Below are 56,733 nucleotides of genomic sequence, written 5' to 3' on the forward strand. Positions count from 1 at the left end.
GGGGGAAAGAAGAGGTAACTGCACTCTCTCTCCCCCTTTGCTGGAATTAACTTGCAAGATTTTCAGCTCCCTGGTCCCTGCTTTAGAAATGTCCCTTCCAAGCCTCTGCTCAGTACAATATACGCCTCATACCACTCTACTGTTTGACTGCTCTGGAGCCCTCAAATAACTATTGATATTTTTCTACGCTCTTTTTGTGCAGCCTAGAAAAATGCAGTTTACAGCTATGGAATCAGTCCTGCCATGAACGAGGGAGCTGTGCATCATCTACCCCTGATATGGCACATGTAAGGATCTACATTGCAAGGGGAGGAGCTAATGGGGTGAATGGAGAGAGGGAAAGCCTCTCCAAGGACCACAACCAGCCCTACAGAGCCACCATCGTTAAGTCAATCCCTATTATTTCGCTGATAGGCTTGCAATTAGGGAGAAATAAATACAGAGTGAGGCACTGACATTTCATCCTCCTGGCCTCTGCTTCGAGTACAGACTCGGGCCAGACAGGGAAATCTGAGCGTGTCAGTCTTAAAAGAGGACTAAAACAACACAACTCTTTATCCTTTGGCCCAGCCTTCAAAATCCGCTCACAGAAGAATTCAGGAATGAGCTATTTATAGCGGCTGAACCACCTCCAGGCCCTCTGCAGAAGGTTGTCCCAGGAGAGCCCCGCTAAGACAAAGCGGAGCAGCGCGAGCAGAATCTGCCTGCCTCATCAGGAAGGTTGAATTTCACCCCGGCCAAGAGCATTCTGGGCAACAAATGAGGCCTCCCATAATGTATTCCAATAAAAACAGAGGCTTTAAAAAGAAATCTGTGTTTTGTTCCCTTCCAAGACACATAAATCGTTTGAAATGGTGCAATTTTAGGAGCCTTTGTGATTTCTTTTAGGCGATGCCTCCCTCTAGTGTTAAAGAAGGCGCTACCGGCTCTGGCTCTGTTGGGTTTTGAGGAGGTGAAAGATTTTCCAGTGCTTGAATATTTATATATAGAATCATAGAATGGTTTGGGTTAGAAGGGACCTTAAAGATCATCCAGTTCCAACCCCCTGCCCTGGGCAGGGACACCTCCCACCAGACCAGGTTGCTCAAAGCCCCATCCAGCCTGGCCTTGAACCCCTCCAGGGATGGGGCAGCCACAGCTTCTCTGGGCAACCTGGGCCAGGGTCTCACCACCCTCACTGTAAAGAATTTCTTCCTAATATCTGATCTAAATCTCCCCTCTTTCAGTTTAAAATATTCTCTTCTTGGCGCTATCTGACCATCTAAACACAGTCTTAGCATGTCTCTGCCAAGGAGCTTTAGGAACCATCATGCCCTGCAAGGAGAGCCAGGGCAGGTCGTCAGCAGGTGGGAGACATCCTATTACACGCTTATTCAGTACTAAAAACTAATATTTATTTGTTTTCTTTTTATTCAGGGCCTTACAAAGCACTGCACACATAGAGCTGTAAGAGATAGAAAGCAAAGAGACACGTGAAGCGATGATCTGCCTGCAGGCTCAGGAGGAGTTCTCTACGAGCTGCAGCAGACTTGGCCAGAAAGTCACTTTTTTTCTTCCTCTGGAGAAACACGCAGCCCAAATAAGCACAAACACGCTTCCCTAAAAAAATTCGTATTGTCAAGAGCTTCCTTACATGTGAGCCTTGGTCTGGCAATATTTGTTGGAAACACAAAAGGTGAGCAAGAGGTGATACAGAAATCTAACCACGGTCAAATAGTGGAAGAATCCTTCACTTCTGGAATTTATTCCCATTTTTCCAACCCAATAGCACGTTAGGAGAAGATTTCTGCATTTAATTTCCTAAATGCACCACAGCAGGGAGAGAGGGAGGAAAAAAAAAAACCAGTTTTATTTCTCTGCAGTATAAAAAGTAAGAAGTATTGCTCGCCGCCAACGACACAATTATTTTCAAAGAGCTCAGCATCTCTCTTAAGTTGATATATCGGCTTTATTACGCTGGCGTGGCTCTGAGAGATACTTGCCACTCAGCTCCCTGGTACAGAGACCCAGATGCCTCATTGCTGTGGGTGGAATTCCCATTTCTGCCAATGCTGCCGGCAATTCTGTGCCCTCCTGACGAAGGAACGCACTCCCCTAAATCATCCCTTATCTATTTTCATCCCGATTTCACAGTTTTAGCATTTTGTTTTAAAAGCCTCAGCGTGCCTCGCTCGGGGTACAGCGTTTTCACCACCAGCACAGAAGCCTCCGAGGGGGTTGGCTCAAACCCAGAGCTGATATTTCACCAGGAAAGGACAGAAAAAGAGAGAAGTTAAAGTGATCTGCACTAAAATCTGCCCCTGCCATCTGGTTTTTAACAGGATAGTGCCGCCCGTGGGCACCAAGACACTCCACACCTGACTAAATGACCCCTTTAGCATAATCTTGGGATTTTCAGATTCTGAAGTGGCCTCGGGCAGGAGAAGTGAACCCGGGTCATCAGCTCAGCCACAAAAGCAGCATCTCTAGTAACAACCATAGTCCAGGGAAGCACACAACTGCTTCGGGGAGCCTGAGGTGGAACCTGAGGTGTCCATCCCTTCTCAGCAGGGAAGGGAAAGTTTCTGCTCCTGAAACTCAGGCTCAAGATGTTACCAAGCTGGGTTTGAGGCTTCTTCCAAAATTCCATTGGAGTCTTTCCCTCCACCAGATTTCACAGACCAGCCCCTTATTTAAGCACCTGGTTTTTTTTTCTTTTTTTAAAGCTAGTGTGTTTCAGGCTACTTGAAACATGTTTCATAGCACGGGGAATTAGTCCCAAGAACAATCTACCATGTCATGGAGTGAATTTTCTACTGTTGAGCGTATTTAAATCAAAATGTGATGCCTTGCTAAGCCATCTGTGCTACCTCCACTCCAAGGAGGTAGGAGTTCCTGAGTGAGAGTCTTTGCTGTGTGTCACACAGGAGGTCAGGAAAAAAATGATCTAATGGTCCCGTCTGGCCTTAAGCTCTATGGATCTATGAATAAATGAAAAATCTTAGGCCTGAGCACTTTGGGACAAGGAAGGTCTTTAAATATTTAGCAAAGCACTGTGTCCACAGGGACTGCTCCATAAATAAGAGTAGTGGTCACATGCCTGAGGCTCAGCCATCTCAGGTCACCATAATGTGTGTAAACACTTGTGTTTATGAGAGCTCGGAGATGATATTCAAATCCTGGGGTCATTTCACTCTGAAAACGTAGTGGTTCTCTGAACATGTAAATTATTTTTTTCTTAGCTGGTCAGTCCGACCCTCCCTCTGTTGCCATCAGTCCCAGTTCATGTACAGGATTTCCTCCGAACGAGATCCATAAATATGCTCTGTCACAAAGTCCTTCCTTAGCCTTCAGTTTGGCAAAATCCGCACTAGAATCCGCAGAGGAAAAGCCTAATTGGAAAAGGAAGGCTGGAGATTCGGCCAACTGTCAGCAGGGTACACCCTTACCAGCACAACCAGGGCTGGAGAGGATCATCTCCTGCTAAGGACCAGGGACACACGGCAGGTTACTCCTGGGTGCACTGTATTTCCCACAGGATTCCCAGCCACGACTCTCAGCATCATTATTTTAGAGTAGGATGGACTGAAAATTAAACCACTGCCCCTTTTCTCCCCCATCGCTGACAGTAATTTACAGAACCTGCTTTTTCATTACCCAACTCGGAGCCGCGGAAACAAATTGCTTCCTTTCCAAGTTGTTATTCTGTTTGAGCTTCCTTGGAAGCCCGTTTGGCGTTTCCTCACAGCCCCCCAGAACCCACAGCTGAGCTCGGAGCTGCTGCTTTCCACGCTCCGCCGGGATCCCTCCCAGTCATCCTGCGAGGCTGGTTAGAAAGGGGAGATGCCCACCCAATTTAATTTCCCAGTCTTGCCAGTTCAAGTAAAAAAAGCATAATTACTGCTTGTCAAAAGCTGCCAGGACCACCTGTGCAGTTCTGTGCTTTCTTGAGACTTCCAGACATTGGGGGCTGGAGGGAATATGGGAAAAGGAAGGGAATGGAACATCTTCAGTCAGTGACTTGTAATTGTAGTACAGAATAAAGCCAGGCAGCTGACAATTTTGAAAGTTATTTATTAATACTCACAGCAGCAGGTATTAAAGGTAATGGTATAGAAATGGAGAGCTGCCCGGCAGAAAAGGGCCTGGGGGTGTTGGTCGCCTGTTGGCCGAACAGGAGCCAGCAGTGTGCCCAGGTGGCCAAGGTGGCCACCAGCATCCTGGCCTGGATCAGGAATAGTGTGAGGAGCAGGACTCGGGGGGTGATGGTCCCCCTGGACTGGGCACTGGGGAGGCCCCACCTCAAGGGCTGTGTCCAGTTTTAGGGCCCCTCACCACCCAATCCCGAGGAGAGCCCTGGGCCTCTGTGCAGGCAGCCCGAGGTGATCCATGGGCCTGTGGGCAAGTGACCCAAGCCTGAAGTGATCCATGGGCTTGTGGGCAAGCGGCCCAGATCCTAAGTGACCTGTGGGCCTACAGGCAGGTGGCCTGAGGTGACCCATGGGCCTGTGGACAGGTGGCCCAAGCCCAAAGTGACCCACAGGCCTGCAGGCAGGTGGCCCGAGGTGACCCGTGGGCCTGTGGACGAGCGGCCCAAGCCCGAAGTGACCCGTGTTTCTGCGGGCGAGTGGCCCCAGCCGGTCCCGCGCACCGCCAGGCAGCACCGCACTAACGAGGCGACCCCACGGCAAAGGGCCAGCGGCCCCGGGGCTACTCGCCCTCTCCCCGCAGCGCCGGGGAACCCATCACGGCCTGCCCGCCCTGCGCCTTCCGGCACCACGCACGACGCACGACGCACGCGCGACTGTGACGCCGCCGGTCGCTAAGGAAGTGACGCAGCCGCGCTGGGCGTGCGTGGGCGGAGTGTCGGCGCTGTGAGGAGGAGAGGCCTCCCCAGCGGCCAGGTGAGTCCAGCTCCAGGGCCCGGGGGCTCCCGGTGGCCCTTCCCGGTCCGGGCGGAGGCGGCTCCCCCCGGAGCCTCTTCCCGGTTCCCTCCCGGCTTCGGGGCCGCGGTCCCGTGTCCCGGCCGTGCTCGCTGAGAGCGGGGGAAGGCGGGGGGCGGCCGGGGTCCCTGAAGGGGACAGACACCAACAACGGTGTCTGTTGCCTGAGGACCCGGGGCGTGCTCGGAGCTGATGAAAGAAAACCCAAGAGGCCAATGGGATCCTGGGCTGCGTAGGGAGGAGTGTGGCCAGCAGGTGGAGGGAGGTCACTCTCCCCCTCTGCTCTGCACCGGTGAGGCCACAACTGGAATCCTGCCTCCAGTTCTGGGCTCCCCAGTGCAAGAGAGACAGGGAATTGCTGGAGAGAGCCCAGCGTAGGGCAACAAAGATGATAGAGGCATTGAAGCATCTCCCTGATGAGGAAAAGCTGAGAGAGTTGGGCTCTTTAGCCTGGAGAAGAGAAGGCTGAGGGGAGGCGATGAGGCCACAGCTGGAATCCTGCCTCCAGTTCTGGGCTCCCCAGTGCAAGAGAGACAGGGAACTGCTGGAGAGAGCCCAGCGTAGGGCAACAAAGATGATAGAGGCATTGAAGCATCTCCCTGATGAGGAAAAGCTGAGAGAGCTGGGGCTCTTTAGCCTGGAGAAGAGAAGGCTGAGGGGAGGCTTATCTGTGTTTACAAGTATCTAACGGCTGGGAGGGTCGGTTGAAGAATTGGAATGGACATTGGAATGGGCTGCCCAGGGAGGTGGTTGAGGCCCCATCCCTGGAGGTGTTCAAAAGACGGGTTGATGTAGTGCTGGGAGGTCTGGTTTAGTGATGATGCTCCTTGTTTGTTGTGCGGGTGTCCGTTTTTGTCAGTTAGGTTGACGGTTGGACAAGATGATCTTTAAGGTCCCTTCCAACCTAGAAGATTCTGTGATGATGGAGCCAGACTCTTTTCAGTGGTTCCCAGTGACAGGATGAGGGACAAGAGGCACAAGCTGGAACATGGGAAGTCCCACTCAAATCTGAGGAAAAACTTTACTTTGAGGGTGGCAGAGCCCTGGCAGAGGCTGCCCAGGGAGGGTGTGGAGTCCCTTTCTCTGGAGATCTTCAAGCCCCACCTGGATGCTCCTGAGTGATGTGCTCTGGGCAGCCCTGCTTTGGCAGGGGAGTTGGACTAAATGATCTCTAGAAGTCCCTCCCAGCTCTGACAATTCCATGATTCTGTGAAAACCCTGAGCTGGGACTGGGATCCATGAGCTGCTGTGGTAGGAGAGGCTGCTGACGGAGCCCACCTGCCCTTTTAGTGTCTTCTTGCAAGTTTCTCCCTGAAGTTGATAAAAAGTACTTCCTTTCACTAGTCAGTTTCACCCTGAAGGCTCCAAACAGCATCAGTTCCAGCCTTGCCTTTGTAAGTTACTTCAGGGTTAGTTTCATAACAGCTGCTTTATGTTCTGCTTCAAAGCTGAATTGTCAAGCTACACCCAACTGTTCTCATCAGTACTTTCACTGGTAAGGCTTAGCGTGTCTCAAAAACTTGTATTTTTTGGTTTTGGATAAGTTAAGTTGCACGTGTTTTTGTTATGTTATAGTCTTCTGGAGCATGACCATTTACACGCAGGACTGAGTGCACTGTCCTTGCCAGAGTGATTTTGAGAGGTGAAATCTGAAAGGAGAGTAATTTTTACAGGTTGTTTTATTTGTCTCGATATCAGCATCTTCCAGGAGTATTCATATAGTTGCCCTTAAGAAGTTTTTGGCCACTTTTTCCTTTTGATTGTGGAAATTAGTGTGGAGAGGCCTTTGGGGGGAGAACTCATGGAGAAGTAGACTACTAAGTGCTTTGAAACAAGAATGTCTCATAAAGAAACATGCTTGTTGATTTGCTTACTTTTATTTGGGCTCAGTCTCAATGAGTAACTCTGTGTTTGTGAATATTTTTGTGATGATGTGGGGTTTTTTTTCTTGTCTTTGGGCAGAGGATGCCAACGGACAGCAGCCACCTGCCAGACAGTAGCCATGAACAAGACTCTCTTACTACTTCAAGCAGTAATTCCCTGCATAATGCTGAGGAATCGGGAGCTGAACAAGAAAATGGCACTTGTGACAGTGACCTGGATAACAGCATTGGAGTTCCCAACTCCACCAGCCAGCCATCGACTTCCATGGATGTTCCTTTGGAGGTGCCCAGAAGAGGACAACCCCTTCTACACATCAACAGGCAGCAGATTCAGTCGGTCTCAGACAGCGCACAAGCTGCTGAGCTCAAGGGTTTAGGAGTTGATGTCTATGACCAGGATGTATTGGAGCAAGGAGTTCTCCAGCAAGTAGATAATGCAATTAACGAAGCTAATAAAGCAGCAAAAAGAGCTGATGCAGAGAAGGAATATCAGTCAGTGCTGGATGACATCAGGTAAATTGTGTCCGTCCTTTACTGTCCCTTTCTGTTGCTCACTATCTAATGAGACTTGGTGTCTCGTGTTTTTAAATGCTGGAAGATGAAAAGATGTTTTGGAAGCACTGGAGCACACGGACTCTTCTGAGTCACCCACCTTTTTTAAAAAGAGAAAATATTTTTCACATCAGAGCGATGCTTCATTGCTCTTATTTGATAAATTCAGCCATGCATCGAGGCAGTAGAGGAGAGCACATCTCCTTTCTCTGCTTTGTCTCCTGCCTCACCGAGCTGTGTGTCTGCTTTCTGGGCAGTGGAGAACTGTGTCATACTCTGTTCTTCAAAGTTATAGTCAGAAAAATTGCCAATTCTGTGTGCTTCTGGGTTATCTGCTCCTGGTTACCTGCCTTCTGTAACTTGGGTGACTCCATACCACAAGCAGACTACGACCAAAAACCTTATCACTATGTGATGTACTTAATGACACCTTAAAAGAATCTAATTGCTTAATCAACAGGATATATTGATAGTAGAAGACTTTGAGGGATAGGAGCCACTGATCTCTTGAGTTTTGGTCTTGGATCTCCCGTTCTGTTTGCGGTCTCATTGTAGAGTTACTGTGTGAGCTGCTGCAGGTGAAAATTACTACCTGTGTGTCTTTAGCTGCAGTAATGTTGGTTTTTAGTGCTCAAGTGTTCTGTAGGCCTCAGTCACTGATGGGAACTCCTGCATAGCTCTCTTCTTATGGGTGTGCTTCATTTTATGCACTTCATTAATTTTCCAGTTTGGGTGTGGAGGTGTGAAACCGAGTAAATTTGCGAAACTGGAACCTGATTTCAGATGGTATGTAGCAGAGGGACGTCATAAGTAACATGGTCCTTGAGAGGAAGAACGGAGCAGCGTAACCATCACAATTAGATTCTGCAGTTAATGAGGAAGTGGTGCACAGCACTGGCAATTACTTGATACTTTCCTCTCATTCTTTAAGAAGCCTCCTGTGATTTTTCTTCCCGCTCTATTTTCACCTTCCATTTCAAGTTGTGAAATGAGATTTATGTGAGGGGTGTACGACTGGTTTCTGCAGACCTGCAGAGCCTCTTCTCTGTAACGGGTGATGTACAAGTCTGAAAGTTGATTTTGGAGGCGAATTAGCAGAGATGCAGCTGGCTTCTTGAGCAGAGGGACTAACACACATAGAGATGTACAAGTGGAGCCTTGGTTAAAGTCCTGTAACACAGTGATTGCGTGACTAGAGGTAAAGTTGGGCAAGAAGTGGGTTTTGAGTAGTTGGCACAGAGTTCTCTGATAGAAGCTCCTGGGAGAACATGGTAAAATCCAGATGAGAGCTGGAGAGAAGCATGCCCCAACAATTTCCTCCCTGACAGTTGCAGAGACTTTAGTAGTGCTTCTCTTTGCACGTGAGGTGAATAACACACTTTGTGGGTGTTGTAAAGAGTTTTCTTGGACATTTTTTCATCATGTCAAAGTGCAGTGTGTGTATCCTTCTGACATTCTGCTGATTGAATCAACAAAGCTGGATTTATTGCTTCTGACACCGGGGCACTGCCTCCTTTCTTGCAAACAAATTCAGCAGCAGAAACAGATGGTATTGGGTTATAGGATGTGGTTTAACCTGAATTTCATATTCTGTCTGGAGACAGGAAAAATGCCGTTGGAGGAGGAAGGAATTTTTAATGTTGATGTGCTGTTGATTCTTTGAGCTAGTCTGTCTTCCTGAAATTGTATTTTTATTTTATAATCTGTTCTTTGTGTAAAAGAGACATTGTAAAGGGAAAAGAAATAGACTTCCTTATAAATAGGCTTCCTTATATAATGACATCAAACTACTAAGAGTTTTGGAAAACGAAAACGTGGGATTTCCTGTTTAGATTTTTGTTTTGCATTTTGTTTACCTTGAATAATACAAGCAACCACTATCACTTGCTTATAATTATCATCAGACTTGTAACTTTTGAGGACTAAATATTGCAGTGGTTTGTTCAGTTTCCTTGCTTCTGGAATTTTAGTATTAGCAAAATATTGTTAAAAAATATTTCATGAAGCACAACTTTTAAAAGTGTTTAATATTTCCAATGTTGTTTAAGTAAGAGATTCTTACTTAGAAACTTACCTTTAGACCTTTTTCAATCTTGCCTTAAATCTTCTGGGACCTCTAAATTGTCTGAGGCAAGATTTACTATTTTTCTTTCTGGAGTTAACCAGTACATTGCAATCTTCTTGTTATTTTTCAGGTCATGTACGACATCTCTGAAACAAATAGATAAAATTATTGAGCAACTTTCACCTCAAGCTGCTGACAACAAAGATATAAACAGAAAACTCGATTCTGTAAAACGGCAAAAATATAACAAGGTGATGGGATTACATTCATTTCCTGCTGACAATACTTAACTTGTACTTTGGCTTAAGGTTTGGATTATGTGATATAATTCTTGCTTAATTATAAACTTCAGAGTCAGTTTATGATTGATTTTCCCTTCCCTTTTCAGTGGTTTAATTTTCTACCAAAAATGTAAATAATCAAGTTAAAGATGAGAGAGTGAGAGCTGAATTATATTTTTATTTGATTTTATTCAAACTTCCAGGACCTGCTCAGAAGCCTGATTTGCGTTACTTTAATTAAATCCCTCCCAGAAGTATTTTGAGAATTAGCAGGGTGTTGTTAGTGCATGACTCAATAGTGGACTGAAATCTCAGCTCTCATGGTCTTCATTCCTTCCTTTCCTTAATCCTCTTCCATTGGCTGTATCCTCCTTGTGCCAGTGCCCATCATTCCTTCCCATGTAGCACTCACATCCGATGGAAATTCACCTTCATATTTTCTCTAATGATAAACCTGACCAAAAAAACCTCCTGTCCTTTGCCCTCAGCTGCTTCTTCCCCATCTCGGGCCCTTTGCCACGGACTCGTTCAGTTGTTTGGTTTTTAACCTTGATGGTTTCAGAATGAGTAACTCTGTGTTTGTGAATATTTTTGTGATGATGTGGGGTTTTTTTTCTTGTCTTTGGGCAGAGGATGCCAACGGACAGCAGCCACCTGCCAGACAGTAGCCATGAACAAGACTCTCTTACTACTTCAAGCAGTAATTCCCTGCATAATGCTGAGGAATCGGGAGCTGAACAAGAAAATGGCACTTGTGACAGTGACCTGGATAACAGCATTGGAGTTCCCAACTCCACCAGCCAGCCATCGACTTCCATGGATGTTCCTTTGGAGGTGCCCAGAAGAGGACAACCCCTTCTACACATCAACAGGCAGCAGATTCAGTCGGTCTCAGACAGCGCACAAGCTGCTGAGCTTAAGGGTTTAGGAGTTGATGTCTATGACCAGGATGTATTGGAGCAAGGAGTTCTCCAGCAAGTAGATAATGCAATTAACGAAGCTAATAAAGCAGCAAAAAGAGCTGATGCAGAGAAGGAATATCAGTCAGTGCTGGATGACATCAGGTAAATTGTGTCCGTCCTTTACTGTCCCTTTCTGTTGCTCACTATCTAATGAGACTTGGTGTCTCGTGTTTTTAAATGCTGGAAGATGAAAAGATGTTTTGGAAGCACTGGAGCACACGGACTCTTCTGAGTCACCCACCTTTTTTAAAAAGAGAAAATATTTTTCACATCAGAGCGATGCTTCATTGCTCTTATTTGATAAATTCAGCCATGCATCGAGGCAGTAGAGGAGAGCACATCTCCTTTCTCTGCTTTGTCTCCTGCCTCACCGAGCTGTGTGTCTGCTTTCTGGGCAGTGGAGAACTGTGTCATACTCTGTTCTTCAAAGTTATAGTCAGAAAAATTGCCAATTCTGTGTGCTTCTGGGTTATCTGCTCCTGGTTACCTGCCTTCTGTAACTTGGGTGACTCCATACCACAAGCAGACTACGACCAAAAACCTTATCACTATGTGATGTACTTAATGACACCTTAAAAGAATCTAATTGCTTAATCAACAGGATATATTGATAGTAGAAGACTTTGAGGGATAGGAGCCACTGATCTCTTGAGTTTTGGTCTTGGATCTCCCGTTCTGTTTGCGGTCTCATTGTAGAGTTACTGTGTGAGCTGCTGCAGGTGAAAATTACTACCTGTGTGTCTTTAGCTGCAGTAATGTTGGTTTTTAGTGCTCAAGTGTTCTGTAGGCCTCAGTCACTGATGGGAACTCCTGCATAGCTCTCTTCTTATGGGTGTGCTTCATTTTATGCACTTCATTAATTTTCCAGTTTGGGTGTGGAGGTGTGAAACCGAGTAAATTTGCGAAACTGGAACCTGATTTCAGATGGTATGTAGCAGAGGGACGTCATAAGTAACATGGTCCTTGAGAGGAAGAACGGAGCAGCGTAACCATCACAATTAGATTCTGCAGTTAATGAGGAAGTGGTGCACAGCACTGGCAATTACTTGATACTTTCCTCTCATTCTTTAAGAAGCCTCCTGTGATTTTTCTTCCCGCTCTATTTTCACCTTCCATTTCAAGTTGTGAAATGAGATTTATGTGAGGGGTGTACGACTGGTTTCTGCAGACCTGCAGAGCCTCTTCTCTGTAACGGGTGATGTACAAGTCTGAAAGTTGATTTTGGAGGCGAATTAGCAGAGATGCAGCTGGCTTCTTGAGCAGAGGGACTAACACACATAGAGATGTACAAGTGGAGCCTTGGTTAAAGTCCTGTAACACAGTGATTGCGAAATTAGCAGAGATACAGCTGGCTTCTTGAGCAGAGGGGCTAACACACGTAGAGTAGAGCCTTGGTTAAAGTCCTGTAACACAGTGATTGCGTAACTAGAGGTAAAGTTGGGCAAGAAGTGGGTTTTGAGTAGTTGGCACAGAGTTCTCTGATAGAAGCTCCTGGGAGAACATGGTAAAATCCAGATGAGAGCTGGAGAGAAGCATGCCCCAACAATTTCCTCCCTGACAGTTGCAGAGACTTTAGTAGTGCTTCTCTTTGCACGTGAGGTGAATAACACACTTTGTGGGTGTTGTAATTTGACCTTGTTTCATCATGTCAAAGTGCAGTGTGTGTATCCTTCTGACATTCTGCTGATTGAATCAACACAGCTGGATTTATTGCTTCTGACACCGGGGCACTGCCTCCTTTCTTGCAAACAAATTCAGCAGCAGAAACAGATGGTATTGGGTTATAGGATGTGGTTTAACCTGAATTTCATATTCCTGGATACAGGAAAAATGCTATTGGAGGAGGAAGGAATGTTTAATGTTGATGTGCTGTTGATTCTTTGAGCTAGTCTGTCTTCCTGAAACTGTATTTTTATTTTATAATCTGTTCTTTGTGTAAAAGAGACATTGTAAAGGGAAAAGAAATAGACTTCCTTATAAATAGGCTTCCTTATATAATGACATCAAACTACTAAGAGTTTTGGAAAACGAAAACGTGGGATTTCCTGTTTAGATTTTTGTTTTGCATTTTGTTTACCTTGAATAATACAAGCAACCACTATCACTTGCTTATAATTATCATCAGACTTGTAACTTTTGAGGACTAAATATTGCAGTGGTTTGTTCAGTTTCCTTGCTTCTGGAATTTTAGTATTAGCAAAATATTGTTAAAAAATATTTCATGAAGCACAACTTTTAAAAATGTTTAATATTTCCAATGTTGTTTAAGTAAGAGATTCTTACTTAGAAACTTACCTTTAGACCTTTTTCAATCTTACCTTAAATCTTCTGGGATCTCTAAATTGTCTGAGTCAAGATTTACTATTTTTCTTTCTGGAGTTAACCAGTACATCGCAATCTTCTTGTTATTTTTCAGGTCATGTACAACATCTCTGAAACAAATAGATAAAATTATTGAGCAACTTTCACCTCAAGCTGCTGACAACAAAGATATAAACAGAAAACTCGATTCTGTAAAACGGCAAAAATATAACAAGGTGATGGGATTACATTCATTTCCTGCTGACAATACTTAACTTGTACTTTGGCTTAAGGTTTGGATTATGTGATATAATTCTTGCTTAATTATAAACTTCAGAGTCAGTTTATGATTGATTTTCCCTTCCCTTTTCAGTGGTTTAATTTTCTACCAAAAATGTAAATAATCAAGTTAAAGATGAGAGAGTGAGAGCTGAATTATATTTTTATTTGATTTTATTCAAACTTCCAGGACCTGCTCAGAAGCCTGATTTGCGTTACTTTAATTAAATCCCTCCCAGAAGTGTTTTGAGAATTAGCAGGGTGTTGTTAGGGCATGACTCAAGAGTGGACCTAAATCTCAGCTCTCGTGGTCTTCATTCCTTCCTTTCCTTAATCCTCTTCCATGGGCTGTATCTTCCTTGTGCCTGTGCCCATCATTCCTTCCCGTGTAGCACTCACATCCGATGGAAATTCACCTTCATATTTTCTCTAATGATAAACCTGACCAAAAAAACCTCCTGTCCTTTGCCCTCAGCTGCTTCTTCCCCATCTCGGGCCCTTTGCCACGGACTCGTTCAGTTGTTTGGTTTTTAACCTTGATGGTTTATAATCAAGTTAAAGATGAGAGAGTGAGAGCTGAATTATATTTTTATTTGATTTTATTCAAACTTCCAGGACCTGCTCAGAAGCCTGATTTGCGTTACTTTAATTAAATCCCTCCCAGAAGTGTTTTGAGAATTAGCAGGGTGTTGTTAGGGCATGACTCAAGAGTGGACCTAAATCTCAGCTCTCGTGGTCTTCATTCCTTCCTTTCCTTAATCCTCTTCCATGGGCTGTATCTTCCTTGTGCCTGTGCCCATCATTCCTTCCCGTGTAGCACTCACATCCGATGGAAATTCACCTTCATATTTTCTCTAATGATAAACCTGACCAAAAAAACCTCCTGTCCTTTGCCCTCAGCTGCTTCTTCCCCATCTCGGGCCCTTTGCCACGGACTCGTTCAGTTGTTTGGTTTTTAACCTTGATGGTTTCAGCAATTTGGATAATGCTGTGTTCACTGTTTGGCTAATTAAGAGGGTGGGGGGGGGCAGCACTGACCAGTGGCACGGGACTAGGGATAAGGAGCTGGAAATATTGAGAAGAAATGAGTTAAATCAGACTTACCACTGAAGAGTCATCATTGGACACTGTATTTTTCCTGTTTTCATGTTACTTGAAGTTATTTATGCAGGTGTTACTTGCAGGGGAAGTTCAAACATCGTTGCAAATTCGTTGTTAGCCGTCTGTAACGGTCCTCAAAATGCAACAATAAATCCCTGTAGGCAAACTATAATCTGTAAAAGTTGTCCCAATAACCTCAGGAGCCTTCTGGAGGTTGGTTGGGAGCAGGCAGTGTATTTAAAGCTGGTTTTGAGCTACTTCTTGCTTGGAGAAGTGCCTTTTAGTACTCTTCCTTTTATAGCATTTTAAAAAAAAAATGAAGACGACTGAATTCTTCTGTGACTGAGACAAATGGGAAGTTAATGAGTGGTACAAGGCAGCTAGTTCCTTAGAGCTGTCACACAGGGAGTGTTTTATGATATAAAGTACTCCAGTGGTGAGGATAATAGTGCATACAGGGGAGATAATAGATTGTACCATACAATAATATACTTGCCCTGTTCTTCACCAAAAAGAAAAACAAATTAGTATGATGGACTGACTTAGTTTCAGTTCCTTTGTAACAAAACAGTCCAAAACTTCTGGGATGATAAGTAAATCTTATTAAATCTTACAGCTGTTTTCAGTGGCTTATTAACCATTAACCCAGCCTTGCAAATCATGAACAAATCTTCTGGTGGTTTCTGTGCACATCACTAATGTGCTTGTGGGCTTCCTTTGCTAGAATCAGCACCTTTTGAGGTCATTTGATGAATGTGCCCATAAAAATGCATCATTTGCTTGTGAAATTTGTGTGTATAAACAATCTGGTCTTACTGTACACGTATCGTAAGGTGATTGTACACACAAGATTGTGTATCTCCTGTGGGCTGGAGTCCTGCAGATACTGTGGTGACCCTTTTTTTGCACCTTTTTTCGTTTCAAATGCTGTACTGTGAACATTTGAATGTGAGATTCTGGCGAAAAATGCTGCAAATATAGTCATTCAAGTCTTGTTTAAAAGGAGAGCGAGTTTATGAACCGGTTTAAAAATTCAATTATGTATCTACTTGTCATTCAAGGAGCAACAACTGAAGAAGATCAAAGCGAAACAAAAGCGTCTGCAAGCAATTCTTGGCGGAACGGAGATTCTTGATAGAGTAAACGAGATTGAATTTGAGGACAATGAAGGTATGGGAGAAAGCTGAAAGTTCTCTTTTACTTTGATGTAATGCTTTTTTTTTTTCTTTTTTGTTGGAAGCTACTTTGCAGGATCTTTGCCAACAAGGAAATAAATTTCCGTGGTTTGCTTTCCAAGCGAGAGTTAAGAACGCTTATTCTCTGCACCTGCAGAATTGGCATATTCATGTGGGAAGTTTTAAAAAATGGCTGTTAATCCACGTTCAGCTCAGTAGGGATGGCTGAGGCACATTAGAGTATTGGGCTTAATAAATTGGAAATCCTAACATTTTTTTTCCCAGCTAATTTGATAAAGATGACTAACATCATGATTGAATTACATTTTCTATGCTGGATGCTATCAATCAGCATTAACAAAATTGGTTTTTCTTACTGTTGGGAAGTATCAGTAGAAATGGAAGGGGGAAGTGCTTCTCTTTTTCAGGCTGCACTATGATTTTAAAAAATAAAAATAAGGTTTTTTTCAAAGGCAGGATATTTGTTCTCTTGGTGTTTCACTGGGCATTCTTTCTCGCTGCTGTCTGCAAACCAAGCTTGGATTTTGTCACTGCAGCCTGGCAGGACAAGGAATTGCCCTTCAGCTTCCTGAATTCAGGAGCTTTTCCACCTCTTTGGTTTCAAACACCAATTATAGTTTGTGTTAATGTGTGTAATAACTGTGTATGCAGTTGAACTGCATGTGCTCTTTTCTGGCAATGTGCTGTGCAGCCAATCTGACTTTCAAAGTCCTAATCATAATTAGTATTGTAGAGCATGAAGATGGGGATTGTCAGATTTCAAGCTTGTGAGTAGGACTGCAAGGATTGTTTTCTTTTTTTATTTTTTTTTTTAAGTATGTGGGAAGACAGTCTTTTGTGTGTTTTGTAAGTTCTGTGTCTGTCCTGGATGGTAATAGAAACGTCAGATTTCAAGCTTGTGAGTAGGACTGCAAAAATCAATAACAAAATAGAAATGGACTGTGTTACTTTCCAAAGCAGTGATTTCTTGCACTGAACGTGGTGGCCTGGGTTGAACTGAGTATATGGAGCATGTTACAGTCTCCCAGGGCACATGAACTCTCATTTTTTGGTGGTTCTTGCTGCTGTGTGTTGTTTCAGAAGTATTTGAGTTGTGATAGTACGTGCAATGTTTCCTATCTGAAGTTTGAGAAGTAAAAGTTTGAAGTAAAAGTTACCATCTGACTTTTTCAACCTTCTGTGTGTTGTGTTTTGCATTATTTAAGCTTCAAATATGGGTGACGATAATTTGAACTTCTAAATTGTACATAAAAACTGACCTGAATGCGTATAAATCTGGGAGGGGGCGGGAGGGAGGAACCAAACCACCCTTGTTCCTGTGTTTGAATTATTCAGGAGGTGTTAAAAACATGCTGGATGTCCTGTTTCTCTTGCAGAACCCGGTCCATCGTGTCTCGGGAGCATGCTTATGCCTGCTCAGGAAACGGAGTGGGACGAGCTCATTCGCACTGGCCAGATGACCCCGTTTGGAACTAAAATACCTCAGAAGCCAGAGAGGAAGCCAAGACGGTTGATGCTAAATGAAGCCTCTGATTTTGAGAAGTACTTAGCGGACCAAGATAAGCTGTTATCTGAAAGAAAGAAGTTAGCCCTTCACAAAGGAGCGAAAAAGAAGGCACAAGCCAAAAACGCTCAGTGCGGAGCTTCCGTGTCCCCTGCGAAGGAAAAAAGGGCCAAAACCCTGACAAAAACCCTGACAAAAACAGATAAGCGCTTACGAAAACACCTGAGGAAACTTCAGAAGCACGCCCTCCTGATCCAGCCAAAGGCAGAGATTCCAAAACAGAAGAAATACCCCGAGGCCAAGAAGCTCAAGCGTGACGAGGATGAGAGCGGAGAGTCCGAGTACGTACCTGACGAGGAGCTCTTTGATCCAGAAGCAGCGGAAGAGGAGGAAGAGCAGGTGTCTTCTCCTGCTGAGAATGATTCCGATTATGAACTCAAGAACCTGTCAAGAAAAAGAAAATATTCGGCGAAGAGAGATTGTAAAGAAGGTGTGGATGATGCTGACTACTTCCCCAGCTCGGAGGAAGAGGAGTACACACTGGGGAAGCGCAAAGTGAAGAGGTGGAGAGATGATGGAGATGAAGATTATTATAAACAGAGATTAAGGTTAGTCCTAGACATTTTTATTAGTAACATGAACAAATCCTGTTGAACACGTGAAGGGCAATGTGTGTGATACACCCCCGGGAACTGAAGTGAGGAAAATCAGACAGAATGGTCTTAGCTTTCCAAAAGAAATCAGATGTACCTCATAATTACAAGGACTTTACTGTTGTTTTTTTTTCTGATTGTTGTAGATCCTTGAATAATATCGGGGTGTGTGTTGTTTTCAGAACTGGGAGCATGTCCAGGATGGAGTATCTATAAAACAACATATTACTGGGCAGCTTTTATACTTAAGCACTGGCTTTGTCTCTAGATAATACACCTACCTTTCAAGGAAAAAAAAAAAAGGATGGCACTTTTCCCCCAAGAGAGAAATCTTTCGTTTGAGATGGAGTGAGATGCTTAGTTTTTGGCTTTAAATAATTAACTGCCAGTCAAGACAAAATCATTTGAATAAATTATAGTTACTTACTATTTTTGTAGAGTTTGTTAAATCCGAGGCAATTACATTTAGTTTCTATGGCTAACAGTTTTCTTTGAAAAACATTATTAAGAGGATCTTTTGAATTTAAACTTGTAGAAAGATATACTGGAAATGACAATATCTATATTATTTGATTATTAGCATATGATACTTCTGTCCTCTAATATGTTACACAAGAGGTAATGAAGACCGGACATTTATACTGCTGTTGGTCAAGTCTAAAAAGAGCTGCTCTGTCTGACAGTGATTTTTGTCTCTTTGGTCTTGATGAGAGTGAAGGTAAAAACCTCCTTGTCGAAAGAGATATTGACAGTGGTGGTTTCTGTTGCTGTGATGACCTACGGTTGTCACTGAGGAAGGTTTCTCAGGGAGGAAAATACAGCTGAGAACACAAGTTATTTTTGAAAGCAGCAGCTGAAGCACCTTGTGCTGATCTGTGACTTATGAAATTTGTATCACCTGGGCAGTGCTGAGCTCTCTGTCGCTGCAGCGTGCTCCTGAGAGGTTTGCTCTGCTGCTGGCATAGCTCTTGAGTGACTAAAAATAAGACTGAGTGATATTTCCATTTTCACAACTTCCTGGAAAACATGTTGAAGGGGCAAGGAAGTGACATGTAGTTTGTTAACCTCTTAACATGGGAACTAGACATGCCAGTGAGTTTAAGAGTTGTTTTTACACATAGTGGGAGTCAAAAGGTGAAGATCATGGAAATGGCTGTTTTGTTTTAGTTGTTCTCTAACCACTGGCGTGTTGCCCCTTCAAGGGTTGAGCTTCATATAATGAACTTGAGCTTGTTGATAGCTCTGCTTACTTCTAATTAATTCGCCTTTAGTGAATGTCCTCCAGAAAGTCAAACTGGAATCAGTTTGAAAACAGCTGCTCCAGAGTGAAAGGAAGATGCCAGTGAGTTTAAGAGTTGTTTTTACACATAGTGGGAGTCAAAAGGTGAAGATCATGGAAATGGCTGTTTTGTTTTAGTTGTTCTCTAACCACTGGCGTGTTGCCCCTTCAAGGGTTGAGCTTCATATAATGAACTTGAGCTTGTTGATAGCTCTGCTTACTTCTAATTAATTCGCCTTTAGTGAATGTCCTCCAGAAAGTCATGGATTCCAGCTTGAAAACAGCTGCTCCAGAGTGAAAGGAAGAGTGTATATTAGAGCTGTAGGTTAAGGGTGATTGATACAGTGATAAGGAGACACTGGGAACAGCAAAGGAACTTGATTAGTGCTTGGGAGGCTCGAATTTTACACTTTTATGGAAATATAAAATCTTCCAGACTTAAGTGAAGCTGTGTCAGAGAAGGGGGTCAAGAAGTCAAGGTGTAAACACCACGTCTCCCTGCGGTGAGAGGCTGGGTTGCTGTGGTGGAAGAGGGGTCTCCTAAAAGCAGAGGGACTCCCAGTTGTAGAATTGCTGGTACCAAAACCTCAGGGAGGAAGAGCCCAAATTTGCTTTCACATCCCGGGTCACAAAGGCGGATCAGAAGCAGTAGGTTTGCAATTCCAGGGTGCTACTTCTCAAAGTTAAAGCTTGTTTTATTGCCCTTGAATAGAAAATCTCATCAAGAGGCTTAATCTGAGCGATGTCCAAAGGGTCACCAAGAAAGATGTTTTTTTTTTTAATTGGCTGCATTAACAAAAAATAATTGTACTTAATTGGTAAAATATTTACTGTGTTACTGACTAAAACCGTACTCTTCGCATTTGAATTAGACCAATATTAAATCATTTTTAATTCAGTGTTTTCATCAAGAGTAATTTATTTTGATTGAAAGTTTTAATATGACTCACAGTTTAAATTCGTTCAAACTCGTTTTTTAATAACGTTAAGATTGTGACAATTTATCCTTAGCAAAGTCATATCGTAGACTACATTTCTTTTTTGGTTACTAAAGTTACAATAAAAGCCTAAATGAATTTTAGAAATATCAATAACTGTAATTGCTACCAAAACACTACATCTCTTAAAAATTTCATAGCTGCAGTTATTGTGGCTGTTAAGCTGCAGCTGTCCACACTGAGGGCTTTATGCTGACACCCCCAGGTAATCTTCATTATGGGGAACGCCAGGAGAAAATAAAATGTGGCGAATTAAGAAACATATTAAGAATGCTATAGAAATGCTGTCATTTGCTTACATTTATGTCTTGTTTGGTGTCAGTTTTACTTTTGAATGCAAACGAATGGGTGAGATTACGGTGTATTTTCCCCCTGAGAGAGGCAGGGGAAGATCCTTGTGGATTACTTTAGTTTTCTGAACATCCAGGCTTGTGCTTGGCGCCGAGCGCAGTCCTACGCTCCTAAAGAGGGAAAATGAGTTTCCTTTACATTAAAACTTTTCAGAGATGGGACTTTGAAGAGATTGGTCTGTGGCAAGGGGAAAAGACGATGATGTTGTTAAAGCAGGATAATTAGCAGGACTGCAAAGCGTCTCGAGAAGAAGAGGCTGTTTTATGGGCGTAATCTGCGGTAAACGGGGCAGGAGGGAGAGCACCCAGCTCTTTCCTTTCCTCCCAAAGACTCCTCACAGTGGTCACTCTGGTCACTTGAGGCAAGGTGTCACCAGTGGAAGGTGAAAAGGGAATTCAGCTTCTGCTCTCAGTAATTTCAGTTCTTTTACCCTTGTGTGGGTCTTACCCCTAGTAACCCCTGGTTACCGGAGCCACCTAGGCAGGGGAAAAATCTGTTCTGAAAGGGTTAAGGTCTACAGTGAATCATAACTCGCAGGAATGTTGTAGAAATGAACATCAGTGTTATGGAGAGGAAAGTAAATAAGGAGGATACCATCAAGCAGCTCAAATGTAAGATTTAGATTCAGTGAAAGTCACATATCATTGTTCCCAACCTGCCCTTCGCACTGATAATTACCAGCTGAACCCAGATGGTTGGGTAATTAGTCTCTAGGATGGTGCTCCCAAAGACTCCTCACAGTGGTCACTCTGGTCGCTTGAGGCAAGGTGTCACCAGTGGAAGGTGAAAAGGGAATTCAGCTTCTGCTCTCAGTAATTTCAGTTCTTTTACCCTTGTGTGGGTCTTGCCCCTTTCTCTAGTTACCAGAGCCACCTAGGCAGGGGAAAAATCTGTTCTGGAAAGGGTTAAGGTCCACAGTGAATCATAACTCGCAGGAATATTGTAGAAAGGAACATCAGGATTGTGGAGAGGAAGGTAAATAAGGAGGATACTATCAAGCAGCTCAAAGGTAAGGTTTAGATTCAGTGAAGTCACATATCATTGATCCCAACTATCTTTCGCACTGATAATTACCAGCTGAACCCAGATGGTTGGGTAATTAGTCTCTAGGATGGTGCTGAACACCTCAGAGGCTTGATCCCCATCACCAGGTACTCAACAGTGACCGTCGTGGTCCAGAAGTGTTCAGAATTGGGGCTGGTGGAATCTTAACCTCTTGCTTCCTGCAATGGTCAGGTCATGACAGAGCCAGTTTCTTTGAAGACTTTGGAATGAATGAAAAAGTACCTCTTTTCAGCTTCTTTTACCTGGGAGCAGGAAATAAAAGTAACCTTGTTTACAGATTAAATGCGTAGGAAAGAAACCTTTTCTATGTTCTCAACATGAAACCTGTTGAATGGTTTTCTTGTCTTATTCTCAAGACTTTACAGATGTGGAAACTGCAATTTATCAGTATTTTTTTTTGGCATATTAATCAAAGTTTTCCTTTGCATGTATTAAATTGTAAAGCATAAGTCTAACCAGGTAGTTTTTGCTGCTTATAGTATATGTAGTTAATGTTTTAGATTATTGACACTGCTAATATGGTATCTGCATAAATTAAGAGCTTGAAGTCAAAACCAAACAAAATTAGCGGTCTTATGGCCATTATTCCCATTGCAGTTGTCAGTATGTATTTCCCTGCTGCTTCAAGGAAGGAAATACACATTGCTTTATGGGAGATAAGTGCCATATTGATGTTTTCTTGTATATTCTGTATAGTTTCTGGAGTACTGTTTGAATTCTTCCAGTGCTCAGAGGCCAGGCTGGGAAAGCTGCTTCTTTCCACGTGTCCCAAGCGGCACCCAAGCAGCTGAGGAGCTGGGAGTTGGGGCTATCGGTGCACAAAGCAGTTGATAGAAACAATCAACCCCCCAAAAATAAAACCTGCTTAAAAAGAAGTTGTTTTTCTCAGATCAGTTTTCATGTGCTTGCTCTCTTGGAAGCATCTGAGTCACTGAATCCCTTGACGTTTCAGACTTATAAATTAAAACAGGATTAAATATTACCTTTCCTGAAAGATACTTTCTTAGAGCATCCTAACTGCTCTTTAAAATGACAAAGCCGAGACACAAATGAAGATATATTTTGGCTTGCTCGCTGAGTACACCTTTCATTCGAAGCTCAAGTGTGTAATTGTCTCCATCAGTCTTAATTTACTTACGGCGAGTTGTGGTACTAACTGTGTGTATTTCATCTGGTAGGACGTACCAATTAAACCCACCCATATAGCCCATAAAAAGTTAGATCCAAAAAGTAATGCTGAATGCTTCAATTTAGCAAATTAGAATAATCTGTAAGGGATTCTGAGCTGTCTAAAATATAAAACGTATTGTGCTTCACAAATGCAAACTATATTAAACACTCAGCTTGGTTCCTGCTTGCATTTTTTTAACCAAAAAAAAAAAAGTCAAATTGCGCTCATTACTGTTTGGGATGGAGAATTTCTTTCTAGGGGATTGCAATAAGTGGGAAATGGGCTTAGTATCGGAATACATCCTTATATTCAGAAAGATTTAATTGTGTGATATATGGCTTTCATACTGCACTTTCCAGGATTGAATTGTATTTTTGTCGGTGGCCATGGACAAGATAAAAGAGATTACTCAAAGGTCATGCTTTGATTTTCAAGAGACCTTGGTGATACAGTAAAACCTATATTTTCTGATTGTTGAGGTGCACTAATGACGTTTAGTTGAGATGCAGAAGGACTATATTGACCAAATGGTTAGTGAAGTCAAACATGAGCTGTTTCTCCCTCCAAAGTTTGATTTCTGGGGAAATCAGAATTCTAAGACGAGACTGAAGAACTGGCTCCTGTGGAGGAGCAAATAGTGTTTGTCCTCCTGCTGCTTCAGCCAGTTAGATATTTAATCTTTTTTTAAATGAAAATAATGACATTTTAGTGTAGAATGTCTTATTGCAACGTCTTACATGAACTTCACAGCCTTTCAAAACCTGGATAGCTTCTTCAAACTTTGAAAGTTTTTAGGGGTAACAGCAAATTGCTGCTTTTTCTTTAAACTGAGGGCAAAAGAGGGCAATTTCTTTAAATCGAGGGCAAAAAGCCCTCCAGACCTTTGAAGGAGATGTAACACCAGAACCTTCAGGACTACAGCTGGTGTAAGGATGCATTTCAGTAAAGTAACAGATAAAGTGTGTGTAAAATGAAGTTTTCTTTAGGAAAACTAAGCATGGGATTTATTAGTTCGAGTTCTAGATATAGGTGTTTTCTAGGCATCTAATAATTTCAAGAGAAATCCCAACATTTAATCACACTTCTGGCAGGAAAATTGTAGTAATTCTATTAAGGGGAAGTGCCCAAATTCCTGGAGAGCTACAAAATAATCAGAAATGTTTCTTCTTGGTTGTTTCTGGACCACTTTTTCTGCTGTACACTAGAGGGCAAGCTGCTGCTTCCCAGGGGAGACTGGAGCTCCGGTTTGGTTTGGGGTCATTTCCAGTGGAATTTAGAATTAGAAGGCAAGCCTTGTCCAGATTATTGCCCTGCTTTGAGTTGGATAGGGATGAGTTACCTGCTATTCCAGCAAAACCCAAAGTGCAGGTGCAGTGCGATGGGTTAGTGCATCCCCCTACGCTCTGCTGTTACAGGTGGGTGGGTTTTGGGTCACTGAAACCCAAGTCCAGAGTTTCTTTGGGTGTTGAAAATCCTTCCGTGCTTTTTCAAAAGAGGGGGAGAACCACGAGGAGGGGAAGGACAATTCTCTAACCTGCCTGGAGTCCAAATAAGATCACAAATAAAGAGTACAAATCACTCTGTAATTTTATAACCTCCAAAACCTCAATTGCCTTAATAACGACTGATAATAGATTTAGAGCATGTCACCCCAAAGACGGTGACGTTTCCAGCAGAGTCCTCTGTGTAAGATCATACACCGTTGCACATTCCTCTAGGTGAAGGAAGTTATTTAAGTATTTGGTTAAATTAATAAAATTGCTTTGGAATACCTAAGCTCTGATATTTTTTTTTGTGTGTGTTTTTTTTTTAATGGAGATCTAGAATTGAAAGTAGCCAGGTTTTTATGATGATGTTGACTGTTGATTCCATTGAATTAGTTTTTCTGTCTACAGAAAATTTTGATTATTTTTTTGTGTTTTTTTTTTAATGGAGGTTTAGAATTGAAAGTAGGCAGGTTTTTTTTGATGATGTTGACTGTTGATCCAATTGAATTAGTTTTTCTGTCTACAGAAAATTGTAGCTAACTATACTATTGCTAATCTGATTGGCTATACTGTTATTATGCTATTAGCTATACTAATGCCAAAAGGTTACTATTTAAATCATGACATCGAAGAATGCCTTTTTATTGGACCTGGAAAATTCAGTGTAGTTTTCATACAGTATCTTTTTTATGCCATAATCAAATCTTGACTCCTTGTGTCTCTCTAGGAGGTGGCAAAAAGAACGTTTGAAGGACAAAGAACATCAAACAGCTGAGGAACTTTCTGAAGAAAGTGACACTGAATTTGACGAGGGTTTCAAAGTACCGGGATTTCTCTTTAAAAAGCTTTTTAAGTATGTATTGTATACTTTATTATTTTATTGTGATGCTCTATAATGTTAATAATCGTAGTAGGAGGAGTCATGGTGATTTCTGGATGCCCTTTGCTGGAACTTTTAATTCAGTGAATGATGCCTTAATCCTACAGAAACAACTGAAGTAGAAGTTATTTCATTAAAATAAGGCTCCAGGATCAAACCTCAAAGAAACCAATTTATTACAAGCACAAAATGTAGTTCCATGAAAATAATGATGAAAACTGGCTGATGTGAATCTTGTGAATGCATATTAGCTAAGCTACAAACGGAGGAGCTCTCCTTGTCTATTTTTATAAATACTTTCTTTTATTGATAAATGCTTTCTTTTAATTCAAGTGTGGAGCAGTAGAATAACTTTGAAGACCGAGCTGTTAGCAAGTTGTGATAACTGGAAACAAGAAATGTAGGTGTTTCTGTGACTGGGGGGAGTGAGGGAAATTATCTGCCAACAAAAAATATAGACGACTTTTTCTTTAAATAACTACTCAAAGTAACTACTTACAAGTCATATTATAAAATAGTCTTGAACATTTTGCCCAGTAAAATTTTAAAATATGAAGAGTGTGTTCCTAATTCCTTTAGTAGATGGAAAAGACTCTACAATTCATCCTTTAGTCACTTCATGCTGGGTTACAGATTTAGATGTCACTGCTCTCTGTTTCGGTTTTTTGAGACACTGGTGCCCAGTGATACTTTAAAATTCATCTCAAAAAGCTCTTTATAAAGGGCAGCCCAAACAAGCTGGCAGCTGCTGAGTTCACTTCATCCATAATATCCCCCTTAACTTTCATCCATAATAGCCTCAAATTTGATTTTGTTGGCAACGTTTTGCACAGCAGGAAAAAAGCATTTTCTCTTTCCCAAGCTAACTCTCTCAAATCTCCCAATGAGTGTAGCCGAAAGCTCTGGTTTATAGTGGGTGTGCGTGGTATCCCTTCCAACAGGACCACTTAGTCTTAACCTCAGAGAAATGATGGCTGTTGTCCTGCACTTGCTTGAGAAGGAAAGCACAAGCTCTGAAATGGGAATGAATTAATGACTCTGTTGCCAATATGTGGTCTCCAGTTGTTTATGCAAAGGTACTGCCCAAGTAATCATCCTGAGAAGGGATGTGCGGGCTGAGCAACCCCAAGGGAAGTGAAGTAAAGCAAGACAACTAAAAATTAATCTTAGAGATATCAGCCTTGCTAATGAAGGGTATCCCTGTGAACATGAGTCAGTTGGCAAAACTTCCTAAGTGGTTAGAAAGATCAATGGTGTTGAACGATTTGTCTGACTTAAATGCTGAAACCTCCGATGTAGGAAGGCCCAGAGTCAATAGGCATTAAACTTGGAGTTCTCAGCAAGCTGAGTACCAAACGTGGAGGTCTATTGACCCAAGGAGGTATCCTCTAAGTGATCTTCCTCCATAGTTGAATTGAATTCTGAAAGAGTTAGCTCATACTAGAAATAGCAGACCCTCCTTTGGTAAGCCTGGTAAAGTGGACTATCTGATTCTTAGAGAATCATGGGATGGTTCAGGTTGGAAGGGCCCTTAAAGACCATCCAGTTCCACCCCCTGCCCTGGGCAGGGACCCCTCCCACCAGACCAGGTTGCTCCAAGCCCCATCCAGCCTGGCCTTGAACCCCTCCAGGGATGGGGCAGCCACAGCTTCTCTGGGCAACCTGTTCCAGGGTCTCACCACCCTCACAGCAAAGAATTTCTTCCCGAGATCTTGTCTAAATTTTCCCTTTTTCACTTTAAAACCGTTTCCCCTCGTCCTATGGCTCCCCTCCCTGATCAAGAGTCCCTCCCCATCTCTCTGTAGGCTCCCTGAATACTTCTTCCATATATACCTGGTTTCTTCTTCATTTGCTTTCAGTGTGTGATTTCCCTGATACCTCTGAAATGCAGTTTTTGTCTTGGCAACAATGCAGTCTAAACTCTGCTAAAATTCCCTCCTGTGCTGCATGTCGAGGGGTGCATCGCAGCACGATTGCTTGGGTGAAGTATGGCCCAAACACAACTATTTTTGAAGATCAGGCAACATTTTTATCATTTATTATTATACTTCTACAGAAGTTTTGGAGTAAAAAAAACCCCAAAATATTAAAATTGATGCAATAAAACCATAATATTAAAGAAAATTGATTATCTCTCCATACAACCATAAAAAATGATGGGGGGAAGAGTTGACTTTAACTCTTGCACAATTGCAATTATTGCGTGTTTATATGATTATGCAAAGAAAGCACCTCCATCTTTTCCATTTTTGAGATAACCTTGGAGCGGAATTTTTTACAAACTTAATTCTGGACTCTGAAGCTTCCGGGGGAGAAGGGGGAGAGGGAGAAAGATGCTTGTAAATGCAGCTGGCTTAAAAGCACTGGATGCAATCCTGAGAAATAATACAAAATAACATCAGGAAGCTCTTGGATGGTCGTCTGCTGAAGAGACGTGCTGGACATTAGTCTGGGGGAGCAGCTTCTGACTGGAATTAGAGTTCTCCAGTTCTTTAATATTTCCCTCGGAAAAATGTTTTGTCTTCATGAAATGTAGGAACGGTGGCGTCTTAACCCAATTATAGCTCATCCTGCCAGCCCTTTCATAGTTGTTTTGAGACTGCGGCGTTTTTAAGGTGAATTAATTTCTAATAAAAGGGTCGTCTTCTTTTTTTTTTTTTTTCCTTTAAGGGCTCGTTGGTGTAATGCATTTGAGACACCAGCAGGTCGTGTGATGTCTGACCCATTAGATGTGTTCTTTGATCATCTTTTTCTGACTGCTCCAGCCATTTGTTCGTCTCCGTTTCGTGTTCTTTAAATCCATACAGAACTCATCATAAATTGATTTTTAATAGTACTTAGTAAGCACTAGTGTCATTAGCTGTCAGCAGTCCTAAATATTATTTGTTCAGAGTGAAGCAGGATTTTGAAATGCACACAAGAAAATGACTTAAAATGAACAATCCCTATTTAAAAAATAACGTGGTTTTCTCTTTGCTGTGCTCTGCGCTCCAGGAATCCGCGCCATCAAGAAAATCTTACCAGTAACCTTATTCTTCCACTTAAGTTATAAGATGCAGAAGTGCTGAAATGTGTATTTTAGTTTATTTTTAACTGTTAAATATGCTGTTTCTTCATTTCTTTTTGCCCTGTTTTCAATGTATAACCCGTACACATGGTGTGTTATTCCTACTTGTCTCATTATTTCATATCGTTATAAAAAAGCATGTCCTAAAGTGATACTCAGCATCATAGTTCCACCTTTTTGGCTTCCCATTGTAAGTCTTGCTTTCCAGTCTGTTTCTTTTAACTGGAACTTGGTTTATATTGTTGTTTATACAAGTCCCAGTGGGTGACTGGGACTGAAACTGCCCTGATGCTCTTACCTGATGATGCTCCACTGCATCCCCTTTGCTGGAATTGTTTCTTTTGTTTTGCCTTCTAGAATATTTTGCCTTTCTGGCTTTTTTTGATTCGTTGGAAGAGATTAAATGTTCTTAAATGAATTTTGCCTTCAAAAAGCATGCTTTGGCATATCTGATGGGTTTTCCCAGGGGAGTACAAAGTCTCTACCCCTTACAAGTCAAATTTTCCCTTCAGTTCAAAGTATACGTTCCAAATAAATAGAATTTGCTGCATCCTTATATGTCATCTTCTCCCAGTGGGTGACTGGGACTGAAACTGCCCTGATGCTCTTACCTGATGATGCTCCACTGCATCCCCTTTGCTGGAATTGTTTCTTTTGTTTTGCCTTCTAGAATATTTTGCCTTTCTGGCTTTTTTTGATTCGTTGGAAGAGATTAAATGTTCTTAAATGAATTTTGCCTTCAAAAAGCATGCTTTGGCATATCTGATGGGTTTTCCCAGGGGAGTACAAAGTCTCTACCCCTTACAAGTCAAATTTTCCCTTCAGTTCAAAGTATACGTTCCAAATAAATAGAATTTGCTGCATCCTTATATGTCATCTTCTCTGAAAAGATAATGCTTTGTTAGAGTGGTTGCTTTTAACACTGAAAATATACATGGAATAAAATACCCTCTAATTTCTGAAAAGATAATGCTTTGTTAGAGTAACACTTAAAATATACATGGAATAAAATACCCTCTAATTACCATGACTATCAGTTTAATTAGAAATGTTTTAGCGTTGCATAAAGAAGGAAAGTTGCACGTCGTGTCTGAGCCCATCAAAAATGCATGACCTGGTAAATACAGCGCTGGTGTAAAACACACATCCAGCACGTTACTCTAACGAGGGTGAGAACCTAAAATGATTAATTGATGAGTACTTTCTGTTATGATTATCAAGCGTTTGCCATCTTCTTCATTTTTTTTTATTTTTTTTTTCCCCTCGTAGGTACCAGCAGACAGGTGTTAGGTGGCTCTGGGAATTGCACTGCCAGCAGGCGGGAGGAATCCTGGGAGATGAGATGGGATTGGGCAAAACCATCCAGATAATTGCCTTTTTGGCAGGTCTGAGCTACAGCAAGATCAGGACTCGCGGTTCAAATTACAGGCAAGTGCTTTCTCCGCAGACTGTCAGTCTGTGGAGCTCAATTAATATTTCATCAGCTGTATTGCTGGTGGAGGAGGGTCCTGTGAATTATTAATGACATTTCAATTACAATATTCCTTTAATTCTTTTAGTGGGGGACATCAAAGGAAAAATTTTACGAGACAATGGAGCTGTAGGGCAGGAAAAATTAAACATGTAACACTTTTAATGAATTCCAGGCATCGATGCTTCGTTCTGCAGATGAGCCGCGCTAGATATTTTGGGTCAATACGGTGTCTAAGGTTACCTTCCACAAATGGATTGTTTGCAAACTCAATTACATTAATATCAATAGTTTACACAATATGGAATTTTAAATTAGATGTAATACCTTTAGTTCCATTTATTAAATTTTACATTAAAATAGTTGTCCTGGCGAGCCACCAGGTAAGTGCTTTACAGGAAGCAACGGGCTGATTTGCAATGAAAGACGGAGTTTCTGATCGGCGGGGAATTATCCTTGCCAAAAAAATAGTAGTAATAGAAAAAACACTAACTTCTGCAGAGGAATTGCCATCTACTTTTTTGTCGTTGCTTTTCAAAGCCCCGTTAGCGTGACAGGCCTTTCTTATGCTCTTATGCTTTTTTGTTACGTGTGCTTTAAAATCCCTTCTTCATGGGTGAAATTACCGGAAAACATACTTGGTGGTGTCCTTGGTTCTACAAATGCAGGCGTGAATGATACTTGATTTTTCTAGTTCTGTTGGCTTGTTTACCTGATGTAAATTGCTACATGCAATTAAGCAAATATCGTAGTACTGTACTAAACAAAAATAATTAACTTTCTATATAAAGCTATATAGCTTTTACTAAAGAATATTATTTCTTAACGTCAGCAGTTTCTGAAGGCATTGACAGTGATTTTTATTTTTTTTTAAAGCAGGGTATTGCTGGTGTCTGGTAAATCCTTTATTGTTGTATGTACATGATTGTGAAGGTATAGTGTGATCTTTGGAATCGTTTATTTATTATCACTTGAATAGTACACAGTCAGCCACACACAGATCAGTATGTGATAACTGTAGCCTTTGCCTTTGTTTGCAAAGTCATTTTGTTCTGTTTTTTAAAGAGCAAATCTATTTGAAAAATAGCTACCAGTAAACACTCCATAGGATATTTCCCCTAGAATTGTTGGTATTTGTGATGGAAATATTTCTTGTCTGGCAAGAGGTTTTTCTCTTCTCAAGTTTAACACGTGGAAAGACTTTGTTTCCGATGTCCTCGGTAATTCTCAGAAACAATCAGCTGATTATGATTAAGAAACTTAGGAGATGGTTTAAGCCCAGCTCAGACCTCAGCTTCCACTGATGATCTATTCTGCTGCTTCTCCGTGAGCTGTGCTGATCAATAGCACAGTACATTACTGATGTGAAGCACAGCACCTGTGTGTAAGTCCATTTGTGACACTCCAGCTACGCATTCTTTTTAATAGAAGCAATAAAATGAGTTGTTTGTTACTGATTTCTTTTCTCTTACAGAAACAGCAGTCTCCCAGACCTGATTTGTGTTACCACAGGAGGAAGTTCCCTCATGCCTTATTGTTTGGAGCTCTTCTATTTCTGTGTTTATCTTGATAGATGTATCCATTAACCGTTCAGTGCTTAAGTTCTTGCAGCAGGACCCCTTCCATCTCCCTTTAAAAACCAGCAAAACAAAGTGCCAATTAATTTCCATAACTTGAACTATAAAGTGTGTCATTTTAATATGTGTGTATTTTAATGAGCCACTAAATAGATGGTATTTATTTCGTGTTAAATGTGGGTTTTTTCTTGAATGCTTTATTTTAGGTACCAGGGATTGGGTCCAACAGTGATTGTTTGTCCAGCTACTGTGATGCATCAGTGGGTAAAGGAACTCCACACTTGGTGGCCTCCCTTTAGAGTCGCAATTCTCCATGAAACTGGTTCTTACACAGACAAAAAGGTAATTCCAGAAGCTTCTCTTGGATTTTCTTTCCTTTTTCTTTTTTCCCTTCGCACTAGCCAAAATAAAATAAACAGTCCTGAATGTTACTGTACAAGCTTCTGTACAAGTGCAGTTTCTCCAATTGTTTTAAAAGAAAAAAAAGTTTGCTGTGCTGTCTTGATTTGTTAGAAAACTGCACAAAAAGGGGGTGACACGAAGTACATTTATATTATGATATTGACTAACGTCGCCCAAATAAATTAAACGTAGTAACAGGTTTCTCTCTTGAGAAGCCTTGCAGGAAGAAAACAAGGAAAACTTAGATTTTTGTTTTCCCTTGGCCTCGTCTTTCAGATGCTCAGATGGATCTTTCTCAGGATTCAGCAAAGCTTTTTTAAATTTCTCTTGAAATATTTATTGAATTTCTTGTAATAACATTAAAATGATATGGTGCTTAATTGCACTTGATTAAACGTATTCTGAGGTAATTGATGCAGTTACAGTACGTGGCCAAAAAGGAATAGCACACTCTAATGTGCTAATAGCTTCCTGTTCTTCAATTAACTTGGGATGTTTTCAAGCCCTAAAAATCTGTTGACCTCAATAAGGTGCTCCCATGTCTTCCTAAATTAAATTGCGTGCGCTTATTTGGGGGTATTTGTTAATTAACGCATTTGACAGACTGGCTCAAATTTTTCCATCTGCAGGAATAACCAGGTTTTCAGGGCTTCACCTTCCCTTTGTCCTCCCACAAATGCTTACTTGAGAACGTAAAATTAGGGAATTTGTATATGATATGATCGCTTTAGATCGGCTTTGTTCTCTAATTCTGCCCTAACACCCATCGTCTGAGAGCTGCGACAGCGTGCGTTAAACAAGTGCCTCTTAATCAGAGAAGAGCAAGCTTATCACTAAAGTTAAGTTCAAATAAAAAATCAAAAACAAACAAGAAAGCTCAAAATAAACCAACAAACCAACCAAAGCACCTCCATACCACATAAAATACAAGCCAGGTGATTTACTCGTGCCTAGAATTTCTTTCCAATATACGTTCTTTCTATGAATAAGTTAGTGCTGATCTGACCTTGTGGTAATTCCATCTTCTGATAGGTAACCTGGGGCATTACAGGAGGCTGCTTTTGCATGTATTAACTTTATAATACTCATCCAGGGCCCATTCTTCCCTGATGTTCTGGCATAAGGCATGAACTTAAATAAATTTAAGAGATAAATAAGAAAATTGTGGCTACGCTGCGTAAGAAGATAAAGTTGTTCTTGGATAGAGATTAATTTTACATGGCCAAAAGCTGAGTTCTTACCTGCTTTGGAGTGAGAAAAGTCACTTCATCCTCTGGGCTGGCAGAGGTTAAAATGGCCTGGGCTAGTAGAAGCACGTAATTGTCCCTCAAATTAACTCGACATCAGACAGTGAAGACCTAATGGGTTTTGAGGAATGTGTCATCCTGTAGTAGTTGACCTGGAGGTTGTTCATGGTGAAACACAATATTGCAGTATGTTCTCTGAAGGCCTGTGAAAGAGCCCTCAATTCCACTGTCTGTGTCACCAGCAAAGATGTTGAATAGCACCGGTGCCAGTACCTAAAATGGCCTGGGCTAGTAGAAGCACGTAATTGTCCCTCAAATTAACTCGACATCAGACAGTGAAGACCTAATGGGTTTTGAGGAATGTGTCATCCTGTAGTAGTTGACCTGGAGGTTGTTCATGGTGAAACACAATATTGCAGTATGTTCTCTGAAGGCCTGTGAAAGAGCCCTCAATTCCACTGTCTGTGTCACCAGCAAAGATGTTGAATAGCACCGGTGCCAGTACCTGAGGAACACCACTCATCACTGGGTTCCACTTGGTCATCGAGCTGTTGACCACAACCCTTTGGGTGCCACCATCCAAGCCAGTTCCTCATCCCCCAACTGGTCCATCGCACTGGTTTCCACTTGGTCATCGAGCCATTGACCACAACCCGTTGGGTGCCACCATCCAGCCAGTTCCTCATCCCCCAACTGGTCCATCCATCAAATCCCTGTCTCTCCCATTTAGAGACTGGGCTGTTGTGTAGGACAGCACCAAACACTTTGTACAGTCCAGGTAGATGATGTCAGTTGAAATATTTAATTGAAGTATTTTTCCTGAAGGGAGGGCAGGAAACAATTAAACGTGCCTGAATTTAATTGTGAATTGAAGAATACACAATAAAATAGCGTAAATTCTGCAATGCCACCGCTTCAAAACTGTTGTGTATCTAATAATAAATCTGTTATCGTATTTTTAAATATTTACAATTATTCCAAAAGCTGCAACTAAAGCAAAGGCAACCTCTGAGAAAGCACCCAGCGCAGTAAAATGAGTTAATAAGACCGTTGTACCAGGAGTTGATAAAACTGGTGGTGTATTTCTTCATTGTCAGCACAAATCCTTGTTTATTAAAAATTTAGCTTGAAGGAAACTTTAATTAATTACAAGTTCAGTAAATCCTGACTAGGTGTAAATTCTGCAATGCCACTGCTTCAAAACTGTTGTGTATCTAATATTAAATCTGTTATTGTATTTTTAAATATTTACAATTATTCCAAAAGCTGCAACTAAAGCAAAGGCAACCTCTGAGAAAGCACCCAGCGCAGTAAAATGAGTTAATAAGACCGTTGTACCAGGAGTTGATAAAACTGGTGGTGTATTTCTTCATTGTCAGCACAAATCCTTGTTTATTAAAAATTTAGCTTGAAGGAAACTTTAATTAATTACAAGTTCAGTAAATCCTGACTAGGATTGTGCCGTGGTGTGTTTACAGGGAATGGCCTTCATGTGCCTGTGTTTCACTTCTGTTCTCTCCGCTACCTGACAACGTGATTTATGGCTCTTGTTTTCCACTAGTCCACTGGTTGCCCTCTAGGAGGGATTGGTCTCTTGAGCCTCCATAATAACAGCAGCACTTTCACAAAACATCTTTTAATGACAACAGTGCAGTATTCTGTAAGTCGGGCTAATTGCAGACATACCCTATTAATTGCAAAAACTAGGAGAGGTTACATATTTTACAAGCTTTTAATTTGAAGTCGCCCGAGATGATTTGTCTTAAGTGTTTGGGTGGAGATGGCTACGATATTCCAGGAGAGGCCCTTGCTGACATGGTTGCAGACCGAAGGGGATGTATCAGGTGGAATTAAGCTTTGGATGTCCTAAAAATCCTCCTCTGTCCCTAACCCAAATTGTTCTAAAGATTGCGGGTTCTCTTGAGAATCGTGATGTCAACATTCAATAAAGTGTCGGGTTTTATCAGGGGGTGATAATGGGAAAGTAGAAATTCTTAAGTTAAATGCAGAATGGCTTTTTGAATGTGGGACTAAGTCTAAGCAAGAAATTCAACAATAAGAGATTATTGATTTTTAACACCATCTGGTCTTTGAGATGGATTTTTCCCTTTTGGTTTTATTGGGTTTAATTTTTTTTGTCTTAAAGGCACTTCTAGCAATAAGGGCTTTTTCTTTAGCAAATTCTGTGGTGGTTCTGCTCCTCTTTTTCTGGATGTGCTGGTTTCATCCAGAATCACCTCTCAGCCCCTCAGCTTCTCTTTCAGTCGTCTAGATTTGTATGTGGAGGGTAAATGCAAGAAAGATGGGTCTTGGATTCTGGGAATGCTGTGGAAGGTGACATAGACTGTCCCTACCTTTCGTAATTTACAGTTATAAAGGCCAGTAAAAACTTAGAGAAAGGATATGACTTAGAAGAGAGGCACAAAAATTGAAGATTAATAACAAATATATTAATCCTATTAATGAGAAAGGTTGGAGAAGGATTTAGGGATTAACCAAGTAGATTGTTGTGTTGGTTTTTCGGTTTTTCACTTGTTTAATTTTCCTCTGATGTTTTAGCTCCCTCATGCAGTAGACAAAGCTGGGTTTGTGAGGTGAAGAGAGGAGAACCTGAAGAAGCCACTTTTTAAATCAAATATAATGTTTGTTTTTCAGACGTTGCCTAAAAATTAAAAAAAAAAATCAAACCAAGATCACATTCTGATGTGTTGTACCACGGTGCTTCATTTTCTCACAGATAAGCTAAGAATCATAGAATCAAAGTCTCGCCTATACTTATTTTCTTTATTTTCTTTACAAAATAAATTAATTATTTGCTTTTTCAAGACTTTGTGTCTGTGCCTCACGCAGCGAACCTGTAGTTCAGTGGCTCTGGGTTTCCTGTCTCGCTTTTCCTGACAAAATGCCCCTTTTTGCTTCCAGGCGAAACTAATCCGTGACATCGCTTCGTGCCACGGCATTTTAATTACCTCCTATTCCTACATCCGCCTGATGCAGGACGTCATCCACCGCTACGACTGGCACTATGTCATCCTGGATGAGGGGCACAAAATCCGAAACCCAAACGCCGCCGTCACGCTTGCCTGCAAGCAGGTACTTCAGCAAAAATAGAGGAAAAAATTTAAGCATTGTTTGGAAGTTAGAATCATAGAATGGTCTAGGTTGGAAGAGACCCTTGGGATCATCGAGTCCAACCATCTCCCCTACTCTACAAAGTCCTCCCCTACACCATGAGTTCCACATGTTATAGTCGGTATTTATTCGTGATAAAAATACACGTTTGACCATTAATAAAGAGTAAAAGTGTCAGTCACAACGGTCTATACTGGACTATTTAATTTAATTATCATTTTTAATGACTTTACATCAATAAATTTACAGAAATATGGTAGAGAAAAAAATCTGCAATGTTAAATTGTGTAGTAATTTGCTGCTAGGGATAAAAATGAGATTCCTGGTGTTCATTTTCTGCTAACAGCTTATGGCCAATTTATGCAAAAAGCTGTTTATTTCTGGAATATAGGGCCAAATATTTTAAAATGAGAACTCATCAATGATGAAATTGAATGTCCACTTGAGCCAGGAGGCAGGTTACACTGTGAACCATGAGAATAACTTCCTTTTTGATGGTTTTTTGTGGGTTTTTTTAATGAATAGTTCCGCACGCCCCATCGGATCATCCTGTCGGGGTCCCCCATGCAGAACAACCTCAAGGAGCTCTGGTCCCTCTTCGACTTTGTGTTCCCAGGGAAACTGGGGACCCTGCCCGTGTTCATGGAGCAATTCTCTGTTCCAATAACCATGGGAGGATATTCCAATGCCTCTCCTGTGCAGGTAAAGGCATCCAAAATCTCTTCTCTTCTTTCAAAACTGACTTTTGAATGTACTTTGTTTGACCATTAATAAAGAGTAAAAGTGTCAGTCACAACGGTCTATACTGGACTATTTAATTTACTTAACATTTTTAATGAATTTACATCAATAAATTTACAGAAATATGGTAGAGAAAAAAATCTGCAATGTTAAATTGTGTAGTAATTTGCTGCTAGGGATAAAAATGAGATTCCTGGTGTTCATTTTCTGCTAACAGCTTATGGCCAATTTATGCAAAAAGCTGTTTATTTCTGGAATATAGGGCCAAATATTTTAAAATGAGAACTCATCGATGGTGAAATTGAATGTCCTCTTGAGGCAGGAGGCAGGTTACACTGTGAACCATGAGAATAACTTCCTTTTTGATGGTTTTTTGTGGGTTTTTTTAATGAATAGTTCCGCACGCCCCATCGGATCATCCTGTCGGGGTCCCCCATGCAGAACAACCTCAAGGAGCTCTGGTCCCTCTTCGACTTTGTGTTCCCAGGGAAACTGGGGACCCTGCCCGTGTTCATGGAGCAATTCTCTGTTCCAATAACCATGGGAGGATATTCCAATGCCTCTCCTGTGCAGGTAAAGGCATCCAAAATCTCTTCTCTTGTTTCAAAACTGACTTTTGAATGTACTTCACGCTGTATGTTCTAGTCACTACCCCAAAAGAGATTTGCATGTGTGTTTTACTGCTGCAGGTAAAGAACTGTGAGATCGTTTCATCTGTACAGGATTATAATTTATACACAAATAAAGTTAAATCATTAGAAGTGTTATTTGATACAAACTACAGATAAGCAAGTTGGGGCGGGAGGTGACTGGTCTCATATTTTGATGTACTTAAATAGAACTTTCCTGTTTGATGTCAAGCTTTGGCAAATGGCGCAATAGAGGGATTCTTAAATCCAAACTGAAATCTCTTTTCATTTAAAAAAGCTAAAATAGGTATTGGAAGTCTGAAAGTAGATAAACTACTTAATTTTTAAAGCAAAAACTATTTTGAATATTATTTAAGTCTATTAATCTTTGTGGTTGTCTTTCTCAGTATTTATGGCTTCTTTCGTTTTTCAAATTAGCTGATAGATAAATTGTCTGCAAAATAATCTGCAGACTAAGTCTCATTTAAGTGCTAATAAATTTGTTTCCTTTTAAATATTATCTGTAATGTTTTGCACATACTCTAAAGTTTTAGTTTCTTTTTGAGTCTTAAGTGCTTCCCTCGTCTAAAGCTTAGTAATTTACTAAATTGGGCAGCCAATTTGGTTTTTCTTTTACATATCAATAATTTATTATATTCTTTGTTTTGCTTTAAGAGAAATGAAGGTATTTTTAGCCATTACGTACAGTTAATACCCATCTCACACATCCATTACCCATTATAGAACCATATGCTCCATTTAAGGCCAGAGTGACCTTTCCTTTCTGTGATCCTGGGGATTTTCTTGTACCGATTTTTTTTTCTTCTTTTTTATTTTTTTTTAAAGTCTCAAGTGGGCACTAATCTTCACTTATTGTCTTGTAACCACCATTGCTGCAGGGCTCTTTTTTGATCTTTGGTGTATGTATTAGCAGTTTTTCGTGAGGCTTTTGGTTTTGTGCGAGCTTTTATTTACTACATAGGTTGTTTTCTAAAAGAAATCTCTCATTTCTGTTCTTGCTTAAATTATGCTAAATTAGGAAAGGTAAATTGGTGGTATCTGAGAAGACTTATTTATTCAATATTATTGTTACTAACCTGAATTTTATTGCAATTCATCTTGTGGCGAATAAGTAACTATAGATTCACATAAATCATAAAGCATCTAACTTTACAAGGACATTCCTCTTACTAAATACAAAAATTTGCATACTGATAAAACCAGTACCAAGAACCAAAATAGAATTTTTGCTTTTACTTCCTTTTTCAGGTAAAAACTGCTTACAAATGTGCCTGTGTGTTGCGGGACACCATAAACCCCTACTTGCTGCGAAGAATGAAGGCTGATGTCAAAATGAGCCTTTCTCTCCCAGATAAAAACGAACAGGTTTGTTTATCTTTGCTATTAGATCCGAGCCCTTTTCCTCCCCAAAAAATAGTCTTTCATGGACATTTGGAAATAATTTCTGCTAAGAGTAGATTAAATGCTGTTTTAACTGAGGATAAGAAATAGAGCTTTCAAGTTGCAGATTATTTTCACCTGTTTTGTGAATATTAAATGGTTGCAGTTTTGCAGGGTCTGCACAAGTACACTCTCATCTGAGAAATAAAGGATGTGTGCGTGTGTGTGATATATATATATTATTTTTTTTTAATGCTGTCCTTATAGGTCACAATTCAAATTCCTACAAATACTCACTTGTAGTAATTATTAGATTCTTCTGCCACTCAGGTTTCAGTGCTTCAGGCTTTCTTGTCCTCTGCTCGCTCTTTCCCTTCCCATCTCCTCCCTCTTTAAAAGAGAAGCAGAGATGGTGGTCTTTGTAAGACAGGTACTTAATAAATGAGAAGGCCCTACTCAATTTCTGCTCTGCAGCCTGATGGTCTTTTTTTAATCACATTTGGAATTTCTATATGCTTTAAAGAGTCTGGGCTATTTACTCTAAAAAATACAATCATAAACCCATCGAACAAATCAGATTTTTGTTCTTATCAATCATAGGGCTCTACATGGGTTTGACTTGAGGCATCATGTTGGGTGCCTTGCGGGATGCGAGGAAGCAATTTTGTTGTGTTTTAGCCCATGAGACCATGTGAAAAATCATTATAGACTCACACTCAAAGGCTAAGGACAGATTACGTGCGCTAACCTAGTTTTCCCATGAGGTGCCAAGAATTTGCAAGCTGTGAGGGACTTAACACAAACACTATGGAAAGCATTCCTGTAAACATAATTTTGAGAGAATGCAAACCTTGCACAGTTGCCTCATTAAAACTAGAAAATGGCAACACTTTGAAAACTAAAGCAATTTGAGGGGAAAATGTAACAACTGGGAAAAGGGGACAGAAATAACCCATGAAACCCATCTTAATTATGTTCATTCTCTAAAAAGTCTAATTTTTTTTATTTCTATTGGTTTCTATACATTGTCTGATATCTGTGAAGCTTCATTGTAGCACATCATAGAACTTGAAAATTTACTGCATTTGAAGTTTACAGGTTGGGTTTATGGGGTTTGTTTGTTTTGGTAGGTCCTCTTTTGCCGTTTGACAGATGAGCAGCGTCAAGTCTATCAAGATTTCATCAACTCTAAAGAAGTTTACCAGATACTCAACGGAGACATGCAGGTTGGCATTAATTAAGGTTAATGACAGGTATGGTTTTGATATGTAAAGCCAGGGACTGACCTGAGCAGAAAGGGAAGCAAATACAGGGATTTCAGTTCTGTTGTGTGTCCTTTTAACCAATGGCAAAAGGGAAGGAAAAGCTTGATCTCCAAGAGGTGGCTTGTACAAGGCCATCTGCAGAAATTTCTCTGTCACGGAATGAGCAATTATAGTTGCTGGAGCTCTGAAAATTTTGAGCAGTAAATGTCAGTGCTTTTATTAGATGTTTTGGGATGACAGAAAAAAAAAACAAACCAAACCCCAGTGTACAAACAAACCATAAATTATGAGCAGGCTCGTCCAACTTGCAGTGATAGGAGATTGAGGGATTTGCTGTTTCAAGCTAGTTCATTTTTATGAGCCCGCATTATATCAGAAGAATAAATAACCCTTGTATTATTGAATGAATAACTGAACAGAACCCTTCTAACATGGCATCAAAAGTAGTAATTTTCAGCTTCATATGTTGGTTCCAATGTGTTTATTCACCCGTTCTTTGTCACTCTGCATTCTGTTGGGTATCCTTGCTGTCCTCAAGCTCTGTCTGAAGTCACCTGCCAATGTGGTGGGGGTTGGAAGGAAGGACACAATAATTTCAAGTAACAAACTTGGTGGAATTTTCCCTTTTTGAGTAGGAAAAATTTGCCTGGGAGTTACAGCTTGGGATTGCTTTTGCTAATATGGAAATGGTTGCAGAATTATCTTAATATTGTCACCAGAATAGGCTCCCAAGAACCTAAAGTTTCATTGACCTTCTCTTGCACTCATTTTTTCCTAAAATTTTCCATGAATCCATGACCAAAGAGCAAACCACTACTGAAAACAAACTTCTTGATGATGACTGGATTGATCCATTGCTGTTTATTTTTCTCAACCACAACCCATAGAGGTAACAAATATTTGTCAATAAAATATTTTTCTCCTGTATTCTTTAGATTTTCTCAGGACTCGTAGCTTTGAGAAAGATTTGCAACCACCCAGACCTCTTCTCTGGTGGCCCCAGGATTCTGAAGGGGGTCCCAGATGCTGAAGTGGAGGAAGTGGATCAGTTTGGATACTGGAAACGTTCTGGAAAAATGATAGTGGTGGAATCCTTGCTGAAAATATGGCACAAGCAAGGTCACCGAGTGTTGTTTTTTACTCAATCGAGACAGGTAAGATGAGCTGATTGTTTTTATTACTAAAACTGGAAAAATGCACCTCTGTGTCCCAACGAGATTTGTAATTAGAACCACCTTTTGTAGTGTCTTTCTCAGAAAATCAGCATTTTATTGAAAAAAAAACAAAAACCAACCAAAATTATTTTGGAATAACTGGAGACCAGTTCCTGAGCTCCGTAAGCTTTACTGGAGTGACACAGCACTGTGGCAGCGTTGCCCCAGTTCAACATCCTGGGTCAAAGCTTGTATAGGTTGTACCCATATAATACCAGGCTGAAGCGGTGGTGATGTATTTATTGTCCCTAATCCTCAGGATTTTGTGCTTTGGGCCAGCAACACGGTGACTTTTATTTATTTTCCCTGTCTATTCATAATTTTGTCTTGTTTCCGAGGATTGCCTTAGTGTGCTGCACCATTTACCTGCTTAATTTTCTTGAGACTGTGGCTCTGGACTTCCCAAACCAGAAACAAACATTCCCCTTGTTATTTGACTGCTGAATGCACTTCTTTTTTTTTTTTTTTTCCCCAAGAATTACATTTTCTGCTCACTTAAGATTCACAAGTTCTTGGTCATCCTCTTGCCTGTTCGATTTGCACTGCAGTGTTAGGATCAGAAATTTTGATGACTTTGAGACAGTTGCTCAGCCTTCACAGCTGGATTTCATTAGATTATTTTCTTTTGCACAAACATTCCCCTTGTGCATTCAGCAGTCAAATAACTACTTTTTTTTTTTTTTTTTTCCCATAAACAAACATTCCCCTTGTTATTTGACTGCTGAATGCACTACTTTTTTTTTTTTTTTTCCCCAAGAATTACATTTTCTGCTCATTCAAGATTCACAAGTTCTTGGTCATCCTCTTACCTGTTGGATTGATGCTGCAGTGTTAGGATCAGGAAATTTTGATGACTTTGAGACAGTTGCTCAGCCTTCACAGCTGGATTTCATTAGATTATTTTCTTTTTTCCATCACAACAGATGCTGCAGATACTTGAAGTTTTTGTGAGAGACAGAAACTATTCCTACCTCCGGATGGATGGCACCACGACCATAGCTTCCAGACAGCCCCTTATAACGAGATATAACGAGGTGAGATGTTGCATCCCACCCCCTGATGCCTCAACCATTAGTGTGGTTGAGTTTTTGCATTCTTTTTGGTCTGATTTTTAAATATACTTCAGGTTTGAGGCACAAAACTGGGGAGTTTGGTCAAATGAAATCACTTCCTTGGTGAGAAGGGGGGGAAAAAAGTCATCACGTTTTTCACACATAAGTTGGGTTTTCTGCTAAGAAAAAAATCCACAGTTGAAAAGGGGGAAAATAAATTCTCTTGGACAATTAAATTGTAAATTTAAATTTTCCACAGTTGAAAAGGGGAAAAATAAATTCTTGGACAATTAAATTGTAAATTTAAATTTAGTAAATTAAAATTAGTAAATTAAATTTAGACCCAACTGCTTTTATTTGTCAAAAGAGATATTAGGCAACCAAAGAAATATATTCCTTCTCTTGGCTCCCTTTGCAAATACTTGTGATAATTTTTTTGTTTCCTGGATTCTTTTATTATCTTGTATTTTGGTAATTCTTGCTTTAGTAAATTCTCTTGTGTGTTACAGGACAAATCCATATTTATTTTTCTTCTGACCACTCGTGTGGGTGGCCTTGGAGTGAACTTGACTGGTGCTGACCGGGTTATTATCTATGATCCCGACTGGAATCCCAGTACAGACACACAGGTGAGTTGGGTTCGTTGCGATCCATACACAGGCTAAATTCAAATAAAACTGCAGATGGGAATGACATTTATCTCCTCCAATAACCTCAAATGGGTGTGTTGCTCTTCCCAGCGATGGCTGCTTTGGGTCCAGTTCCACGTTCTTGTGGCAAAGCCAATTTCAGTGGTTCCCACCACATCCCCTCTCCGCCGTCACACCTCACCGCTCTTCAATATTGTCAATTCATATTATCCATTTAGAGTTTAGCCAAACAGCTAAAATGGCCTGGTTTTTTAAAATTAAAAAAACCAAGGTGTTTCTGAAGGGAGAGTACAGCTCTGCAAGCTCTGGAACAGGCACAACTGCTCGTGGTGGCCAAGCAGGGTAAGAAAAGAACAAATGTTGCTTAAATTGGCTTTGTCACTGAATAACGATACGTAGCTCTGCCCTTGAAGCTGCTCTTAAGTCAATTCCTTAAAGAAGTTGTTCTTTGTCTGATGGTGTGATGAGACTCTGCTTTCTCAGATCCCTTAACAGTACACGGGGCTTACACCTTTGAGAGGAAAAAAGCTGTTTTTAATGGAAATCCCACGTAGCTGTGAGATCTGCGAGTGTGTAGTGTCACCCGGAGAGGTCTGGTTTAGCAGTTGGTTTGAGATCAAAGCTTTCAGCTAAGAAAAAGAGGAAAAGTTGGAAGGAAATGTATATATTAAAGCTGGACTGGGAAATAGATCCCTTTTGGAATAAGTCTATAGAATTCTTATCTAGGATAAGCAATTTATAATTTTAACATCATTGATTATTTTTTTTTTGAGATTTTCTTGCATGCATTTCTTGGTACAATTGGAGACCTATCTTTTTACACCTTCTAAATTGTTTTCCTCCTCCTGAGTTCCTTGTTCTAGTGCTGGAGAAACACCACAGGCTACCTGACTTCTTGAAGTATTTGTTAAATATCCAAACCAGGTTTGAAAGAAGCAGAATAAAGAGCTGTCTGTCAAAAATACAATGTCTGGTAACCAAACCTTTGTGTTGCAGGCTCGGGAACGTGCCTGGAGGATTGGCCAGAAGAAGCAGGTGACGGTGTACAGGCTCCTCACTGCGGGTACCATCGAGGAGAAGATCTACCACAGGTCAGTCAGTGATTCCATTGAATTCCATTGGATGATTTGGGAATAAAATCAAATTGGGTTTGCAGAAAAAAAATCAGCCCCAAGAACCACCAGTCATTTTCACGTTACTCATTCCAAAAATGTAGCTAAAAGCCTTAAAGTGCCTAAAATTAAGGGAATATATTTGTTTCACTTTCCCATTGAGCTTTCTCAGGAGTCAGTTTATTCCAAAAACATAGCTAAAAGCCTTAAATTGCCTGTATTTCCAAATTAATGGAATCTATTTGTTTCGCTTTCCCATTGAGCTTTCTCAGGAGTCAGCTTCACTCAGGTGAATTCCAGAGGAATGTAGGTGGGAATCCTCTGTCCAGGAGTTACTCTTTAAAGCTGGAATATCCTCTTTGGAAATACAGATGAATGAAAAGCTCTAAATAATGAAATACCAGCACTTAATGGGTATCTTTTTTAACGTTTCACCACGTGGACATAAACCAACCACCAGTGGGTGCTTTATGTCCCTCTGGCATCATTCTGTTTGACCACATGAAGGAAGTGGGCTCTGAGGGTCAGGACAACCAGCAGAAATCTCTTTCATTTCCAGAACAGCGCGATGGACTTGGAACTTTAAGCAAATTATCTTTTCTCTTTGTCTGTGTTTTCCTTCCTGCAAATGTGTGATCATCCTTGCAGAATCACAGAATGTGGGGTTGAAAGGGACCTCTGGAGAGGTCTGTAGGAGGGTTCTTTATTATTTTTTTTCCCTTCCTCTCCACCACAAACCGATTTTCCTCCTCAGTGCTTGTATCCAGGCATCGCTGTCAGACTGAACAAATCTGCTGCCTTTGGTTCCTCCAACTGATCAAACCAGTGAAATGGTGTCATTTTAACGAGCTCCTGTTTTTCTTTCAAGGAGCTTTCTGATAGTTTTATTATAATATACACAAGCTTTTCAGTTTTAACAGAGAAGAGAAGTTCTAGCTGTGGTTTATTGCGTGGTTAAGGGATGCCTGGTGGGACGTCTGAGGACAGCGGTTACCTGTTGTGTTATGGGGTTGTCACAAAACAATAAATCCCCATGTTTAACGGTTTAGTTGGTTGTTTGAAAGTTACAAACTCAAGATTGTCTTTTGGAAACTTAACGTCCTCTTCCCACTGCTTAATTGTTCTGTGGGGTAACGTTTGTGCTTACATAGTTTGCTGTTTAAGCACCGAATTCAGTACTTAAACGTAGCTAGACGTTATTTCATGCATAAAGTATTTATTTTTTCTTTTTCAGACAAATCTTCAAACAGTTTTTGACGAACAGAGTGCTGAAGGACCCCAAGCAGAGGCGCTTTTTCAAATCCAATGACCTTTATGAACTTTTTACTCTCAGCAGCCCGGACGTGTCTCAGGGCACAGAAACAAGTGCCATTTTTGCAGGTACACTTATTTTTCCTTATTTGTTTAAAAGAAAAAAAAAAAATGTTTGAAGTTTGATAAATGGGTACTAATTTGATTCATCCCTCAGGTACCGGTTCAGATGTTCAAGTCCCCAAACCCCAACTTAAACGGAAACTTGAGAAGCCACCAGATGATGACACTTCTAAAGGCAATCCCCATGTTATGGAAGGCAGGTCACCCAAGTACAGAAGATCATCCAGTTCCTGCTCAGCCACCCACGACACACATTCTTCTAAAGCAATAGAGACAAGGGAGGAAAGCAAAGGAAATCTGGAAAATTTTGACCAAAATAGCTATGCAAAAGATAATGCAGGAGCTGCTGCTAATTCAGAGAACACCGCGGTGGCTGATGAGGCCCGTGGGGCGGCAAACTCCAATATGAAGGGAGATTTTAGCCTCCCCTGTGGTGCAGCTGCCTCTTGGGAAACGCAGGTTGCTAAAACAGAAGATGGGCAATTAGATAATAATCATTCCAAATGCACCTCAAAAACAAAGCACAGGGTGGATGTGCCGTCCCACCAGAGCCACAAGGAGAAGCTGAAGAAGAAACAGCACAAAGACGCCAAATTTGAAGGAGAGCGCATTCCCCATCTCGTGAAACAGAAGTGCTACAGAAAGAACAGTGAAGAGAAGGAGGAAGATGCAAAGAAAAATGATGACTACGTCTTGGAGAAACTTTTCAAAAAATCAGGTAACTTTATTTGGCTGCTCAAAAGTATTAGGCTATTTAAACAGATGTATAAAACTTACGCAGGTGAGGGAAGGAGCAGTTCTGTTACTCTGAGGGTTAGACCTACAACAAAAACCTGGTTTGTTTATTCTGTTATTGTAGTAAAACATTAAAACAGTCATTGTTGAAATGCTCCAGTTATGAATGTGCTAATTAGCTTGGCATAAACACTTCAGATAGACCTGCAGCCTTCCAGAAAGGCTTCTGGATATAGAAGTAACACACTGTTTCTTCTGGAAATAAGGATGTAACCCACCTTTGTTTACACGAGGGTTTCACTTCTGTCTGTCCTGGCCAGAACAATAGAAATGATGGATTTACCCACATAATTGCCGAGTCTGTTGTGAATAATGACCTCATCAGCACACCAGAAGTGGTTTGCTGTCCAATTGATTGCTTAACTGATAGAAGGGGGTTCTCTTCTTCGAAATGACTGTGCTGAAGCGCTGAATGTAATCAACCTGGAAAAGGAAAAATGTGATTATGGCATTTGCTTAAACGTTGAATATTTAATCTTACAGAGAACCATGTAAATTAACAGATTTTCTCCTCTCTCTGGTCTGTAGGGGTGCACAGTGTTATGAAGCACGATGTCATCATGGAAGCCTCCAGTGCGGACCACGTGCTGGTGGAAGCAGAAGCCAGCAGGGTGGCCCAGGACGCCCTAAGAGCCTTAAAAGTCTCTCGACAGCGATGTTTAGGAGCTGCTTCTGGGGTGCCAACCTGGACAGGCCTCAGCGGCCTCTCAGGGGCACCATCAGGAATCAAGTAAGTCCAGTTCTTGCACCGTTTTCCCAAAAGTAGAATTCCTTAGGATACTATGGATTTAGCTTTTTTTTTTTTGCACTCGGTATTTGCAGTAACACGTATCAAAGTGGTTTCATGTTTTATATTTCATAAAAACATGGGGGCATATTACAAGCCTGAGAAGTCCCTTCTGAAGTACAAAGAAAGCCTTATTGTTGCCCAGTAGAGGAGAGAGCTCAGCAGAGAGCTCTTGAGAAACCCTAAAACACAAACCCAGTCAGTGTCTTTGGCAAAAGTTGTCCTAATTATTTTGAGCAGGATGTTTTATGGAGTTAATTCTTCTGTGGGTTTTTAGGAGTCGGTTTGGTCGAAAGAGAAACTCCATGCTGCTCTCTTCACATTCCACTTGTGCATCACCTGCCAAGAAGTGCAAGGTAAGAGACACCAGCTAACGTTTCTCTAGCTGATAGATATGAAATGTTCTCATTTCTGCAAAAAAAAAAAAAATCTGATTTATACTGTAGATATGTCTCATACCCATTTGTTATATGATTAGCTAGAATTCTAGAATTTTTAGTCACCCATGAATTCAATTTTCCATGTTTTGGTACAGCATCTTCATCATAGAATCACAGAATGGTTTGGTTTGGAAAGGACCTTAAAGATCATTGAGTTCCAACCCCCTGCCCTGGGCAGGGACACCTCCCACCAGACCAGGTTGCTCCAAGCCCCCTCCAACCTGGTCTTGAACCCCTCCAGGGATGGGGCAGCCACAGCTTCTCTGGGCAACCTCTTCCAGTGTCTCACCACCCTCACAGCATAGTAGTATCTATCTAGTATCTAATCTAAATCTCTCCTTTTTCAGTTTAGAACTGTTACCCCTCGTCCTATCACTCCCCTCCCTGATGAAGAGTCCCTCCCCATCTCTCCTGTAGCCCCTTCAGGGACTGGAAGGCCATTATAAGGTCTCCCCGGAGCCTTCTCTTCTCCAGGCTGAACAACCCCAGCTCTCTCAGCCTCTCCTCACAGCAGAGGTGCTCCAGCCCTCTGAGCATTTTCATGGCCCTCCTCTGGACCCATTCCAACAGGTCCATGTCCTTCCTGTGCTGAGGACTCCAGAGCTGCACACAGTGCTCCAGGTGGGGTCTCACCAGACCAGAGTGGAGGGGTATGATGAAATCTAATTAGGTGGAGCAGTCACAAATTGTGGTGTGATCTGGTTGTGCATCTCAAGACCATCAATGCTTTTCTTTTGCTTTCTAATTTCTAAAGTTGAGACCTGAACGTACTATCTGTGTGTTGTATATTTCAGATTAGTAGCTTCTGGGTGGTCACGTTTGTGGCTTTAAGTCCAAACAGCAGACAGATTTTGTTTAACAGATTCTGTGCATCTTAAAATCCAACTTTCTCCATGGTCTCTGTGTTTATTTGCAGGATGCAGATATAATAAAGAAAGAAAACGTAAAGAAGTGTCCTTCCAATGGGCACTTTGATGGAAAATCTGGAGAATCCTCATCCAGCGCACTGGACTCTTCGTCTTTATTGGCCAAGATGAGGGCGAGGAACCACCTCATTTTACCCCAACGGATGGAGGAGGAGGGAGATGAGAATCATCACCAAGCACCTGCCCAGGCCCCACCTGCCACAGAATATGATGAGCTGCTGGTGGACGTGCGGAACTTCATCGCCTTCCAGGCCCGGGTGGATGGTGAGGCCAGCACTCAGGAGCTGCTGCACCACTTCGAGTCCAAACTGCCCCTGGAACAGTCCTGTGTCTTCAGGGAGCTCCTCCGTAATCTCTGCACCTTCCACAGGAACCCCAGAGGGGAGGGGGTCTGGAGGCTAAAGCCAGAATTCCAGTGACTTCCCAGTCTTTGTCCTTTCAAAGACTCACCGTTTACCTTTTAAAAATGAGGAATTATTTCATATTCAGCATTTAATAATTGACTGCGGCGCTTGTTGCAGGCTCGGAGCTAACTTAATTTCTGCTTGACACTATTTATATGAAAGTGCCATCTACCTCATGGATGAAACGATACGAAATCTCAGCACCTTTTCTTTAAAAGAAACCTTAGTGTAAATGGGGTGAGGAATACACAAACTGACGGTTTATTGCAATAAGAACCATGGATGTTGCCGTGGGTTGTAAGACTTTTATCTGATTTCTGTGAAATTCCAAGAACTTCTTCCTTGATTTCCTGTATCTTACTTGAATGGTCGTGGGGCACAGGGTGTACCATCGAAAAAAAGAAAATGATAGCTGTCAGCCTGAGAGATTCACTGGTACCAAAAAGTGCATAAAAATCACCGTACGGCACTTCCATCAGTAGGGAGAAGTTTGGTTTAATGTTGGTGCTTTTAGTGGTGCCAGCATCAGGCAACACAGGAAATAATTCCATTATTGGGAAATAATTCTACTGCCACAGGTTTAATCACTAAAATGGGAAGGCTGGCAGGGTATTGAGGTGACTGGCAGTTAATAATTATGGAAAACTTGATATCTTATGGAAAAGCCGTAGTCATGGCTGCGTTACACTCCCATAAACCAGTGGCAGTTGCTTGGTACAGTATTTCTTAGCACCGAGGTGACAGTAACTGTTGTGTTTGTCACAGGTCGGGGGCTGATAATTGAAATCCCATTAAACATTCACGGGCCTCACTGTGATTTATGTCAAAAACTTTCCAGTTCCCTCTTAGCACTTAAAAGCTTATACCTTGACAAAGAGGGGGGATGGTTTCACTGTATGTCACTAAATATAATCACTTTTGGCCAGAGATGTAATGAGAATATACAGAAGTTATGGGTCATACTCAGTCTGCAGATCAGGAAAATCTCAGTCTTCCTGACAGTCAGACAAATTCCAGTACCCGTTTCCTTCCAAGGCAAGGAAGGATTGGATTATTTGTAGCAAACTCGAGTACTACACTGGCTCTGTTGTGTGGAAATCTTAAGGAGGGGGGAAAGAATGGATAGATTTTGGGAAGAAAACCACATTCTTGCAGCATCATTAAATTACTGTACAGCTTCAAACTAGGAGCAGTTAAATACACCCAATATCCTTCCTGTCCCCAAGCGACTGAGCAGAGGGAAAGCTGAGCTACTTTTAGTTTTTTCTTCAGTGTGAAAGTATCTTGTTTACCTCAAGTAAAGTGCAACTGTGGAAAAGATGAGGGGTGAAGCAAGAGTATAAACCACTACTTTGTTCTCGTAAAGAAAGTCTTTACAATACTTCCAATGCCTTTTCTTCTTGTGTTGCTCCATGCTGAGGGATCCGTAGAGATTTGTGGTGGTGCCTCACTGTTTTCCATCACTGCTTCGTTGGCTTTTCAGCTGGAGATGGAGAGGGCAGAAGGTCCAAGAACCTGTCCCTTTCCCTCATGGCATTTGGAGGTGGGGCTCTTGCACCTTTTTCAGGAAAAAACATCTGTTTTTTTCTGATTTTCATTTATATTCACTTACATTCCCTCTTTCAGGAGAAAGATGAAGCCAAGAATCCAGGCTGCAATTACAAAACACTTCTTCAAAAATTGCAGATCTGTTGATGTGACTTAAAATGGATCACTAAAAGAGTAAAAACAGACCAATTTGCTGTTCTCTTCCAAGCTATAGAGAATTTTAATTGGGTTTGGGTGTCATGCCCCAGGAACAAACCAGGAATTCAGCTTTTGGCAAAGCTGCTGCTGTCCCTGTAGCTGTCACTCATGGTGCCCTGTTTTATTTACTACTCCCAGTCCTAAAGTTCCTGTACTCAGGAAGGTTTGCAGCTTCGCACTGATCTGTTGATGTAAATGGACTTGCATGTGCTTTTTATAAACCCTTGGCTTTTATGGCCTTATTAAAAACGCAAAAACAAATGTCTGGTCTGGAAATCTTTGGGGTTGGGGGGGGAAGAATGGGGTGGGGGAACAATCTCTTTCCTAAATTATTCATGAAGGGATTTAAAAGACAAATTGACATAGTGCTTAGTGACATGGTTTAGTCGCACTGATCTGTTGATGTAAATGGACTTGCATGTGCTTTTTATAAACCCTTGGCTTTTATGGACTTATTAAAAAAGCAAAAACAAATGTCTGTTCTGGAAATCTTTGGGGTTGGGGGGGGAAGAATGGGGTGGGGGAACAATCTCTTTCCTAAATTATTCATGAAGGGATTTAAAAGACAAATTGACATAGTGCTTAGTGACATGGTTTAGTGATGGTTTTTATCAGAGTTGGGGTGATGGTTGGACTCGATGATCTTAATGGTCCCTTCCACCCCAGGCAATCCTAGGATTCTGCTGCAGGTTGTAGACATTTGACTTTTCTTACAGTAACAACCTGTCCCACAAGAAACATCAGTGAGATGCTGAATGGTAGAAATAGTGATTAAAAATGGGCAGTATTTTTTAAATGTGTAACTTCATGCTGTGGCTCAGCCTCTTCTCAAAGGGCTGCACCACGAGGGGAGTGGAGTCTGCTACAGCTAATAGACATTGTCCTCCTGAGGAAAGCTGTAAAGAATTGAGCTTTTTTATCTCTTAAGTTTTGGCTTCAGGTGATAGGTCACCTGTAGTCAGTTGTACTCAAGTCACAAGGACAACTTTGCATTGGATTCCAAGGTTGCTAAACTTGACTAATTTTGACTGTCTTCTAATAGTGCCATTCTCTGCCTTAGAAGAAGCCACAACAGAAGGGACAAGACTTTCAAAAAAGGACTTGATGGGATTTTTCTTGCTGTTCCTAAAATCCTGGGGCATTTTCCTTCTTTGAGCTACTGAGTGATCAGGAGTAAAGTCTCCCGTTCCTCAGCAGAGACCCTTGTGTCCTGATTCCCCAGTGAAATTGATGTCTGAAGTCCATTTGGTTTATATTGATGTTAGTTTGCAATTTAATCAGGGCTTTTTTTTCCCCTCATCTACCAATTAACTCAGTTTGGTAACAATCAGGGTGTTTTTTTTTCCCTCATCTACCAATTAACTCAGTTTGGTAATGAATGAATACTGCCAGGGCTCGTGATGCCCCATCGCTGGTATGTAAGGGAAAAGGGAGAACGTTTTGCCTTTGCTAAAACCAAGCAGATCCACTAAATCTGCTCATTAAACAATAATAGCAGTGTGGAGCTGAGAAGGGGAATCCTCAGAACAGTGTTGGTGGGGAGGGAGGGGGTTTTCCAGTAGATTTTAAAATGTTACACTTGGAGATCTATCAAAAAAAAGAAGTCCATGTATCATTCTTGATATACCAGTGACAAAGCTATCCAGGATATCCAGGCAGGCATCACAGACGTAGAAAAAGCAGTGTGGAAGTTACTGTTACAGGATGTGTCCTTCGGGGAAAGCTGCCCCAGGAAGCAGTAATTTAAGCAATTAATTTGACAAAACAGTCTGAGAGAAAACAGTAACTTGATTAATGTTCTTTGGAAAAGGTAACGCTTTTCTCCGGCATAAAAATTATTTTATTTTTAGGGCAGCACAGTCACTGAGGTGGTTTAAAACGTGGAGTAATTTTCCTGTTTGGCCTTTTAGGAGTAGGGAGACCTGGATTCTCCTGCTTTAAACCCCCGGGCGGCTCTGGCTGTGGTTCTGTGCTGCCTGCTGCATTGCTCCCCCCATCTGACAGATGCTGTCTTCCAGGGAAGGCAAGAAATCCTTCAAGTCCGTTGGAAATGCTTCAGGAAATGACCAAAGAAGTCCTGGTTGGAAAAAAAAGAGGTAACACAGCACCTTACTGTCGAGCTCGTTCATTCAGCAACTGTAGTTTGCACAAAACTCTCCTGCAAAACTGCTGAGAGTCCCGTTTTTGAAGGGCTCGAGTAGGGCAGATGCCTTGGAGTCAGGATGTGCTGCTCTGGGGAGTTTATCTCCTCTGGGAGAGGTATTTATATATTAGATACGTGGTAAAAATGCTCTCGGCTACTTAGGGCCATTTATAATTCCCCCTCCCAGTTCCAACATCCAAGCTAAATGCTGAATGTCTCCATTCCAACATCCAAGCTAAATGCTGAATGTCTGCTTCCTGAGGCAGTGGCTCCCTCCATCTCCCCAGCCCTCCAGGGATGGCTATTCTGGGCGCTGGGGTGATGTCAGGGCCCCTGCTCCTCCACGTGGGATGGCCCATGTGGGACCTTCCATCAGCTGAGGCTCTTAATAACCCTTAACTTTTTGCTGGTGACCCAGGTTTTGCTGCCCCTCCTGTCATTGCAAAGAGAAATGAGTGAAATACCTTGTGCTGGTGCTCCCTGACCGCAAGGTGAAAACTGCGTTGCGTTCAGGGAGCAGAAAACTATTTTTTTTTCCCAAAAAAATGAGAGATCTGTTGCAAATGACTAAACTGGGAGCTACAGAACCTGCCCAGAGAGCGTACGAAGGGCCAGGCAGCTTCCAGACTGCTCTGTCCACTTCTTCCTCGCTATTTGTGCTCAGGTGAAGTTAGTGGGGAGATGGGTGAGGACATGCTGAGCTCTTCCTTCTGACCGGTGGGGCTGGGGCTCTGAAATGCACCCTGGAGGCTCCCAAGTCCATTTTGCTCAGCCCACTAACGACTCCGTGTGACAAACAGGCTTTTTTCAATATATTTGTATATTAATAGAATACACATCGTAATTATGGAGTCACCAAAGACAACGTTACACCCCACACCGTAAATCCCACTCTTCTCACCCATAACCCCTACCTGAAAGCCAGATGATTTGGAACCCTCCAAGCTTTCTATCCCATCCTTTGAGAGAGGGAGAAGGAAAAGCACTGCCAGTGCTGAATTCCTTAAGAGAATCCACCCAAAATTTGAAGTCGTTAACTCTCTATCACAGCTCCCTAAGGATTCCCAACTCTTCCTGGGCTCCCAGAGCCGCGCTGCTCCCAACGTGGAGGCTGAAGAACCTATTTTTACTGCGCTAATTGCAAACCCGCACGCGGTATCGTCAGTGGGGCTATGACCAGCTCCTGCATAAGGCTTTACATAAGCTGGTGAGTCACGCCGTCTTACGAAAGAGTGAGGGAGTGAGGCTCTCATTATGTTGTTTGCCTCCTCAGAAATATGAAAATAAAAGAACACAGCACTCGGCGGGTTACGCTTGGCTAACTGGAATTCCTGCCGGCGCGCTCCTGCGACGGAGGCACTTCGTTTTGTTTGTGGTCCCAGCTTATATTAAAGAGAGAAGATTTTTTCATAAATCCTCGCCTCTAGGGCAGAGTTAAGGTTGTTTGGGAACCCTAGCTACGTGTTTCCAGACATTAATGTCTGGAAGCAGCACCATGGGAGCAGAAATGGAGGTATATGCCTAGGGAGGATACCAGGAGTAAATGAAGAGGCCCAAGGGCAGGGTAGGGTTTGTGAGGATAAGCACGTGAAGCAGCAGTGGAGTGGAAGCAAAGCTTTTAGGATGACTCAAAAACAGCCTAGTGATGATTCCTCCCATCTTACTGGTCTCTTTCCGTGCTCACAGGCAGGTGGTTGAGTGGATATCACTTTATCCAGCCCTGCTGTTAGCCGTGGCTGAGCTACCTACAGCCCGTAGAAGACACCGGGAGAGCCTGATGTGCAGGAGCACACAGTGCCCTTCACACCCGTCTGATGAACCCATCGCTGCTTCTCGTTTCCCTCCATCAGTCCTCTGCACCTCGTGTGGCAAACTGGCCCAGCAAGCTTGTCTCCTGGTGAAAAAAACCATAGCAATTGTAACTACTCACCACTTTTTATTTTATTTTTATTTTCTCCAAACACGTGGCTGCAATAGCTGAAGGCTGGAACAAGTGACAGTAAAGAGGGAGCCTGGAGCTGAAGAGCCGGGAGGCCAAGTGCCCGAAGAACTTCAGCTTGAGAGCAGCAGAGGGTGAGTGTCTCCTGGATCGGAGCTGTTTGAACAAGCCACATGAAACCTCTTTGTTGGGGTTTTTTTGCCTCCAAATGGCTAATTTGGGACCATGTGGAGCTGTATCTTCTTTGACACCACCTCATTCCCCTGTGGGCTCACAAGCTTGCTCGGTGGAAATACTCCTGTCCACTGCAGCGTGCCTAAGAGAGGAGCCAGGGGATGCTTGTACCTGCCCCATAACCCGTCATAACCCACCTTCTGCCCCATAACCCACCTCCCTTTGCTTTCCCACCTGGAAAAAAAAGGGGACACGGGACTGTGTGGCACAAGCAGAGTTTTTTTGCCTCCAAATGGCTAATTTGGGACCATGTGGAGCTGTATCTTCTTTGACACCACCTCATTCCCCTGTGGGTCCACAAGCTTGCTCGGTGGAAATACTCCTGTCCACTGCAGCGTGCCTAAGAGAGGAGCCAGGGGATGCTTGTACCTGCCCCATAACCCGTCATAACCCACCTTCTGCCCCATAACCCACCTCCCTTTGCTTTCCCACCTGGAAAAAAAAGGGGACATGGGGCTGTGTGGCACAAGCAGATGATCAGGAATCATTTGATTGCTCCTCAACAAGCTGCCTTAAAAAGGACGAGTGTGTAGGATGCTTGGGTTGGTTTGGTGTGGGGTTTTTTTTGGGAGTGGAGTGGAACTCCCTTCATCAACCAAAGGCGGGGGGGTGGAGTAAATTACTGAGGGCTGGTTTGGGAATAATTTAAACCTTAAAATGGCTTTCCAGAACGGGAATGCTTCTCCCCCCATACCTAATAACTTTGAATCCCGGCTGCCTTGACAGAGCAGGGACCTGGATTGAGCCTGAACCCCCCCTTAGAGACGGTGGGTGCCCAGGGGCTCAGCAGCGCCCAAATCAAAGCTTTTAAAAAAAAATAAATAACAAATATGTAAGTTTTTTCTTTTATAAATGTGCTTTTATTTCAGAGACTGGGTTTCCCCCCCCTACCACCAGGTCCCCCGGCCGGTGTTTAAGGAGCCAGCAGCGCTGCCCCCATTGAGCCTTTATACGAGGCCTTAATGGCCCGGGCGAGGCGCGGCCCCCCCCCCAGGCCCCCCCCTCGCCCCGGGGGGGCAAGCGGCCAGCAGGGCTGGGCTCCCTGCCCCTCTCACTCTCCTCGCCACCCTCAGCGGGCCGGGGCCGTGGAAGGGCTTCCCCCCGGCTCGTAGCAGCGGAGGCGGCCTCCCCGAGGCCTCCCATGGCGGCCCGCCGGCTGTGGCTGGGCCTGGCCTGGCTCCTGAGTTTGCCGGTGGCTACCGGGCTACCCTTAGCCCTCCCCGGCCCGCGGGACGAGGTGCTGGCGGCGGCCATGCAGCGCCTGAGGGAGGTTTTCGACATCGAGGAGCTGCCCCCCGACGTCCTGCCCCGCAAGAAGCCGCCTCAGTTCATGGTGGATCTCTTCAACAAGGTGGCCGACGCCAACGGCATCACCCGCGCCCCGGGGCTGCTGGAGGGAGACGTGGTCCGCAGTTTCGAGGACCGAGGTGGGACCCGGGGGGTCGGGGCCGGGACCCTGGGGGGTGGCTGAGGCCGGGGATGGAGGGGGGGGACGGGGACCGGGCAGCCTTTATACGAGGCCTTAATGGCCCGGGCGAGGCGCGGCCCCCCCCCCAGGCCCCCCCCTCGCCCCGGGGGGGCAAGCGGCCAGCAGGGCTGGGCTCCCTGCCCCTCTCACTCTCCTCGCCACCCTCAGCGGGCCGGGGCCGTGGAAGGGCTTCCCCCCGGCTCGGAGAAGCGGAGGCGGCCTCCCCGAGGCAGCCCATGGCGGCCCGCCGGCTGTGGCTGGGCCTGGCCTGGCTCCTGAGTTTGCCGGTGGCTACCGGGCTACCCTTAGCCCTCCCCGGCCCGCGGGACGAGGTGCTGGCGGCGGCCATGCAGCGCCTGAGGGAGGTTTTCGACATCGAGGAGCTGCCCCCCGACGTCCTGCCCCGCAAGAAGCCGCCTCAGTTCATGGTGGATCTCTTCAACAAGGTGGCCGACGCCAACGGCATCACCCGCGCCCCGGGGCTGCTGGAGGGAGACGTGGTCCGCAGTTTCGAGGACCGAGGTGGGACCCGGGGGGTCGGGGCCGGGACCCTGGGGGGTGGCTGAGGCCGGGGATGGAGGGGGGGG

General features: G+C 42.4%; 1 protein-coding gene across 1 annotated transcript; it reads left to right on the forward strand.

Moving 5' to 3' along the window:
• Positions 1-4,845: 4,845 nt before the first annotated feature.
• Positions 4,846-50,593, forward strand: LOC106896123 (DNA excision repair protein ERCC-6-like). The gene is made up of 23 exons (XM_014955852.1): positions 4,846-4,883; positions 6,885-7,318; positions 9,553-9,673; positions 10,319-10,767; positions 13,082-13,202; positions 15,408-15,516; positions 16,919-17,654; positions 24,778-24,903; positions 29,267-29,425; positions 31,252-31,387; positions 35,617-35,787; positions 36,352-36,528; positions 38,466-38,582; positions 39,728-39,823; positions 40,798-41,016; positions 42,000-42,110; positions 42,638-42,757; positions 43,775-43,869; positions 45,125-45,270; positions 45,359-45,982; positions 46,588-46,789; positions 47,124-47,202; positions 48,203-50,593. The coding sequence occupies exons 2-23, from the start codon at positions 6,888-6,890 to the stop codon at positions 48,629-48,631; spliced, it is 4,974 nt and encodes a 1,657-aa protein (XP_014811338.1). The 5' UTR covers positions 4,846-4,883; positions 6,885-6,887; the 3' UTR covers positions 48,632-50,593.
• The last annotated feature ends 6,140 nt before the right edge of the window (positions 50,594-56,733 follow it).

The sequence above is a fragment of the Calidris pugnax genome, unplaced genomic scaffold, assembly GCF_001431845.1.
Source record: "Calidris pugnax isolate Ruff unplaced genomic scaffold, ASM143184v1 scaffold287, whole genome shotgun sequence".
NCBI classification, from domain to species: Eukaryota; Metazoa; Chordata; class Aves; order Charadriiformes; family Scolopacidae; genus Calidris; species Calidris pugnax.

Excerpts from the sequence above, each read along its gene's own strand:
- LOC106896123 (XM_014955852.1), top strand. The coding sequence starts at position 6,888 with ATGCCAACGGACAGCAGCCACCTGCCAGACAGTAGCCATGAACAAGAC. Across the intron at positions 41,017-41,999 it reads TTTTTACTCAATCGAGACAG|ATGCTGCAGATACTTGAAGT; the intron begins GTAAGATGAGCT and ends CCATCACAACAG. Across the intron at positions 43,870-45,124 it reads GAGGAGAAGATCTACCACAG|ACAAATCTTCAAACAGTTTT; the intron begins GTCAGTCAGTGA and ends TTTCTTTTTCAG.